This window comes from Artemia sp. Qi Xiang Cuo, chromosome 16 (assembly GCF_049724085.1).
Source record: "Artemia sp. Qi Xiang Cuo chromosome 16, ASM4972408v1, whole genome shotgun sequence".
Lineage (NCBI taxonomy): Eukaryota > Metazoa > Arthropoda > Branchiopoda > Anostraca > Artemiidae > Artemia > Artemia sp. Qi Xiang Cuo.
The window spans coordinates 54052081-54124169 of NC_142809.1; the positions used below are offsets into that span (position 1 = coordinate 54052081).

The following is a 72089-nucleotide window of genomic DNA, read 5'->3' on the forward strand; positions in this document are numbered from 1 at the left end:
GAGATATGTATAGATGGACTAAATTTACCTGTGATACCCCATTTTTCAGTTGTTACAATAAAAAAGGATAAGAAATATTTTAAGGTTAATGTAAAAAAAACATGGAAACAAGATTGAAATCCTTAAAAATGGGAAGAAGCTTAAAGGAAGAAAGATAGCAAACCAGGGAAACATTTATGTGAGTGATGATGCCCCATTTTCTGTTAGAGAGGCAAGAAAAAAACTATATGAAACATGGGCATTAAACACAGTTCCACCATATCTTCAGTTTGAACGTCTGGGTGGTATGAAAGTGAAGTTTACGTGTGATGAATGGATTGAGGAACTAGCACATAAGCCTCCTCCCTCCAAAGCTTCCATAGGTGCTAAGAAAATGAGTGTTTTATTGAATGTGTTTAGTTTACTTATTGATTAATTATCTTTTCTTTTTCGCTTGGTTTAATCAAATGGATATGGAAAAGTTGATAGTGGTGAATTCGAAATGTTTGGGTTAATGATAATTTTTATTTTTGAGTAAATAATTTAAAGTGTTTGTTAATGTGAATTTATTTTGAGTGGGTGGTAGCGGGCTGATGTCTTTTTGAATAGTTTTGCTTTGTGCCATGAAGCTTGCAATAATGTGCTTTTTTAAATTGTATGTCCGCTTTGACGGAATATATATTGTTTTTTTTTTATTTATCTAGGTCTAGACAAATGTTTAGTTGATAATTATTTTTTTCGCCACCACCACCCACTACCATCAGATGCATTAACTTTTATTGATAATAGTTAGAGATGTCGTTTTACCTCCAGGGAACAGCAATGTCCTGCAGGTTGAATGTCGAAGGGTTGATTTTTCCAGCCAGCTTAATGAAATGATATATATAAAATTATATATTAATGCTACAGAGATTTTCACAAATGAACCATCAAGGTATATTTTTAAAAAAGAGACGCTACCCTTGTATTGTGATAGGGGTCATTTTGGCCTTAACATTTTTAATTTGAATTGTCAGGGATTGAATTCTGCGCATAATTTTTTATCTGAATTAATAAATACTAATGTCTTTCAGGTGATCGCTTTAACTGAAACGTGGTTAAATGATAATAACTCGCAATTACTACTTATCCCTCGTTATAATTTATATGTAAGGAATCGAGAGTATTACCAGCACGGAGGCCAACCAGCTTACATTTGTGTGATTATAGGGTTTCAATGAAAAATGATATTACAATATATAGATAAAAACTTTGCGGTGTTTGTTCTACGTGTAACTAGAGAGAATTTGGACTTGTTATTGTTGTAATATATTGAACTCCGTAGAGCCTGCTCCGTCACTGGATGGAGCGAATTGGAGAATAACTAATAGAAATCCATATTAAGTCTATGCCATGTTATATTATGGGGGATTTTAATATAAACCTTATAGATCAGTCATCTGCTAGCACTGAATTTATTAATAGAAGTTTATCTAATGGGTTTCATCCTTGTATAAATGTCCCTACAAGGATTACGGGAACATCAGCTAAGCTTCTGGATAACATCCTTTCTAATGTACCCTTGAGTCTTCCCAGGGTCCTCATCAACGATGTATCTGACCACTTTGGAGTTTCAGCTATCTTTAGAACTGTCACGAAGGTGGTTAAAGGCAAAAAATCAAGGATTCCAGTGATCAGTAAAAATGTGATGGTAAACTTAAAAATGATATAGAAAAGGTGGATTGGTACGATGTTCTAGGCGAAGTTCAGGACGCAAATTCAAAGTTTGTTTTATTTTATGAAAAGTTACAGAGTTTGATAACTCAAGTAGTCATATTGAAACCATTTAATAGAAAGCACTCAAGTAAAAAACCTTGGATTAGTCCTGTGATTTTGAAGCAAATAAATGTAAGAGATAAATTGTTTAGAGCTCAAATAATTAACCCGACACAAGAAAATAAGCAATTATATAAAATTTATCGAAATAGGTTGAATACAATTTTAAGACATGAAAAATAGAAATATTTTGAGAAAAAGTTTAAGGAGGTCGAAGGATGCCCTAAGAAAACCTGGGGACTAATAAAAGACGTGATTGGATTAAAAATAAATAGTATACCTGATGAATTAGTTAGTGTAATGGGAAAGACTTTGAATTCTGAAAAGGACATATGCAATGAATTTCAGAGTTATTTTTCGAATATTGGTCTGAATTTAGCTATGTCAGTTGTACCTGATAGTGGTGATAAACGTTCGAGTCCTTACTGAGGGACCCGATTGCTGTATCTCTTCACCTTAGACTTCTAACAGTTGATGAAATTAAACAAATTATTTATGGGTTGCGTGGTAATTCATCTGGTAGCGATCATATTACTCTAAAAACACTTAAATGTATTTTTCCTGTTATATCTGAAGTTTTATGTGGGTCAATTAGTGAGTGTTTTCGTCAAGAAAAATTCACAGACTGTTTTAAAGTTGCCCGTATAACCCCTATTCATAAGGGTGGTATTCAAAATGACCCAGGAAACTATAGACCGATATCTGTTTTCCCCATCATTTTCCGTGTTTTAGAGAAGTGTTTTAGTATTAGAACGATGAGTTTTTTGGAGGATCATACGTTACTGGTAGAGACACAATTTGGGTTATGTAGAAAAAGGACAACAGAACAGGCGATGACTTACTTGACAACTATTATTAATGATGTATTAGATAAAGGTTTTAAAATAGGTGCTATATTTTTAGATCTGATGAAAGCTTTCGACACTGTGGATCAAGAACTTCTACTTAAGAAGTGTGAGGTGTACGGTTTGAGGGATAAATAATTAAATTTTTTAAGAAGTTTTTTAAGTAATCGGTATCAGTATGTCCAACTAAATGATTCTTCTTCCAAAAAAAAAGCGTATTGAAATAGGTGTTCCGCAAGGATCAGTTCTCTTTCCTATATTATTCTTGATATTTATTAAGGATTTACCAAATTGTCTCAATAATTTTTGCTCTAGAATAAATGAACTAACGGTAAACCCGACTAATGAAACAGTTTCACTTTTTGCTGATGACACAACAGCCATTAGCACAGCTAAGACAGCGAAGCTGCTGCAGATTTCCATGAAGGGATCAGTTAATAGAATTATAGCATGGCTGAGGGTAAATAAGTTAAGGATTAACATGGCTAAGTCTAACTTTATTATTTTCTCGCGATCATCAAACTTTTACCCATGGATCAAGGAATTAGATATGCCCAATGGCGTTATAAAGCGGACTGCGCTTTTTAAATACCTTGGGATTGTAATAGATGAAACTCTGTCTTTTAAGGAAAATGTAACTTTAACTAGCAAAGTTTTGGCTAAAAATCTCGGTATAATGAAGAAACTCCACATTTTTTTCCCAAATCTGTCCTCCGCTATCTTTATTTTCCTTTAATGCGGCTGTATATACTTTATTGCTAGTGCATTTGGCTCTCTACTTTTTCTTCTACCCTAAAACCAATAAGAGTTCTACAAAATCATGCCGTATGAATTTTAGCCGGTATATTTCCAAGTATGTCTGTTCGAGAAATTTACCCAACTTTAAAAATTTTGCCGGCTGCAGGCCTTCGTGAATTCTATGTATTGTATTTTATTTTTGGACTGTTCATCAGGATGTTCAGCCTCGTTGTTTCGGTGATTTATTGTCCATTAGGTCTACTGTTCATTCTCATGATACAAGGGGTAGCACGGACTTCTGTGTACCTAGAGGTATATCTTCCCGTTCGTGTTTTTCTGTTTTTTATAGAGGTACGCGGAAATGGAATAGTTTGAATAGTGATATTAAGAATATTGGTGACCCCTGTATTTTTAGAAAAATCATTAAGGAACTACTTTTTGCTGAATATGAGTTTTGACTGATTGATTGATCTATTTATTGTGGGGGTTTTGTTGATATGATGTTCCCAGAGGAAGTATAATATATGATATTATTTTGTATTTATTGTTTAGTGTGATGGTACTAGTGGTGTCGGTGGCCAAGTGTTCTTTGTTTTAAGGATTTTGTTTTCTCTACCTCCCCTACGGACAAGCTTTGCTTTTTAGGGGAGGAAGCAATAATTTTTTGTTGATATGTTTTTTCTTTCCATAAATCCTTCGTTCTTATTTCTCATATAAACCTCAAAGGGGGCTCATTTGATTGGTAATCAGAATTTCTACTGGCCTTTTTAACAATCAAAAGTGATTTGAGGTCGACCAGCCCCCCCCCCCCGTACACCAATCATTTTCCCGAACACATTCAATCAAAATTTTTAAGATAGCATTATGTTCAGTGTATTTGAAAGGTCCATAAATTATGTCTTTGAGGATACCCCCCTCTCTATATAGCCCTCAGGGTAAGGGTTGTAAGTTACGCCCTGGGGTATAAAGCTTTTTATAGAAATGGTGGTCGTATAAACTTCAAAGAGGACTCATTGGATTGGTAATCAGAAGTTATAGTTTAATTTTAAGAGCCAAAGTAATCAGACGGCAATTCCCCCCCCCCCCCACCCACACACATGTTGTATTTTCCCGAAACGTATCTGGTACAAATTTTAAGATGGAGAATTGTTGTCATAGAAACTTCGGAAAGGGCTTAGTCGGTTTTTAATTGAAAGGGCTAGTGCCCGCTTTAATAATCAAAAGTGATTGGAGGGCAACCATCACCCCCACGCCCATTATTTCCCCAGACACTTCCAGTCAAAATTTCATAATAGTTATTTTGTTTGTCGTAGTCTAAAAGTCCAGAAATTATGCCTGTGAGGATGAGAACCCCCTCACAGTCCTCAGGGCAAGGGTTGCAAGGTATGCCCCAAGGGCATTTAAGGTTTTTATGGAAAAGATGGTCATATAAACTTCGGAGGGGGCTCATTGGATTTGAAGTCGGAATTTGAAGAGCTATTTTTAAGAGTCAAATTTATTGGAGGACAGCTATACCCCAACCCACGTCATATTTTCCCCAAATGCATCCGACAGAAATTTTCAGATATCCATTTGTTCAAAAATAGTCCAAAGATCTTATAACACGGTCTTTGGGGTTGACACAACCCCCCAGGGTATGGAGGTAAGGGTTTTAAGTTATGCCCTGGGGAGATGTAGGGTTGTAATGAAGAGGTGGTCTTGTGAACTTTAGAGGAGGCTCATTTGATTGGAAATGCAGTTCTAGTTCCATTTTAAGAGTCAAGCGTGATGGAGAGAAAATAGACCCCCCCCCCTCCCTGATATCCTCTTTTCTCCAAACACATTCAATCGAAATTGTTGTATAGCAATTTTGTAGCCAATAGTCCAAAGAGAATATAACAATGTCTTCAGTAATCAAATATAAGAAATATTTAGGTGGGCTTTGAACGAAAAGCAAAAAAAAACTATGAGCATGTGGACTTTCAAAAAGGTGACAAAACATTATCTTAAGAACAACTTATATTATTAAGTTACATTTTTAAGAGTAAGTTGTGGGGGATTTTGAACTAGCCAGAAGGCACTATGTGTATGCTTTTAGTACTACAACTACAGTTACCGTAATTAATGACGCTAAGAGTATTAAGGTGAAACTTATAGGAAATGTTTAGGGGGCGTTCCAATGAAACGGAAAAACTGTATACATGGTGTGCTGGATTTAGGATCCTTTGTCCGAGAGGACGAAGGTTCGAATCTTAGTGTACTCAATTATTTGGTTTGGTATGGGGGTCAGTGGCGTGACTCTGTAAGCTCAGCCAGAGTCAACCCAGCTTTAAATAGGTACCTGGAAAAATCTGAAGAAGGTAAACAGGAAGGGTGTGCGAAAGCATAGGATGGTTGGCCCCCAACCCCCCATTACACTCCCTGGCTGAAGGGCCAAGAAACGGAGATCAGCACCGCCGGTAGGGACTGTAAAGTCCAATGCCGTATTCTTTACCTTTTTTACCATATAAGCAATATCATAGGCAGCACCACTCTATAATAGCCAGAAATATCATTCAAACATTTAAAGAAGCTAATTCGATCCAAAATTAAAAGTTCTGGTGCCCTTTTTAAGAGTAACAAGAGATTGGAGGGCAAGTAGCCCTTAGACAACTATTTTGTTCAGTATAGTAGACTGGTCCAGCAACTATGTCTTTAGGGGTATTGTGGATGTCAAGCCCCCACAATTATGCCAAACTATGGATTCTTATAGAAAATAAAACAGGGATATCAAATATTTTTTTTTCATGAAAATGACTTTGTCAATAAAAACGAACGGAAAATAATCTAAAAAACCTTTTCCCGCTAAACGAGTTTTTCAAAGAAAAGTAAAGAGTTCCATTGAGCTAAAAATGGACAGAAATGAAGTCAAGTAATCATCCAAGCGTAAAACTACCACAAATCACTATCAATATATAAATGAAACTCAAACTGAACAGATATTAGAATAAATACCCGAGTCAATCTCGAAACAAGCAAAGATTAACATTAGTAAAGCTGATAACCCCCCTGCCTTCTCAAGACCAGAAAATAATTTGCGCTTTACTGAGACAAAATATGTTTAAATATTTTCTTACTAAAATAAGTAAAAAACTCTTGAGAAGGTATGGGGGTTTTCAGCCCTATTAATTTTAATTTTTGCTCGTCTTGAGTTTGACTCGGCTATTTATTATAATTTCTGTTTGTTTTGAGTTTCATTTAATTGTTGATAGGGATTTTTGATAGTTTTACGCTTGGAAGATTATTTGACTTTATTTCTGGCCATTTTTCGCTTCAAAGAGCTCTTTACTTTTCTTTGACAACTTGTTCTGTGGAAAAAGTTTTTTTTGTCGATACAAATATATGACACCGTCATTCAGCCAGGGGGGTGCTGGTTCCTCCCTTGCCTCCCTTATGGGCGCCCATGCCAAGTCTTCTCTAATTATTTCAGAGCAACACTTGCGATTAGAAGTATCGATAGCCCAGAGCTAACTTACTCCTTTCTTTTCGGTAAACATTCGTGGATTGAACAACATACCCACACAATATTAATCAATGACCGACCTAGAAAAGGTATTAGCTGAATTCAGAATAATTAGAAATAGAACGTTTTTCCTTTTACTCTATTTTATAATAAATATTAGTTGTCACTGGATTCTGAGTACCAATCTTACCTACGCCTCAGTTATAAAACGCTGACAAATTTTGGCCCTGATAAGTAGGGGTAATCTTACAATTCAAAATCATCTTAGTTCAATCAAACTTCTGCAAAATCATCTTAGTTCAATAAAACGTCAGCAAAATCATCATAGTTCAATAAAACGTCAGCAGATTCATTTGCTAACTCTTTCGTTGACATTAAAAGCAGAATTTGATCTGAATCGTCAGCAAAAAGGATGGTTAAGCCATGATAAGGGGTAGGTAGAACTGGGACTTGTTAAACGTGTTTCCAATTTTCTAGAGAACGGATGGTCTGGACGAGCTATTAGTGACGAAGAACGGGTGAGAGTGCCAGAAAGTGGGAAAAGATATGAATTTATCATTGAGGACTATTTATCCCTTATATGTATGAAGTGCCTATCTGGGGGATGTCTCTTTTGATTTTTATTCCCCCTTTCTTGTTCAAAGTTCATCGCAAAATCTACCACTTAAAAAAAAAATAATAAAGAATAGTATCCATGTGATAGAAGAGTAGCAAGGAACTTATTGCTTTTACAAAGTAGCTTTGTTGAAACTAGTGACGACGCATTTGCATTACAGGTATAAAAATATACCATAAATTATACCGTGTTTCGGTAGAGAGGATGCCGCAAACACACCGCTTTTTTCATCGACCGGCGCCGCTTTTTGGTATCGGTCGAGTGGCAACACTAATGTACCCTTTGCACTCTGTATATTTTTAACATTAATAGATGGCAGTCATACAGCAAGATATTTGAAATTGAACAATGTGAGATTTCTTCTTTCTAGATAATTAAGTATCAAAGGAGAGACGTTTGATCATCTGTATTTTCTAAGAATCATTTGAAAAACTGGATATTACTAGAAAGGTATCAACTAAACTGGGTAAATTATTGGTTCAGGGGCTTCTTTGTATCTTGTAAAGTGTTTGATTTAGGCGAATGAAATTTTCAGGACTAGGCTAGCCTAAAGTAAATAGGCCTATGTATAATGGCCTAGTAAATATATAATGTCTGGCCATTTTTGAAGGTGATATGCTAAGCAAATAGAATCTATTTTATGCCATCTCCAAATATCATGGTTGCTTTTCTGACAATATCCCCCTCCCCCCTGATGGTCCCAGTTATACCTCAAACATTAAGTTTGGGTATTTGTTTAGCCTTGTGTCACCTGATAAGGAGACATGTTAAGAAAACAATTCTTACTTTAAAATATGTATAATGATCCTAGTTCTTATATTAGCCTATCCAATGGGAGAACCTTTATCATCAAGTCTTTCCTCTAAAAATCCTTCTTTTTCCAGCTTAAAATAAGAAGTTTCCAAAACCCATGCTGCTGAAACCTTAATTTTCAGTTATCAGTTTCTTTTTCTCTGGCTTTAGTTCTGAAAATTCAATTCATGTTATTTGAGTAGAATTTTAAGCCATATGTATTAGCATATCTAGTAAAATTCTTCTTTAGCTACTCTTAGGCTATCTTGGAAATGGGTTAGGTTAGGAAAATGAAACTTTTTGGGATGGGTCTACAGGCTATAAGTCTGACCTGGGAAGGTATTTTGAAGTACCTACCTCCAGTCCTTCTCCCTTTAGAGGGTCCATACCTTTGATGACCTTTAAGAATCTGTGTGCTATAAAAGTGAAACCTCACAAAATAGATCTTCTGCTTAAATGAAGTACAACGAAATTGTTTTCAGCTTCAAAACCTTGCTCAATCCCAATTTATAGGGTTTTAAAGATATGCGGTAAAATTCAACTTTAGCTACTTTTGGCTATCTTGGAAAGGGGTTAGGTTAGGAAAATGAAACTTCCAGGAATTGGTCTACAGGCTAAAATATGTCCTGGGAAGGTATTTTGAAGTACCTACCTCCAGTCCTCCTCTCTCTAAAGTGTCCTGGAATTTCCCGACATGACAGGCCCTATGCCTATTGAAATTTTGATAAAACAATATTTTACCTTAATTTTCAGTTATCAGTTTCTTTTTCTCTGGCTTTAGTTCTGAAAATTCAATTCTTGTGATTTGAGTAGAATTTTAAGCCATATGTATTAGCATATCTAGGAAAATTCTTCTTTAGCTACTTTTGGCTATCTTGGAAATGGGTTAGGTTAGGAAAATGAAACTTTTTGGGATGGGTCTACAGGCTATAAGTCTGTCCCAGGAAGGTATTTTGAAGTACCTACCTCCAGTCCTTCTCCCTTTAGAGGGTCCTGACCTTTGATGACCTTTAAGAATCTGTGTGTTATAAAAATGAAACCTTACAAAAAAGATCTTCTGCTTAAATGAAGTACAACAAAATTGTTTTCAGCTTCACAACCTTGCTCAGTCCCAATTTATAAGGTTTTAAAGATATGTGGTAAAATTCTACTTTAGCTATTTTTGACTATCTTGGAAAGGGGTTAGGTTAGGAAAATGAAACTCTCAGGGATGGGTCTACATGCGAAAGTAGATCATGGGAAGGTATTTAGAAGCACCCACCTCCACTCCGTATACTTCTAGAGGTTCATGAAATTTGCATAGCTTACGGGACATTTCTATAACTATTAAATTTTTTACAAAACAAAATTTTTACCTTTATTTTCTGTTATAATTGTCTTTTGCTTGGTTTATTTCTGAAAACGAACTTCATGTTATTTCAGTAGAATTTTAAGACACGTGACTGTTTTTTTTCAAAATTTAGGAAATTTATTTGAATATATTTAAAATATTATAAATTGTGATTGAGCAAAGTTTTGAAGCAATTTTGAAAACAATTTTGTTGTACTTTATTTAAGCAGAAGATCTATTTTGCAAGGTTTCACTAATATAACAAAAAGATTTTTAAAGGTCATCAAAGGTTCCAGACCCTCTAGAGGGAGAAGGAGTGGAGGTAGGTATTCAAAATACCTTCCTGGGGCATACTTTAGCCTGTAGACCCATCCCTGAAAGTTCCATTTTCCTAGCCTAACTCCTTTCCAAGATAGGCAAAAGTTGCTAAAGTAGAATTTTACTATTAGCTTTTCTCTGATATATAAAATTTTTCTCAATTCTTCTTTGGTAACAAAATGTGAGGGTTTTAGTCTTACATAATTTTACTCAATAGGATACTGGTTTTTTAACCTAAGTATGTATTTCAAGATTTTTTAAAATTGTTTTCAGAATTAAAATTATTTAGGACCAAACACTTGACATTATTAGTTTATTGAATTACCTACAAGGACCTCTTTTTGGAAATACCAGTTTTCCTATTTTGATATATATATCCTTTTTATGTTTCAGTTTTATTCACATATTAACTAAATAATATAAAATAATTTGCCTAGGGTAAATGAGGCTCTGGAAACCTAACTCAACTACTTTCCAAGATAGAAAAAAGCCACTCATCTAGAATTTTACCTTCTATTCAATGGTGTTTCTAATCATAATGCTTACAGCTGCCACAAATGAGTGCTAACCCCTTTCTCCCCTGATGAGACCAGATGTGCCCCTAGGCTTTCTGTTAGTATTCTCTGGTTGTGATTAAAATTTCATTAAAAACAATCTATCATTGGTGAAAGATTGATTTTCAGCCCCAATGCCAAGGCAGTGTCATCATCTGCCTTTCAATCCCTTACCATTATCAAAAGGACAATCTTAAACCAGAATTCTGGAGTGTTCATGAAATAGATATGGTCCTGGTTTGATGGCAAACTTGAGACTGGAATGTCTTTGGCATTCCCATTTTCTCAAAAAGGACAAAGAGGAAAAGTGGAGCACAGTGCAAGTAAGGTGGTCAATGGATTGCAGAGAGTGTTTTATGTAGAACATCTGCACCATCTTAAGTCCCCACAATTACATATAGAAGAAAACAAGGAGATATGATTCTTGCTCATAAAATTATATCTAAAAATACTCCTTGCACCACACAAGTTATTTGCCTACTCCTTGCACCACTCCTTGCACTGCTCCTTGCTATTTGCCTACTCCTTGCACCACATGAGTAGAGGACATTCTAAGCAACATTGTACCGCTAAAGAAAGAAGCCATGTTGTCCACCAGAGAGTTGCCAGTGTATAGAACCAGCTTAGCAGATAGACACACTATCTGCTGAATCAAATTACATTATCTAGTCCAATTTCAAACACAGTCAGTTTGTGTGGCCAAACTATTTAAACTTGTTTGGGGAATCTTGCCATTACTTGTACAGCTTGGATATAAGACTGAAATAAATTATAGAAAACTGAAAGTTGATACCTGCTTTCCAAAAAACTATTTAGCTTCTCTTGATTTGTGCCAGAAAAAGAGATATTCAGTTTTGATGAAACTTCTATGATTAGAAAGTGTGAATTTTCATCATAAAAACAGAGCAGAATTTTCTTTTTAAAGTTCAGGAAACAGTAGTTTCTAAAAAATTTCTAGCATACCTGTTATGAAAATGCAAAAATTTAGCTAAAAAGAAATGTCATTTGATTAATTTTGAAGCTTTCAGAATCCCCTGTGGTTATACCCACTTTGATTGAAAACCTTGCCAATATAGTTTTACTATCATTCCAATCAAATTTCAAAGCCAAATCACAAATCCTCAATAGCTTTCAGTGATATCTAGTCCCCTAGAAAAATTTGCTAATTAACCATTTGTCTTTGAGACAGTCAGCTGACATTGAGGCTTGTAATATGATTTTTAAAGTATCAAATCCTCGAAAGTTTATTTTTTTCATTTTTCTTGTCTTTCTATAAATATTAATTCTTTTCATTATGTTATTTCTTTACACTATATGGTGGCCCCTCAATTATTTTACTATGACATTCTGTATATTGAAAATTATACCAATACAAATTTACTGTAACTCTTCTTGAATAATTCCCCTTGGATGCCCAGTTTAAGAGCTTGGTAAAATATACTAAAAAAGACTCAGTAAAAGTGCTGATTGGTGGAAGGGGATTGGAGGGCAGTAACCTTTATCTTTTGAAAAGACATTTTTTTTTGTATTTTCCCTGAAAACTACCTTTTTAGGTATTTTCCTTGGAAAAAAATGCTCGTCCCCCTATATTTAAAAACATAAATTTTGCTCACTTATACATTGTCATAAATTTGTCCCTTCTTTTTGCTAGGCTACTCCCTAAGGAAAAAATGTATTGTCCAAATTATATATCCACATTGTATTTTCAACAGCCCAACTCTTTTCTTCTAGCTGCTTGTTTAGTGTTTGCTATTAAATGAATGAGAAGAAAATAGTCATGCTATTGAATAAACAACAAGTATCTTGGCTGTATATTTGTCCATTAGGAGGGAAGTGGGGGTAAATTGAAGCAAAGTGACATTTAGGAATGATATAAGTAAGCATTTTAAAATGTTTTAGAGTAATTTTCACAATTTTATGGTGTTCACTTTAGAAGTAGTAATGTGTAAGAAGGATACCTGAATAGGGAATCAAATTATATGTGTCTTTGTTTCTCTCTAATTTCTGCCCTAAAACAGTAATTGCTCAAATCCTTATTAACAGACATTTTGTTCTAAACCTGCTTAGTAGCATCATGCCATTGAAAAATATAATTGCCATCATACATTAAATGCCATTGCATCATGTCATTGGATAAATATAATCTTTCAAATTGATTGAGAATGGAAGGAACAAATCTGATGAAATAGAGAGTTTCATTATTATGAAATTTTTGTTATCTGTATGAAGTGTTTTTGTGTAGTCTAGTTTTCTGTATAGCCTAAGGCTATACCAGGCCCTATTATGGGGGGGGGGGGCTAGGCTTATTTTGCTATAGCAATCACTATATTTAGAAAAAGTATTATTGGAGGAACCAAATTGTACTACTCCAGGGACGAATCTCCAGCATTTTATGGGGGGGGGGGGGGCAAGAAGGGTCCATATCTGGATAGTCAAAGGGCCTGGGATGTATAATATTTTTTCGCCACATTATTAGGGGAGCAACTGCCCCCCTTGCCACCCCCAAACGACGCCCCTGTACTGCTCTTTTGAGTTTTTTTTAAGATGACAATAACAAGACATGACAATGACGAGATGACAGACAACAATGACACCCTCACATTTTGAAATGTGGTTGTGTTGAAAATGAGTGAAAAAAACTAAACTAGTTTTGAAAAAGAATCTTTTTTTAACTAGACACGAAGATAACATAAGAGTAATAGTAACACTGTTTAATTCTTGATTCAACAATCTTTTCAAACACAAGTGGGCATTGGTTTAATCCTACGTGAAGACTTTATCTGAAAAAGACTATAAGAGCAAAAGAGAAGTACCATTTAATCCCCCAAGAATTTTTGAATTTAGAATATGGCTTAAAAGGCTTGATCTTTGTGGTAATTTTAAGCAATATTTTAAAATAAATAGGGTCAAACTAATTTATTTTTATGGAAGCAAGTTCAAATCTGCCAATTCTTCTACGGTACCGTATTAAATAAAAAAAACAAGTTTTTTTCAAAGTAAAGTAAGGAGCAGCATTAAAACTTAAAATGAACAGAAATTATTACGTATATGAGGGGGGTTACGAAATTTTTTTTTAGCACTTTTAAAATCAATCAATCAATCAATCAATTTATTAATACTAAAAAAAAAACAAAACAATTACAAACTTAAAATTTATACACGCCCAAGAAGCTCAGCTTTTAAAGGGCCAACAAAACAAATAAGACACTATTATAAATCACATAAAAAAAAAAAAAAAAAAAAAAAAAAAAATTGGATAAGACATTTATGAAAATAGGAGAATTAATAGGAAACTTCAAAAATAACTGAAAAAAAAATATATATATAAACGAAGAAGAGATTTGAAATAGGATTGAATAAAAAAAATAAAAATAAAAAAAAAATCAGAGAATTATATTGAATGAAAAAAAGACTTATAAATGTGGATGTAATGCAAAAAAAAAAAGAAGAAAAAGGGGGAAAATACTATACTGGAAATACCCAGTGAGAAAGTGCCTTTGCAGAAAGAGATAGAGGGACATCAGGAGGGATGGAGCTCCATAGTAAAATAGATTGATAAACAGGAGACCTCTGGCCTGCTGTCGATGATCACTTAGGTAAAATGAACCTGCGATAAGAGCTACGTAAAAAAGAAGAGTACCTACCTGAGCCTGACAGAAAGAAAAACTGCTGCAGAGATGGTGGAAGTGTACCTATAAAAGCAGAATGCGCTAAATAAAGGTAACTTTAACCCACAATGCGATCCAGCAGAGCTATTTCAGTATCATTATAAAGATCAGAAGAACAGTAAAACCAAGGTAGAAGAAAATTAGCCTACACAGCCCTATTTTGGGCTCTTGTTATGTGAGCAAAGAACAGATTTATTAGTACTACCCCAGCCAGACAAGCAATAAGAAAGGCAAGGAAAAACAAAAGCGTAATAAAAAGAAAGCATAACATCTGGGGGAAGAAATGAGTTAACCCTGTATAACATTAAAGATTGGCAGAGGACAAGGGAACGTGTATGAGTTGTATAGGGTTTAAAAGAAAGAAAACAGTCAAGATACACACCAAGAAATTTCACTATAGCATCTTGCGTTATAATATCATTCCCATAGGTCAGGATGGTTGGTTCCCTTGCGTCTCTCATACGATAAGGGGTTCTAAAGTGTACAAGGGCACTTTTTTGGCTGTTAAGAGTCATACCATTTGACCAGCACCAATCTTTTACTTTATCAAGAAGACCTTGAGCTAGGAAAATGGCAGATGGCAGGTCCACTGCAGCAATGAAAAAGTTACTGTCGTCAGCAAAAAGAATAGGGTGCACGAGGGGATGAAGACCATCAACAATATCATTAATATAAATTAAAAACAAAAGTGGTCCAAGCACAGAGCCCTGTGGGACACCTTTCACAATAGGTAAGGAAGAGGAAGAAGTACCATTAACCAAAACATACTGAGATCTCCCTGGGAGGTAAGACCTAAACCATTCAGGAGGGACTCCATGCACTCCAAATGAAGATAATTTAGACAAAAGAACAGAGTGAACGACCATATCAAATGTCTTTGAAAAGTCAAGAAATAGACCCAAAACACACAAGCCCTTGTCTAGGTTAACACTCAAAAACTCTGTTGCATCTGAAAGTGCATGCAAGGTAGAAAAACTGGGACGAAAGCCATACTGATGGTTAGTTATGAGAGAATTTCCTGCAGTAGTATTAGTACTAAATACAAATGAAGAGAGTCTACAATACACTAATTTTCAACAACCTTAGAAATTACAGGAAGGAGAGAAATAGGTCTATAGTTTGCAATTAGAGATGAATCACCTTTTTTAAACAAAGGTACAACATTAGCAACCTTAAATAAATCAGGAAAAACACCAGAAGAAAGAGAAAGGTTAGTTATGTGTGAGATGGGGTTAGAAAAAAACCGACCGATTTTTGAAAGAGAATTATAGCTCAAACCAAAACCATCAACTGAACAGCTACTTGAAAGCTGAGAAATAATGTTAGAAATTTCGGTATTACTGCATGGGAAAAGGAAAAATTACTTTTCTGCTAAGGAAAAACTACTTACTCTGCTATAGGTTGGATTAGAAACTGAAGGAAGTGAGGTGAAATACGAATTGAAGGCGCTTGCTGAAAAATTATTGTCCACGAAAGATCCATCAGCTTTCCTGTAACGACAAGCGGGGACTGTTTGAGTATCTTGCGGGAAAGAACTTCATTAACTACAGTGCAAACCTTTCGCAAATTTCCCTTACACTCATCCATTTGACGCAAAAAATAGAGCTTTTTAGCAGCACACACTGAAAAAGAAAGCATATTTTTATAAAGTTTTTGCTTCAAAATATCTTCCTGTGTCTTACTTTTGCATGCAGTGTTGAACAGAGACGCTTTCATATGCGTAGCATTGATCAGACCTCTAGACATTCATAGACATTTGGGTCTGGAATTCCTTGGCCTCTTTCTAAGAGGAAAATGCTTATCCAACAGAGCTCCCATACAACACAAAAATAAATTCGTTGCACAATCAACATCATTAGCTTCAAGAACACTAGACCAATCAGTACTCTGAAAACTATGTATTGAATTTAAAGTTTCTTTATCTGTGGAAGTTCTAAGGTAAGGCTCATCCCGCTCATCCACAGCAATCTCAGCTTGAGGCACAAAAAGTGAAACATGAATAGAGAAGTGATCAGAAAGATCAGTGAAAACAAGACCAGAAGTAAACTTCAAATTAGAAGAATGAGAAATGAAAATATTGTCTATTAAAGTGGCAGAATTTCTAGTAGGGTCAACACGAGAAGGAAAAAAAATTGAAGGAAGTAGACCAGCAGAAGAAAGCACATCAAAGAGATGGTCACAATCAGCACTTGATCCAATATTTAACATATTACAATTAAAATCTCCCAAAACACAAATACGTTTTTAGAGAAAGACCCCACACAAGAAAGTTGATCAAGCAAATCACAGAACAAATGTGTTGGAAAAGGAGGGGGCTTATAAAACAAACAAACAGTGTCACATGCAAACTGGCTTTTCAGATCAATAACAAGAGAATAAACTGTCCTACTATTTGACACTACTGATGTAAACAAGGATTCAAGGTCAGACGTTCTTCTAAACTCAATATCAGACTTTATAAATAAAGAAATACCTCCTGAGCACTTTGTTACCATTCTGGGGATATGGACAGCAACATAACGATGCATATCATAGGCTTTAAAATTTTCACCATCAGATAACCATGCTTCTGTTAAACCTATTACATCAAAAGGACAAGAATTTTCAGACCATAAATACGATTTCAGACAATCCCACTTATCTCTTATCCCACGCACATTGAAACAAAATATATTGAAGCTACTATTTAAAGACAGTGAGGGTATAATTTTATCACAATAATCAATGGTAGTGTGATAATTACAGCTAGAATTAACCATAGATTCAAGGAGAGGGTCAAGCGTGAGAGTCTCTTGTTTACCAGCCCTAATTGGTTGATCAAATATAACCGAATTAAGAATAGAAGAATTCAAAAGAAAAGAGAAATCACCCATAATTATCACACATAATAAATATACACATAGAAATATAAGTGGGATGGAACAAATTATCCAAAGTATTGGACCAAAGTATAATGTGACACCAGTTACTATTACATGAGCTGCAAGTGTGCTGGACTGACAAAAAAATAATAGAAGTTAGGCTACATGAAGGTGAGAGGATCACAAAAAGCATAAAGAGATATCAGTAGAATGAAAGTAGAATCAAAGTATTGGCCCAATTTATAATGTGGGACCAGAGAATTATGTAAGCTGTAACTGACATGAAAAAAAAAAATATATATAATAGCAGTCAGCCTACCTGAAGGTGATAGGATTACAGACAAATATAAATGAATATCAATGGAATGACACATATTATTCCAAATATTAGCCCAAAGTATACTATGGGTAGTAAGAAATTATGAGAGCTGCATATATACTGACATGACAAAAATATGATAGAATTCAGGGTACAAAAGGGTGATAGCATCAAAAAATAAGATAAAGAAATATCAATGAGATGGCATATATTATTCAAAATATTGACAAAAAATATAATATGGGACCAGTCAAAATTATGCAAGTTGCATGTGTGTTGACATGAAAAAAATATGATAGAATTCAGGTTACAGGAAGGCGATAGGATCACCAACCCAGATAAAGAAATAATAGTGGCATGACACATATTCATCAAAATATTGGCCCCAAGTATAATGTGGAACCAGTCAAGATTATATGAGCTGCAATTATGCTTAAATGACAAAAATATGAAAGAAAACAGCCTGCATAAAGGTAATAGGATCACAAACAAACGTAAAAAAAAAAAAATAAATAACAGTGGGATAACATATATGATCCATAATATTTGCCCAAAATGCAATATAGGACCAGTGAAAATTATATGAGCTGCAAATGTGCTGACATGACAAAAGTACTATAGAAGCCAAGCTACATGATGGTGAAAGGATCATAAACAAACATAAAGAAAAATCAGTGGGAAGGCACATATTATTATAAGTATTAGCACAAACTATAATGTGTGACCAGTTGATATTATGGGGGTTACAAGTATAATGACACGACAAGAATATAATGTAAATCAGACAACATGAAGGTGACAGAATCACAAGCAAACATAAAGAAATATTAGTGGGAAGGGACATATCATCCAAACTATTGGCACAAAGTGTAATATGGTACCAGTCTAAATTATGTGAGGACAGTAAAGAATAATAGAGGAATATTTTAAGAACAGCAAGTAAATCCCTACAGAAACAATGCAATATATTATAAGAAAATAAATCTAAATCCATCACTTTAATTTTTCTACATTTGCAGCACATAAATCAATTTCACTCTGATTATTAAACTTAACCACTCTTCCAGATTGGGTTTTATACAGGATATCACCTTTATTGGACCAAACATTACGTAAGCCAAGCTTTGACTTGGCATATGAAAGAAGCTGTAAGCGTTGTTTTGTAAGTGTCTCAGAGAATAGAATCCCTGATCCTTTCAAATCCTTCTTTTGTCTGAGAAGCAGTTGACGAACTCGTAAGTTGCAAAATTCAACAACTATGGGTCTGGGTTTTGCAGATGGTTTACCAATTCTTTTGGCTGATACAACATCAGACTGAATAATTGGTATGCCAGGAAACTTCCCAGCACATAGTGACAGGAATTGACTTTCAGTGTTTTCAATGGAGGTCTCCTCTTTCACCCCAAAGACAATAATTTGGTTGCTCAAAGCCTGCTGTTCAAAACGGTCATTTAATCTTGCCAGGTTGGACTGGATAGGCTGGAAAGAGTTTTTAAGGTCTATCAAGGATGACTCTAAAGTAGCCAATGTAGATTCAACAGAAAATATGTGTCTGTTATAGCTTTCAAGAGTTTTATCCACTAGATTACTAAGATCTAGGTTGAAGCCAGCATACACCTCCTGCTTGATTGCATCCAGCTTATCTGAAGAGATAGTGACATTATGTTGCATGAATGTCTGTTCATCTTTCATTTTAACCACTGCCTCATCTACCTGGGAAGAGATCTTAGCCAATACAAGGTCATCAAGTAACCCTTTCACGGAAGATTTAAGGTTGTCAGGTTGTAGTGAATCTGCTAGCATTTTATGTTTGATTTTTATGCTATTTATGTGGTCAGTGAGCATGAGTAGTTGCTCTGAAACAGATTCTGATCCAGAGAATTGGATTGAGCTGTCAGACCTTATTTCACGAGGTGGCTTGAGTTGACTTTTCATTTCTTATCTGAAGTAAACAACAAAACAGGAACAGAATAAGCAGTGGTATAAGACAGTTTGGGTATAAGGTAGGATATAGTCCACAATGAAGTAACAAATTTCAAATACCAAAGCAGGGGATTGTGAAATTTCAAGAATAGAAAGCAATCAGCAAAAAACATCAAGCATCAACAGTAGCAGTGGCATAAACCCAAGGATTGGTTACTGTAGTCAAATTACAAGTTAAAATTGGTATAGGTCTCACCTGATGAGTCCCCTCTTACACCCCAGGGGTGGGGGCTGCTATGTGTGCCTGCCTTTACCCACTGGTAGGCAGGCAGAACCAGTACTTCAGGAGGCTTAAAGTGTTGCTGGTTATGCCAGAAAACCTCAAATTCTGATCTGATCTGATACCCACGTCTTTTCAATTTTCAAATTTTTTGCCAAGGGGGCAACCCTTGAGAAGGGGGCAACCCCCCTCATATACTTAAAATTTCCGAGTACAATCTTCCCTAAAATGACAATTTTATTCCATCCTCAAGGGGGCTAAATATAGCTTTAGGCTAAACATTAAGCTTCGCAAGAAAGAACTATAATAATAATTTCTCACTTTTTTATCTGCAAAGGAAATCTATTAATTTTATTAAGTCCCTAGGCCAGTTTATGAAAAAAACTTCTTATTGTTCTAATTAAACAAACCTTGTGTTTCAGGAGTTGTTGTTAATAAAATGCGAAAAAATTCAAACTTTAGGCTCAAGAGTGAGGTGTTGAGAAGGGGGCAACCCCCCTCATATACTTAAAATTTCCGAGTATTATCTTCCCTAAAATGACAATTTTATTCCATCCTCAAGGGGGCTAAATATAGCTTTAGGCTAAACATTAAGCTTCGCAAGAAAGAACTATAATAATAATTTCTCACTTTTTTATCTGCAAAGGAAATCTATTAATTTTATTAAGTCCCTAGGCCAGTTTATGAATATCGAAATGGCTTGCAGCTTACTGGCCATGTAGACTGGGCAAAATGAACCAAAGCAAGAACAAAATATTTTGAAAATCTTATGTTGTATTAATTAGTGACAAACGCAAATGGACCAAGAAAATCTCTAAGAGGACAACATATTTAGTTGTATTGATTCTTGGTGTCCAAATTTTTATTACAGAATGCTTAAACTTTCTTGTAATAAAATGGTTGGTTAAGATAAATATATATTCCAGGGGGTCTACTGGATGGGGTTAGAAAGGTTTGAGCCTCATGGAAGAGTAAGAATTATGCAGATTTTTAATCTGTATGAATGGAAATTCTCTTCCCCACCTTCCTGAATATGATAGATGAATACCATTGTAAAATACCATAGCTGATGAAAGACTTTGAATAATTAATTTAATTTTGCTTAAAATTTAAATTGCCATCCAACACTCGATATCTTAAGCAGAAAAGCTGAAACATTTTCACAAATAGTCTTGCAATTGATTGGGGTGCCAATTGGGTGTGGGGGCATGCTTGGAAAGAATTAGAAAAATACCATTTTCGGTATTTTCATTTTAAAAATTAAAAAAATTTCCCTTCCCCCCAGTTTAAAAAATGCCATTTTGGATCTGTATAAAGATCAATCCCGTACCCCGTGCAATTTACGTTATTAAAACAATGTTAATTGAACTACAAACAAAAATTGGTTGAAAAAATCCCCTCCTGCAAAAAGAAGAGAGCAAAAATCAAAGAAAAGCTGAGAGCAATACTAAAGCCAACAGAAATTGTTATAAATGGATAATTATGCAGAAATTAGAATGAATAATCAAATCTAAAGCAAATAGAAACAACCACAAATCAGATTGAGGTGCCTACTCCCTTAAACGTATAAAGGCTAGAGTGATACCGTATTTGCTTTACTGAACATTTTTATTTGTCATAACATTAACTACAACAATAAAATTGTACAAAAAAAACAAATAAAATTGGAGTACTAATCAAGATTTATAAATAAAACTGACACTGTAGCCCCCTCAAACCCCCTAAAAAGCTCAAGCGTCATTTCTGCCAAATAGAAATAAATTTTTCTAAGAAATAGATATTTTCAAGACTTACTGGAAAAATGGTTCTATACAGTTTATAAGCATTTAATGGAGGAGACTGAAAGGATTTCACCCTTAGGGCAAGATTGCCCTTCATAGACGATTATACCCAAATGCATTAGAAATGATCTTTGCCCTTTGGGCAACAGCCAATCAGGATCTGAAAGCTTTTGAAACCAAAACTTTTTTTTCTGTGTAAATTTAAAAAGTTTGTCGTTCTATTGTACACAATTCAATTTTTTTTTTAGCATAGTTTAAAGACACCTTTCAAATTTCAGGTTTTTGTATTGTTTTGTTCTACTACCCTGTGCACTGCAAAGTTCTACTGTGCAAGTTTGATGCCTTTCTATGCTGTTGCAAGAGGCACAAAGCCAGGAGTGTATCAAACATGGTAGTGTAATATTTGGTACTGTTTTGTTGTAGGATAAAATGCTATATTGTGGGTATTATGTGAACTATTCAGATGCCAAGTTTACCAAGTTCATAAGGCAATCAGTCATTAGCGGTTCTGGCCTCTCTTGCGCCCAGGGCGAAATCTTGATTAACGCCTCCTCCTTTGTCTTCCACAAAATTTCTGGTCAAATTTTTACAAATCTCATTTACTACCAAAATTATTTTTGATCTATTAATTGATTTTATTAATTATTTGATTTTATTGATCTATTAATTTTTTTTAATAATTTTTTTAATTTATTATTTAAATTATCTAATTATTATTGATCATTTTATTTTAATGATTATTTTTTTAGTTTATTAATAATCTATTGTTTATTTCTATGCATTAACTGCACTCTCTATATTTTAATAAAAATGAATTTCAAAAATGACAAAATGATTATCACCGTTAGAATATTTATTTGAAATTTTGCGCCCCTAAAATTGCAGTGCCCCCTTCCTCTGTTCCTCCCCTAAAACCGCCTCCGTTATCAGTGAAGAAAATTCTAAAGAAAGGGCCATTGCTGGCTTTGGTTCTGGTCTACAAAGCGTCTTGCTCAAATCATTTTGTTAAATTTGTTTTAAAAATTAAATTTGTTTTAAAAAATTTTGAATATTTCTTTTCTTCTTATTAATTTAACAGCAAATGGTAAACAAGTGGCAGGAAACAAAGAGTCGCACTATTGAAAATTCATTTAGTGCTCATAATTTGGCCTATATATTTGTCTGTTAAGAGGAAGGGGGTAAAGATTTAGGAGTAGGTACTTAGAAATGATAGAAGTGTGTATTTTTGATATGTCTAATGTAGTTTCCAGAATTGTATTATTTTCTCATGGAGAGTGAAGAATATTGCTATTATTTTCGTTATAGTTAGCTATATTTTTTTCAGCAAAAGCTACTCTTGCCTAGCTATAAATATGAAGACTCAAATCCTTTCCATTACGTATTGTTTTTAGTTTGTTTAGTTTGGATATCAGCTAGGATTTAAGTTTTTGTACCAAGAATTTTAAATTTTGGATTTGTTCCCTCAGGAACTACATGTGTTGGAGTAGAAATCAAAAACGCTAAGATTTTAAAATTCCAGAGTTGGTATCTGGAATAGCCAGCTTCACATCCCTGATTGGAATATGCAAATTTTCTTACTGACACAAATCCGTGCCATATATTTCAAACGCCCCCTCCTAAGATTTTTACCAATGATGACACTAGCCTATGAATTTGCCGGTTAATAATTTCTTAGACCACACTGCTTTTCCATTTACAAAAAATTAAACAAGAAAAACGGGTTTTAATTTCTATAAAGCAGTGAATACAAAACACTTAATTAAACAAAAATACTACGAATATTTCGGCTCGACATCCGGGAGCCTTTTTCAACGGAAAAATAAAAAAAATTTTTTAGATCAACATAAAAAACATACTAAACAAACAAAATATAAAACATAAATAAATAGGAAAAGAAAACTCACATATCAAATAAACAATTCCATTCACTGGCGTATAAACAAAATCGAATGATTATATTCATTAGACATCTACTACTCACAGAATGTAAATGGAAATGTGTTCTTACATCAATTTAATTCACTTGCGTTTATACAAAACCGAATGCGTATATTCACTGAAAATCGCCTTATCGCAGAATATAAATGGAAATATATTCATAAATAAATATAGTTAACTGGAGTTTATTCAAAATTAAAAGCTTATATTGATTGGAATACGCCTTCTCACAGAATAAATGTGTAAATTTAATTACGTAAGTTTAAATTTATGTATCAAAGTTATTAGTATAAAAAAGTGTAGATAATTTTATATATATATATATATATATATATATATATATATATATATATATATATATATATATATATATATATATATATATATATATATATATATATATATATATATATATATATATATATATATATATATATATATATATATATAACAAAAAATAAATGAGGAAAACACCCACAAAAAGAGATGCGATTCATTGAAGAATTGCGGCGTGGAATTATCTAAGACCTTAAAATCGCCTTAAAATAACACCTTAAAGTGTCTAACGCCTTAAAATGTCTAGCGCCTTAAAATGGAAATATCAAGCCCCAATCTAAAAATATACGAACGAAATTTCAAGGTAGGATGTTTGCAAGTGTGGGGCATATTTCCAGGGATGATTGTGTTAAACCAATAGTCGTAGAATATCATTTGAACGAAATTGATTTCTGCCATTTTGCGGCAGAATATGTAAAGCAATTGTTTGACGATAGGTTTGGGGCTTTAAATATGTTGAATTTCATGGTGTATTAATAGGGGAAAAAGTGTTCTGCAAAGATGAAGGTTCCTGAAGTTCCTTCTTGAAGAACGTGACCTGAAAATTCCTGTTTGACATTTGAACTTCCCCTGAATTTCCCTGAATTCCCCTGAACTTCCTTTGAACCCCCCTGAAAAATACTATTCTGGGGTGCACTTTTTTATGGATGATTATCATTGTCGATGTATGGTTATCCAAAATTAATATTGAATGCAAATGGTGATTAAGGGGGTTGGTTTGAATGTAAAATAAATTTGAATGAAAATGGGGATTACGGGATGGCGGCCCCCCTCACTTAAAAAGAGGCCTTGATATAAAATTGACAACAAAGATAAATTAAATAAAGTAAAACCAAGCTGTTTCAAATACAAGTAAAAAGCGATGTTAAATGTTGAAACTAATGCAAATCATTATGAGGGGGCCCTGGCGCCCCTCAACTGTCTGTTCTATACATTAAACAAATTTTTAACTCTAACTTTGTGAGGGTAGGAGAAATAGCTATAATTAGTTATGAATTTCTCAGACCGTTGCATTTTAATTAATAAATAAAATGGAAGAATATACATAAATAAGGGAGGGAAAGTTTTCATTAAGAAATTGTGCAATAAACTAATAAACTTTAGCATAGAGAGCAGGGGGCCTCCTTGGATATAAGATAATCTAAGCTGTTCTTAAGTTTTAATTTTGCCATTTTTTGTATTAAGAGACATTTTTTTTCAATCAATGACATATCTAGCTAGGCGTAATCCCAGTAGCGGATCCATGGGGTCGGGGGACCCAGGCCCCCCCCCCCAAAGTTTTTTTTTCTGGCGCCGTCATTCCTTGTTTTTTTTTCTGTTTTCCACTCTTTTTTTATAATGAATTTGTTAATTTGGTCAATTATTGACACCCTTGCCACATTGCTCCCCCCCCAAGATTTTGCTCTAGATCCGCCTCTGCGCAATCCTTATACCTAACGTCATACACCAAGCTTTGAATCAATGTTACATTAGTTATGACCATAAATAATAAATATTTGCGTTGTGATAGTGAGTTATTTGTTAATATATACAGGGATGAATGTAAAAAGCAAGTGGATGGGTATCCTAATGCCAGATATAAGAAGTTCAAGAGCCAAGATGAAGCTGAGAAATTTATAGCAGAACAGGGTGGCTTTTCATCACATCCTCCAAAACCAGTTGAAAATACAGCTTCTTCTACATCAAGTAAATCCTTCAATGGAGTATTAACTGTTATAAGAGCAGAAAAGAAGCAGTTTGATATGACAGCTTTAAAAAATACTGGTAATGCAGATGTAAAAAGTTTAGAATTTCAAGCGAATTTCAGTCGTAAGAGGAAGCGAGCTAGCTTTGATGCCAAAAGTTTTGTAATTGATGATGAGGGCTTTGTTCATGTTTTCACTGATGGAGCTTGTGAATCAAATGGAAAACGTGGAGCTAAGGCAGGTAATGTGCTTGACTTACCATTGTGATCAACGTGTAATTATACTGAATTTTGATCAGTTAGTACTTTTAAGCCAAATTAGAGCCAGTGCTCTAGTGCACGGCCAAACTATAATCACTATAATCACAAACTATAATCACATTTCAGGATAAAATCGAAAGTATCCATGATTACAGCACCAGTAATTCCTTGTTGGCTTTTCAAATAGTTCAAGTTTTCTGCTTAGTGCGACGCTAAAATCAAGGGAACATATATCATTCATAAATCTTGGTTTTTTATTTGCAGGTGTGGCTTGGGTGGCTTGTAGCTTGGCAGATGTTGCTTGTAATAGTAATACAACTAGTCAATACTAAATAAGTATGTAATTTCTACTGTGTTGACCCTCTTACCCTTATAAAATGGGGTAATATCAGTGGCGCCAATCTAAAAAATATTAGGGGGATGTATTTTGAAAATACGGGGGAGTGGGGCAAAATCGTCGTTTCTTATAAACTTTTTAATGAAAATACAAAAAAAAAATTCAACGAAAATACAAAAAAAAGGTATTTTTTTTTTAATATAGCCAGGGGAGCAAAAAATATAGGAGCACGTGCCTTCCCCTCCCCCAATTTAAGTGACTGAGCAATTCTACTGCCTTAATTTTAAATTTGCAATGTATTGCTGGAAATGCCAACACAGACAAATAACTCCTTCTGTAGAGAAAGTATCAACTAAACCCAGCTGGAGTTACTGAGATGCTTATTAATGCCAGGAGTTTTCCTATCTTTGGTCTTTTCTGTTTTTCCCTTTTCATAGTAGCCGAAGTTTATTTCTCTTTCGGTTGTCTCTTTACTTTTCTGTTGTCGACCCTTACTTAACTTTCTGATATTCTGGTCATCTATGATGGTCATCTACTCTTCTTACACATTCAGTGCGTCTGTGCGTGCTGTCCAAAATTTGGTGGCTCTTATAAATTATGATAACCATGTGTCACAAACATATTTTTATTAGAGTATTCACATTTGACAGTTTCAGATATTATCAATTGTATAAAGTTCTTTTATGTTTGATATACTGCACAAGAATACACCTGAATAATTTGATTGGTCAAATTTTGATTGGAATAATTTGATTGGTCATTAAGAGTCAAGAGTAATTGAAGTGAATGTGAGACAAGGAATTTAAATCGTTAATTATAAATTATAAAATTGGTTATGAGGTATAGAAGCTTTATTTTCAATTCGCTATGTTCATCTTTCTACGTGGCACTTCCTTACAATATTACGAAAAAGAATGAGAGAGATCACGCTGGTATTTTATAGTATGTAATTTTATAACTATAAATTCAGCAACATTTCGATTGCATTTAGAAGAAAAGAAGATTGTGCCAACTTCATTATAGTAGAATGGTCCAAATATTATTCCAAATTCAAGATTGTGCCAAGGTTGTTCCAAATTCACCGCAAATTTAAGCAATATTAAAGAACTCAAGACTTTGAATGAACCCAATTAATGATCCCTCTAAGCCAATGGACCGGAAAGTGTTTGTGACCCAGAAGTCATAATTTTTTTTTCTGTATAGATATAGTTTCTGTTAATTATAATTCTTTAATTTTGCTGCTGATGACGAAGAGTGACTGTGTCTTAAAAATTTCCAGAACTTTTGTATATGTTTTTCACTGTCTAGTAAACTAGACAGTAACTCTGTATAGTAAAAACTTCTTAACTTGTTTAAAAACTTCCTAACTTGTTAAAAACTTCCTAACTTGATTGGTTTATTTATTGATTTTATAAGCCAATTACGATAATCCTTAAGCATAGACCTGCCAAAATGGAAAGCGAACTAACCCTGCCTTGCTGACATTATTACAGTTACAGAAGTGCATAAACAAAGTCCTGGACATCTTAAAATACAAGGTTACAAACAATTTATTAAACTAAGACATCAGAATCATCCGTTAGGTAAGAGAGGTGGCAGCGTGTTTCGTACGTGGGCAGTTGGCGCCGCGGCTTCTGAAGATTCCCCATTTTGATGACGATGATGAAATGATTTGGATTATGATACGGCCAAAAAATCTTCCGAGGTCTGTAACTGGTATTGTTATTGGAGTGTTTTATTGCTCACCTAGTATGGCATCTTTCCAAAAAAAGGTCGAAAAGTTAGATTTGTGTGTTGATTTTATTACTTCTAAGTACCCGAATGTTGGATTTGCGTTACTGGTGATAAGAACGATCTAAGAATGGAAAGTTTCCTCAGAAGTCAAGGACTCAAGCAAATAGTAAAGTTACCGACTACTTAAGGTAAAACTAAACTCGACGTAATTTGCACAAATTTGTCAGAATATTATAATGAACCTCAAGACCTACCTCCCCTTGGTGGTAGCTACCACCACATGATAAAGTGGGCTCCATGCCTTCGTATAAAGTAAAATATGTCATTCAGGAAGTTTCCTACCGACCTCTTTCGGACAGGGTCTCTTAGAATTTGGAAATTGGATTACATCCGAGTCCTGGGATGAGGTAGCAATTTTAGAGTCCTCCGATGAAAAAGCTAAATTTTTGCAAGATAAATTAAGAAACAAATATGAAGAATGCTTTCCTGAGAAAACTTTCAAGCGGTGCAACACCGATCGTCCTTACATAACCCAAGAAATTAAAAGTTTGATTCAGTATAAAATTCAACTAAGAAAAGAAGGGAAAATAAGAAATGCTAATATGTTATGCAACAAAGGACGTAAAATGACAAGAAAAGCTGCTGCTAAGTATTACCACAAAAACTTGATAACCCTTTTGAATCAAAGCCTAGCATGTAGTATAAGAAAGTAAAACGAATTTGTGGAAAATCCGCTAGTGGTATTGATTTTTGTTCAGATTCTAATGATGAAACCATTGCTAACCAGTTAAATGGTCATTTGGCCAGAATAATCCAGTCTTTGCCGCCTCTTGATGTAAATGAAACGAACCAAGAGTATCAGAAAATTCCACATGATGGCGTACCTACTATTTCTAAGGATCAAGTTTTTAGTAAAATAAAGAAACTTAAACGCATTAGTATAACTCCCATAGATATTCCGAATGAACTTATAAAAGTATTTCCTGACAAATTAACTAAGCCACTAACACAACTTTTTAGTTGCATTTCAACAACTTCAGTTTACCCACAGGTATGGAAAAAGGGGTATGTTATTCCAATCCCTAAAAAAGATACTGAGCTTAATTTCGATGGTATTAGGCCAATCACTTCGACCCCCTTGTTTAGCAAAATTTACGAAAGTTTTGAAGCAAATTGGCTAAAACCTGAAGTTGAACCCCTCCTTGATCCTCATCAGTACGGTGACAGAAAGAATACATCAACATACCATTATCTAGTCAGTCTTTTACATTTATTTCTAAGCATGTTGATGAGCCTGGTAAATGGCTAAACTTAATAACAATTGATTTTAAAAAAGGGTTTCGATTTGATTAATCATAATATTTTAATTTCTAGATAATTTCGGAGAACACACTGCCTTTCCATGACGATAAAATAAAAGTTCAAAATAGGAATAAAATCCTTTTTAATAGACAGTGTATAATAAATTTCACAAAAAATACGAGATATTTCGGTTACATATACAGTGGCCGTCATCAGTAGTAAAACTGATGACGTAGTAGTAAAAGTTTTACTACTGATGACGGTCGCTGTATATGTGACTGAAATATCTGGTATTTTTTGTGTAATTTATTATACACTGTCTATTAAAAAGGATTTTATCTCTATTTTAAACTTTAATTTTTTAATTTCTAAGCTTTTAATTGATTTTAGAGTGAATCCTGCTGTTGTGATAATGCTTCAGAGTTTTTTAATATAAACGTTCCAAATTTTAAAATATAAGAAGTCATTCTCTGAACCCGAGCCATTTTTTTGTGGTGTACCTCAAGGTACCATTATGGGTCCTATTCTTTTTCTAGTTATGATCGATGATTTTGTTAATGATTGTGAAGACCGCTGGAAATATGTTGACGACCGTACGCTTTGAGAAATTTGTGAAGCAAGTGAATGTGGCAAAGCTCAAATTTTAATTAATAACGTGAAAACTAAAGCTTCCAGTTCAAATATGACAGTAAATCTTCAGTTTTAACTATTTCATTTTTAAATTTTCCGAACCAAATTTTCTACCAACTGTCTTTGATTCGCTTAAAGTCAGGAAGATTAAACTCTTGGGAGTTATTATTAATAGTGATTTAAATTGGGAAGCAAACACATCTAGTCTAGTAAAAAGGGGTAATGCTTGGCTGCAGATGATCAAGCTTGTGTCGAATCATGGTGCCCCTCCAGATCCCCTTCCCCGAATATTTACATCTTTTATTCGCCCCATTCCGGAATATGCAGCTCCTGTATGGCATTTTGGACTGACGATTGAGCAAAGCGCCAGAATCGAAAGAGCTCGGAAAAGAGCTCTAATGATCGTATCAAAGCAGGCAGAAATGTCGTATGAAGACCTGCTGACAAAGTTTAAAATGCAAACTCTGAAAAAAAAAGAGAAACTCGGCATGGATTTCGAAAGAAAATCTCTGATCCATCCAATCCACAAAACCCTTTTCCCCCCTCAGTCCACAACAAAACGACTCCCCCGCAGGGTTGCAGTGCCTGTTGAGAAAATTCAGCCGGTACGCTGTGGCAATCAGCGGTTAGCGAAAATTTTATACCTAGTTCTGTGAATATGTACAACAAAAATGAGGAGGATTGATTAGTGCTTTTTTTTAATATTCAATTTTTAATGTGATAAATAAAAAAAACAAGTTTTTTAAACTGAAAGTAAGGAGCGAAATTAAAACTTAAAACGAACAGAAAGGATGCCGTATATGAAAGGGGATGGGCCCTCCTCAACGCCTCGCTCTGTACGCGCAAGTTTTTTATTGTTTTAAAAAATTGATCTGCGAAAAAGAATCAAATTTTAGCGTAAAGAGCGAGGTTTTGAGGAGGAGATATCCCCTTGCATATACGGAATAATTTCTGTTTGTTTTAAGTTTTAATGTCGCTCCTTACTTTCATTTTAAAAAACTTGTTTTTTTATTTCATTTCTGATCTTTTTTTAGTTAATGCAGCTTTTATTTGCATAAAAATTTTACTTTTCTTTTGCTAAATGGATGTCTTTACAAATGAACTTACGTAACTAACTTCTATATTCGTATATTTTTCTTCTGGCAAAAAATACAAAGTTGCAGATTTTTGCAGATATGAGCTTGAAACCTATGTAATAGGGTTTTCTGATACGCTGAATCTGACGGTGTGATTTTCATTCAAATTCTTTCACTTGTAGGGGATGTTTCCCCCCTCTTTAAAAAATCGAGTAAATTTTCTCAGGCTCGTAGCCTTTGATGAGTAATACTAAATTTAATAAAATTTATATATTTAGGATCAGCATTATAAACACACTCTTTTGATACATTTATTGACATCAAAATTTAGTTTTTAAAAGTTTCGATTACTATTGAGCCGTATCTCTTGTTTTTTTATTGTTTTTTTTTTATTACGTATATGTTGTTACTTATATGAAGGGGTTCTCCCCTTAGTCAATACCACGCTCTTTACGTTAAAAGTTAAAAAAATTTTGATTCAGAAACCCCTGAATCACAAAGGCCGTTTAATTAGAATAGATAGCTCTTTTGAAAGCACTAAAAAAAAACTGTAGCGTAAAGAGCGAGGTATTGACTTGGGGGTATTATACGTTATAATTTCTGTTCGTTTTAAGTTCTAATATTCCTTCTTACATTTCAGTTGAAAAAACTTGTTTTTTTTTATTTAATTTCTGATCGTTTCTTAAATAATGCTTGGAAATCCGGCGCCCCCTGCATCGAAATGTCCCTTACCCCAAATAAACATCCTCTACGGAAATATTCTCCCGAGTAACCCCCGCCTTGCGCCCCCCCCCCCTCCCGAAAAAATCCTGCCTGAAAATGGTTGTATACGTCCCAAAACCCAATAAATAATGCGGGGAAGTCCGGCGCCCCCTTCATGGCAATTTCCCTTCCCCCATGAAAGCGTCCTTCATGAACAGATCCTCCAACATAGCCACCGACCCACCCTTTCCTCCCACTACCAGAAAAAAAACCTCCTGAAAACTTCTGTATACTTCCCAATAACCAATACTATATGTTAACATTGGGTAAAGTTCATAACTTTTAGCCCTCCCTCAGGGAACTTCGGGGGATTAAGTCATCCTAAAAGACATATTTATCATATTTTCGACCATGCTGAACAAAATGGCCATCTCAAAATTTTGATCGGGTGACTTTAAGAAAAACATGAGCGTGGGAGGGGGCCAAGGTGCCTTCCATTTTTTTTTGTCACTTAAGAAGGGCACTAGAACTTTTAATTCCCATTCCATTGAGCCCTCTCACGATATTTTAGGACCACTGAGTCGATACGATCACCCCTGGGGAAAAAAAACAACAAACAAATAAACAGACAAACAAATAAACACGCATCCGTGATCTTTCTTCTGGCAAAAAATGTAAAATTCCACATTTTTGTAGATAGGAGCTTGAAACCTCTACAGTAGGGTTCTCTGATACGCTGAATATGATGATGTGATTTTCATCAAGTTTCTATAACTTTTATGGGGTCTTTCTCCCCTTTTTTTGAAAATGAGCTAAATTTTCTCAGGCGCGTAAGTTTTGATGGGTAGCACTAAACTTGATGAAAGTTATATATTTGAAATCAAAATTGAAATCTTATTCTTTTGATATAACTATTGGTATCAAAAACCCGTTTTCTAGAGTTTCGGTTACCATTGAGCCGGGTCGCTCCTTACTTGCAGTTCGTTACCACGAACTGTTTGACTGTGCTTGCATAATGTGGCTAATGCTTTTAAATGTGACTATACCAAAGATATTTGGCAGTGCCGTGAAGATTTTGGTGAAAAAAACAAGTTTCTCTATCTATCTATCTGTTGCTGTATTTGCCCGTTGTTTCTGTGTCAAATTTTGATCAACTAAAAAGGACGCAAAACCTGATTCCTTCTCTTTTAAGGAATTTTGTGCAAGCACAAATTAAGAAAAAAAGTGATTTTTTTTTTTACAGCATTTTCTGCTATTAAACTTTCCGTCTTCGTCAAAATATTACTCAAAAAATTCATAGGCTGACTTTTCGTGGGTCTCTATAGAGCTGCTGAGCCACTGCTTGTGTAGGAATGATTTATGAAGGCGGGATGTCGAGTGGTGATCTTTTTTTATTGATTGTTTAACTCTCTGGGAATCTATTATTGTAAAGTGTATTTAGTTTTGAAGTTGGTTATACAAGGCATTAGGTTTATTGGGAACTAATTTTTTGAGTTACCGGTATTTATGTGATTGCTGAATAAATATTCTCACTCTCAACACTAAACAAGAATATAATCTTAACTGCTTCATGTCACTCCCCTTCATTCCCCCGAAATTTGACTATTACGTCTATCCTCTATGAAAAATTAGGGCCCAAAAGTTGGTATAGTTTCACCAATTAGTTTTTCAAGTGAATTTCCGGAGTAAAAGGAAGTGAGCTAGCTTTGGTCAAACGAATTTGATTTTCAATGACGATGGACCTATTCAAATTTATACCGGCGAGGCTTGTGAAGTAAATGTCAAATTTGGGCGAAAACAAATAATTTACTTTAAATTTGGATAAATTTAATGTACTCAAAATGATAGGATCCTTTTTTAAAGTTTTTAAAACCACTTAAAGTTTTTATAAAATTAAAAGTGCTTGATTTTTAAAGAAAGGAACATCGATGAAAACTAGTTGCAAGTTACTAGTTTTCATCGATTTATTTTAAGTTACTTGCTATTTAAGTTACTATCGATTTATTTTGTGAAGTAAATGTCAAATGTGGGCGAAAACAAATAATTTACTTTAAATTTGGATAAATTTAATGTACTCAAAATGATAGGATCCTTTTTTAAAGTTTTTAAAACCACTTAAAGTTTTTATAAAATTAAAAGTACTTGATTTTTAAAGAAAGGAACATTGATGAAAAGTAGTTGCAAGTTACTAGTTTTCATTGATTTATTTTAAGTTACTTGCTATTTAAGTTACTATCGATTTATTTTGTGAAGTAAATGTCAAATGTGGGCGAAAACAAATAATTTACTTTAAATTTGGATAAATTTAATGTACTCAAAATGATAGGATGCTTATTTAAAGTTTTTAAAACCACTTAAAGTTTTTATAAAATTAAAAGTGCTTGATTTTTAAAGAAAGGAGCATCGATGAAAACTAGTTTCAAGTTACTAGTTTTCATCGATTTATTTTAAGTTACTTGCTATTTAAGTTACTTTCGATTTATTTTGTGAAGTAAATGTCAAATGTGGGCGAAAACAAATAATTTACTTTAAATTTGGATAAATTTAATGTACTCAAAATGATAGAATGCTTATTTAAAGTTTTTAAAACCACTTAAAGTTTTTATAAAATTAAAAGTGCTTGATTTTTAAAGAAAGGAACATCGATGAAAACTAGTTGCAAGTTACTAGTTTTCATCGATTTATTTTAAGTTACTTGCTATTTAAGTTACTATCGATTTATTTTGTGAAGTAAATGTTAAATGTGGGCGAAAACAAATAATTTACTTTAAATTTGGATAAATTTAATGTACTCAAAATTTTAGGATGCTTATTTAAAGTTTTTAAAAGCACTTAAAGTTTTTATAAAATTAAAAGTGCTTGATTTTTAAAGAAAGGAGCATCGATGAAAACTAGTTGCAAGTTACTAGTTTTCATCGATTTATTTTAAGTTACTTGCTATTTAAGTTACTTGCTATTTATTTTGTGAAGTCAATGTCAAATGTGGGCGAAAACAAATAATTTACTTTAAATTTGGATACATTTAATGTACTCAAAATGATAGGATGCTTATTTAAAGTTTTTAAAACCACTTAAAGTTTTTATAAAATTAAAATTGCTTGATTTTTAAAGAAAGGAGCATCGATGAAAACTAGTTGCAAGTTACTAGTTTTCATCGATTTATTTTAAGTTACTTGCTATTTAAGTTACTTGCTATTTATTTTGTGAAGTAAATGTCAAATGTGGGCGAAAACAAATAATTTACTTTAAATTTGGATACATTTAATGTACTCAAAATGATAGAATGCTTATTTAAAGTTTTTAAAACCACTTAAAGTTTTTATAAAATTAAAAGTGCTTGATTTTTAAAGAAAGGAACATCGATGAAAACTAGTTTCAAGTTACTAGTTTTCATCGATTTATTTTAAGTTACTTGCTATTTAAGTTACTTTCGATTTATTTTGTGAAGTAAATGTCAAATGTGGGCGAAAACAAATAATTTACTTTAAATTTGGATAAATTTAATGTACTCAAAATGATAGAATGCTTATTTAAAGTTTTTAAAACCACTTAAAGTTTTTATAAAATTAAAAGTGCTTGATTTTTAAAGAAAGGAACATCGATGAAAACTAGTTGCAAGTTACTAGTTTTCATCGATTTATTTTAAGTTACTTGCTATTTAAGTTACTATCGATTTATTTTGTGAAGTAAATGTCAAATGTGGGCGAAAACAAATAATTTACTTTAAATTTGGATAAATTTAATGTACTCAAAATTTTAGGATGCTTATTTAAAGTTTTTAAAACCACTTAAAGTTTTTATAAAATTAAAATTGCTTGATTTTTAAAGAAAGGAGCATCGATGAAAACTAGTTGCAAGTTACTAGTTTTCATCGATTTATTTTAAGTTACTTGCTATTTAAGTTACTTGCTATTTATTTTGTGAAGTAAATGTCAAATGTGGGCGAAAACAAATAATTTACTTTAAATTTGGATACATTTAATGTACTCAAAATGATAGGATGCTTATTTAAAGTTTTTAAAACCACTTAAAGTTTTTATAAAATTAAAAGTGCTTGATTTTTAAAGAAAGGAGCATCGATGAAAACTAGTTTCAAGTTACTAGTTTTCATCGATTTATTTTAAGTTACTTGCTATTTAAGTTACTTTCGATTTATTTTGTGAAGTAAATGTCAAATGTGGGCGAAAACAAATAATTTACTTTAAATTTGGATAAATTTAATGTACTCAAAATGATAGAATGCTTATTTAAAGTTTTTAAAACCACTTAAAGTTTTTATAAAATTAAAAGTGCTTGATTTTTAAAGAAAGGAACATCGATGAAAACTAGTTGCAAGTTACTAGTTTTCATCGATTTATTTTAAGTTACTTGCTATTTAAGTTACTATCGATTTATTTTGTGAAGTAAATGTCAAATGTGGGCGAAAACAAATAATTTACTTTAAATTTGGATAAATGTAATGTACTCAAAATTTTAGGATGCTTATTTAAAGTTTTTAAAAGCACTTAAAGTTTTTATAAAATTAAAAGTGCTTGATTTTTAAAGAAAGGAGCATCGATGAAAACTAGTTGCAAGTTACTAGTTTTCATCGATTTATTTTAAGTTACTTGCTATTTAAGTTACTTTCTATTTATTTTGTGAAGTAAATGTCAAATGTGGGCGAAAACAAATAATTTACTTTAAATTTGGATACATTTAATGTACTCAAAATGATAGGATGCTTATTTAAAGTTTTTAAAACCACTTAAAGTTTTTATAAAATTAAAATTGCTTGATTTTTAAAGAAAGGAGCATCGATGAAAACTAGTTGCAAGCTACTAGTTTTCATCGATTTATTTTAAGTTACTTGCTATTTAAGGTACTATCGATTTTTTTTGTGAAGTAAATGTCAAATGTGGGCGAAAACAAATAATTTACTTTAAAGTTGGATAAATTTAATATACTCAAAATGATAGGATCCTTATTTAAAGTTTTTAAAACCACTTAAAGTTTTTATAAAATTAAAAGTGCTTGATTTTTAAAGAAAGGAGTATCGATGAAAACTAGTTTCAAGTTACTAGTTTTCATCGATTTATTTTAAGTTACTTGCTATTTAAGTTACTATCGATTTATTTTGTGAAGTAAATGTCAAATGTGGGCGAAAACAAATAATTTACTTTAAATTTGGATAAATTTAATGAACTCAAAATGATAGGATGCTTATTTAAAAGTTTTTAAAACCACTTAAAGTTTTTATAAAATTAAAAGTGCTTGATTTTTAAAGAAAGGAACATCGATGAAAACTAGTTGCAAGTTACTAGTTTTCATCGATTTATTTAAGTTACTTGAACCCAAGTTACTTCAAATGAACGAAAGAAACCTAAAATGAACATAAATTAAAACAAAATTGTTTAGTCAAACCTGAAATTAATAGATATTGCCACCAAAAAAAGGGGACTACTGTACACTCAAATCCTTAAAGGCTAGAATGTCATGAATTGTTTACTGAGAAAATAACTGCTGTAATGATGCATATTTCGAACAGTGTGTTTTTATTTGTCATATTGTCAATAACAACAAATAATCGCAATGCAAATCAAGATTACAGAAAAGAAAATAATTTCTTAGAAAACTATATATAACTATATAGCTAAACTATGTATAACTATATAATAATTTTTTAGAAAACTATATATAAACATATAGCACCGAGTCCCCGGCACGGCTACGCAGCAGGCTTATATATTATTTATCATTGTCGCTTGTCTTCTAACCTTAGACAATTTGAACTTCTTGATGTCTTAGCGTCATCGTTGGATCGATACAACGGCCCTGAGAAAAATACGAATTCTTCCTTAAAGTTGTCTCCTATTTAGATTATTCTTGTGGCCAGAAATGTCAATATGCCAGTTTTAAAAAGAAAAAGATATACAAACCACTCTGGGATTAATAAGAATTTTGCCTTAGAGCTGTTACCCACTTAAATCATTCTTGTGGCCAGAAATGTCAATATGCCAGTTTTAAGAGAAAAAACTATGCAATCGATTTCGAGTAAAAATCTATGAATACATATATGCTTAATTTTTACTCGTTTAAAAAATATAATCTAACAATAAGATGTTTTGTTGGCAGTTATCAAGGCTTTTTTTCGCGCAGCATTTTATGTTCGTCGTTCATTTTTATGTGGTAGCAGAACTTTTAAGCTACGTTGTCTTTTAACGCGAGAAAATGCCACCTACACCATACCGTGATTAAAAATAGGATGACGGAGGTCGACGCCAACAAATTCAAATGTTCGGCCTTGCGGCTTATGTATAGTCATGGGATATGTAGGTCGAAGCGGAAGTTGATTTCGTTGAACAGTACATCCAAGTTGACCTTTACTAGAGTCGAGCGTAACTTGAGAACTGTGAACTTTGTTTCCTGATATTTCCTCGGTAATTATGTTCGCCCTAATTATGCTGTTACATAATTCAGGAACAATAATCCGGGTTTCATTACACACTCCTTCTGAAATATCTAAGTTACGCAAAAGCGTAACTATTGCATTTTCTTTATTTTTGAGTTGTGGGATGGTAAATCTGCAGTATCGATTGAACTGAGAAATTCTGGAGTGAATTCAATTCCTCCTTTTTCTTTGTCTTTCATTGAATCATAACTTGTATAAGATTTGTATTTTCCTGGGAGGCGATCGACGATTTTAGCATTTATTTTACTAACTTCTTTGTTGATCGAAGCTAAAATAGCGCAATCCTTCATTCAATTGAAATTTTAATTGGATAGACATTCTCCAAATACTTCCTAAATTGAATTACCACTGGAAATTATATCTTCGGGCAGTTCGATTTCATTAAAGTCATTTTTGGGAATATTTCCATTTCCCAGATCCAGGATGTACTTTGCAAAACTTCCCGCTCAGGATCTACATACATTTTTTTTCAAAGGAAATATGATTGAAATACTTCCAAAGACGACTTTTTTTTATTGACAATTCAAGTGTTTTACTGTAGTTGCTTCGGAATTGAACTGGTAAACACTGTCTGAAATGACCTCCAGCACCTAGAGTTTTCCCTCCAAATGGCAAGTTTGGATTCGCAATAAAACCACAACAACTGATCCATATTTTGCAAGCCATACTTGGGTAACATGGGTGCTTCGTCAAATATAAAACTTCTACTTGTGCTAATTCCAAAGCTTTCTTTGAACCAGGTCTTATGCTGGGTGAGGAAAGTGGAACTTTCATGCCAAAGTTCTTGTGTGCTTTTAGTCCAAATGGTAATAAAGTTGATTCTATTCGTGTATACGCCATGCGTATTACTTTATGATTTTTGCCACAGAGAGTGTGATACAAGGTTTTATAATCAAATGTTTTTTTGGTACCGCCTGGCCCTTCTATGAAAAAAAAAATCCCAACATAATCAGGATCATTAACAGACTGTAAAATATTAGTCTACTATTTCAAGATGTTTTCCTCGGTGCATGCTATCTCCAGTAGCAGCTGACTCACTAGAATTTAGAAATTCCAAGTTTTGGTCTTTTTTATAGGTCTCAATTTTGTCCATGCCGTATCGTTCCACCTTAAAACCAAAATTTCGAAATTCTATTACCCTCGTATTTAGCTTGGATGTAGTAATACGCTAAACACTTAACTTCAGATATATCATTCGTCGTGCTTGCCGAATAAAATCCTCTGCCAACGACTGCAAGATGTCATTACATTACTGGTGTATATAAATATGACGTCACTCATATAATTTTTTTTCTCAAAATTAAAACCCTAAAGGAATTATCTCAAACTCGTGACCTATATAAATAGTTTTTGCTGGCCAGAAAACCCCGGGATGTCAGTTTTCAAAAAAAAAATGTGAAGCCATTTTCGAGAAATTTTTTTTACATAAATACATACACAATTATTGTCTGGTTAAAGTGATAAGATATATATAACATAAACATATTCTACATTAGTAACAAAGACTTAGACATTGCTGATCCTCTAAACACCCTTGACTCTCTAAAGGATGACCCTGTAAATTCCTTCGAACCTACAATACACACATGATTCATCAACACGGCACTTTTTTTAAACACACACTTTACCTTTTTTTACCTTTTTTTTTACCTTTACCTTTACACTTTTTTTTAAATACACACCTCATAAAAAGCAAATAATAAGATAAGTTTTATTTTGAAAACGGGTTTCACAAGCAAATATTGCCAAATTTGCATTTATTGTCGAATAAAAATAAAGCAATTTAACAATCGCAAACCATACATAAACTTCAGGAATAATAATGAAAGTTGACGAGAGAAATTAAAAACAATGCGAAAACGAAAATACAAAAAATATCACAAAGACATAGAATGTAAAATACTTAATAAGTCAGTAGAAAATTAATCAAAGACATAGAATGTAAAATACTTAATAAGTCAGTAGAAAATTAATCAAAGACATATAATGGAAAATGCTTAATAAGTCAGTAGGAAATTAATCAAAGACATAGAATGTAAAATACTTAATAAGTCGGTAGAAAATTAATCAAAGACATAGAATATAAAACACTTAATAACTCAGTAGAAAATTAATCAATCGTCATGAAAAAAAAAAAGCTGCTCAAATGTATCGTATAAATAAAGCATATGAAGCATGGCAAATATGTTAAAAAGGTGTAATAACTTGGTAAGTATAAAAACAAAAATAAGATAAAGGACCAAAACCTAAAATATAAACCAAAGTAAATGCTTTTATCTTAGGTTTTGGTGTGTGGTTCAATGATGATCACCCCCTAAACACCTCCGAACCAGTGAAAGGTCGTCCAACAAACAACTCTGGTGAAATTCAAGCTGCGATCAATGCAATAGAAATTGCGTCAGCATGTGGAATAGAAAAGCTTCTAATACACACCGATTCTCAATTCCTTATTAACGCTGCCACCAAATGGATACATGGTTGGAAGAGGAGAGATTGGAAGCTGGCTGATGGAACGGCAGTCAAAAATCAGGAAGATTTTAAGGTTCTTGATTTGTCAATGAAATCATTAGAAGTGAAATGGGTAAGTTTTTTCGTTTCTTTTTAAGTATAACTATTTTTTGCGCCAGCACTATTAAGAGCCTTTCAGACCAAAAATTTTGCTTGCGTTTTTCCTTCAGACTGACCGTCTTACGGATTGCTACGGAGTTTACGGTCAAACTTAAGAAAATTACATGCTTTGTAATGTGAGAAAAATACGTATGTAACAGAGTTGAAATTTGGTCAACTTAACGTCAACAAAAACATAGAAACGTGATTCAGAGTAAATGTTGATTAAGATCTAACCAACTGTGGTATATTTGAATAGATAGGGAGTGACTACAAAATAATGGCTAAATTAGTTTGACTAAATGAGTATGACGAATCATGAAATTAATTGAAAACATGCTTAATAACGCACTAATAATTTCCAACCGATGACGCACTAATAGGTCTACACCTTTTAGTTAATTAAATGAGTTAGTTAGTTAATTTTTTATTATGATTATTTAAGTCAAGTTATATTATAATTTTTATCTAATATGATCCAATGGATTAAAAGAAATACCTAAATGAGAAAATTATGAGAAAAGTTGAAAATGATTTTTTTTAATAAAGTTTGTAGGATTGAAAGGGGTAGGATAGGAATTAATAAGGGTCATTAATTTTAAGGTAATGATGGGTCATTGACATTGGAGAGAAATTAGAAGTGAGATCAAAATAATTATGGCGAGAATTTGCTTGTTGAGTTCAAAAAGATGACAAAAAAGGAGGACATTAAAGAAAATATGGACACTGACATGAATTTTATAAAATTATTTTCTAACAAAGGATGCTTTTGTATAAAAAATGAAAATAAAAAGGTTTAGAAAGAACCATGCAGCGCTTCTCTCTGCCAAGTCCTTTCTGGAGACAAGAAGTAGTTGGCAAGTATTTCTCCAAAATTTCTTGATTGTCTTGAAGCATTATTGTTTGATGTGCGACCTATATCCTAGAATGAGGCATTTGAACTAGAAGTTGCAGACTCTGCTATACCGTTTGGGGTACCACGTAAAGTAATAATAGAAGTGTGAAGGCAAAGTGCACATTCCACGATTGTCACCAACTTCTAAGGCTACATGATTATTTCTGGTCTGCATAGTCTGAACCTTTGAACAAAAATGCCGAAAGTGTTCTCAATAACCTACGAAATGAGGAAACTACATAGTTGTATCTTTTGGAGTTCAGTGAGGTTTCTACCAGGAAAGGGCCTCTTTATGTAATCCTTTAGCGGAAAGGCTTTGTCTCCGAAGAAAAAATGCGAAAACATGGTGTTAGTTCTAGGGAGTTTTTTGGGTAGAGGAAGCCTGGTATCTGCACTATCGACGAGCTTCCTAAATTCGGACCGAGAAAAGACACCACCATCACTTTCATATCCCTAGGCACCATAAAACAAAAACGCACCATAAAACACACACAAAAACGCACCATAAAAACATAAAACATAGGCAATCATAAAACAAAATTTGTGGTTCGCATCACAAGTTGCAATTAAAATAACACTAAAATAGTTCTTATAGTTATAAAACTGTGAATCAGAGTTGTAAGGGCATTGAAGCCTGATGTGCTCTCCATCTATAGTACCTATGAAATTTTCCATTTTCCGTCGGGTAAATATCTGCGTTGCAGGAACTTTTGATTCTTCCTCAGATGCAGTAGTAAGAAATTTGGGAAAAAGAATGTCAAAAATGGCCTGTGCAGTCTCTTTCAAAATTTCTTAGACAGTACAAATTTCAACTCTGAACTCATAGTGTAAAGTTGTCATGCTGTTTCTGTTATTAATTAAAAAAAAAAACTTACCGAAAAAGAAGTTTTTCAAATAACAGTAAAGGCCGTTTAAACTTAAGATCAGCAGATACAAATACCTGTTAAAATTCAAACTCAAAATGACCAGAAATTACTGTAAAAGAATAAATAAAACCCAAAACGAACAGAAATTAAATAAACAATCATAGCGAAAAAACATACCAGTAATAATATAAATGAACAAATAAATCTTAAAGCGAGTAATGCTTAAATTGAATATGCCAATCAAGCTGAAAACGAAAAAAAAATTCTGCTATTGAAGTATAAATGAAACCCAAAACGAACAGAAATTAGATAAACAATCAATGCAAACATACAAACAATAGATACTAATGTAAATGAATAAATAAATCTTAAAACGAGTGAAAATGAATCTGCTAATCAAGCTTGAAACTAACAACAGTCACTACAAGTATGAGGCAGGGTTCTATCTCCTTCTCTAGTTGCAAAAGCCTAAAACGTGCACCGTTATTGGCACTTTACTGAAAACTGTACGCGTCTTGGACAGCTATGGAAAATATGAATAAAATCAAGATGAATATTTGATACATAATGATATTGATTGTTGAAAGATCCATCACTTCAAGCTTTCATTTCACTGTAATTTTATTTTCATTTTCAATACTGTAAGAACTGGAGACGAAAGTATTTGTAATATAAATTCATTTTCAGTGAAGTGCCAATGACGCAGTAGGCTTGAGGTTTTTACAATGAAGGAAAGGGGCAGTATTCAAACTCTTGTTTGTAATGAAACTATATTCTTTTTGAACAATCTTAAAAAGAATTACTAAATTAAAGTGAATATCTGATGTATAATGGTATTAATTGCTGAAAGCTCATCAATTCAAAAATTTACTGTAATTTTTAATGTAAGTACAAAAGAAAATATTCGTAATATAATTCGTTTTCAGTAAAGGTTCAATACCGCTCTCTAGGGCTATAATGGAAGAAAGGTTGAGATGGCTAGGGCACGTTGTGCGGATTAAGGATGACAGATTGCCGAAGATTGTTCTTTTCAGCGAACCGTCTAGGGATAATCGGAAAGCAGTTTGCCCTCGTCTGGGGTGGGAGGACGTCATAAAGAAAGATTTAAAGGAAATGGGAACTTCGTGGGTGGGCGTAATAAGGGAGGCTTTGAATAGATTGGGATGGAGGAGGAGCGTGCGTAGCTGTGTTGGCCTCAGGCAGATAGGTGCTGCGGTGAGTTGTTAGTAGTAGCAGTATTAGTTTCAGTAAAGCGCCAATGACGCAGTAGGTTTTACACTTCTACAGCGAGTGAAGGAGGCGATACCCAAACTGTTGTTTGCAGTGATTTTTACTCGTTTCAAGCTTGATTTGCATATTCAATTTAAGTTTCACTCGTTTTAAGATTTATTTATACATTTATATTAGTATCTATTGTATGTTTGTTTGCATTAGTTGCTTATATAATTTCTGTTCGTTTTGGGTTTCATTTATACTTCAATAGTTAAATATTTTTCTTCGTTTTAAGCTTGATTTGCGTATTCAGTTTAAGCATTACTCGTTTTTAACATTTGTTTATTCATTTATGTTGTTACCTGTATGTTTTTTTCTTCTATGATTGTTTATTTAATTTTTGTTCGTTTCGGGTTTTATTTATTCTTTGATAGTAATTTCTGGTCATTTTGAGTTTGAATTTTAACAGGTATTTGTATCTGGTGATCTTAAATTTAAAATGGCCTTTAATTTCCTTTTTGATTGCAAAAAGTTTTTAAAAATTCCTTATTTCAAAATCAAACTTTTTTTCAACATCTATGAAACTACTATCAAAATTACAAGATCAAAGTAAAAAAATCACAAAGTAAAGAAAGCATCAAACTACTATCAAAGAAACAATATCAATGTAAAAAAAAATCACAAACTAAAGAAAGCATCAAACTACTATCAAAGAAACAATACCAAAGTAAAAATAATAACAAAGTAAAGATAGCATCAAAGTAAACAAGGTATCGAAGCAATATAAAATGAAGTTGCCACGTGAATCAGTAAATCCAAATATTAAAGTAAACAAAGTAACAATAATCAAGTTCCGTAACTCAGAGCCATTTTCCAAGAGGTTGGGGGCGGGGGGTTCAACCCCGGAAGCATACTTATTTGGCCTTTGAACTTTTTTGAAACAAAATAGCAGTCTCGAAATTTTGACCAGATGCCCTTTAAAAAGTGGGGCGTGGGCTAATTGCCCATTGATCATTTTTTACTCTTAAAAAAAGAACTAGAAGTTTCAATTTCCGATCAAATGAGCTTCCTCTAAAATTAATACCGCCACGTCTTCCACAAAAACCATATATTCTAATGATAGGCAACTTACATAAGTTACAATCCTTGCCCCGTGGGTTATGGAGGATTTCTTGACCCCTAAGTTTTTGTAATTTGAATTTCGGACTATTTTGAACAAAATGGCTATTTCAAAATTTTGATAAGATAAATTTGGGGGGAAAGGCACAAGGGGGGGGGTTAATGCTAAGGGGTGGGTGGGTTTGGCTGTGCACAACCTTCCCGTGGTGACCCTGTTTTCACTAATCTTAATGTACAACTAAAAAAAAACAATAAAACATCGAAACATTATTGCCTTTATGATCTTTAGTTTTCTATTGTCATAAACTTAATTTAAATTTAATTTAAAAAACTCAAATATTTTTACACAAGAGATAAACATTCATATGCAGTATATAGAGCTATCGTTCCATTTGCGCTGCCTATGGGAGGATTTTAGGGGGTCGGGTTTAATGCTAAGGGTTGGCTCGGGCTGGCTGTGCACAAACTTCCCGTGGTGGCCCTGCTTTCACAAATCTTAATGCACAACTAAAAAAACAATAAAACATCAAAACCTTATTGCCTTTATGACCTTTAGTTTTCTCTTGTCTAAAACTTAGTAACAGAAAAAAAATAATTAAAAAAAAACTAAAATAGCTTTACATAAGAGATAACCACTCACAAGCAGTAGGCTATATAAAGCTATCCTCCCATTTGTACTGCAAATGAGAGGATATTAAGTGTTCGGATCTAATACTAGGGAGTGTGTCATTTGAGTCCCATCCAAAGTTTAAACGACCACATCTTCCATAAAAACCTTATATGCCCTCGCGGCATAAGCTACAGTCCTTCCCCCGATTTCTGGGGGTGGGGGCTATGTTGATGCCCAGTTTTTGTTATATGATCGTTGGACTACTTCAAACAAACTAGTAATCTCAAAATTTTTATCAGATGCATTTGGAAAAAAGGTGTGTGGGTGTGCTCTCCGATGGCTTTTGACTCATAAAAAGGTAACAAGAATTTTCAATTTCAAATCCAATGAACCCTTTCTGAAGTTTGTACGACCTCTCCTTATATAAGAGCCATATATGCCCCGGGGCATAACTGAAAACACTTACCCCTCGGCTCTGGGGTTTTGTGTCAACCTCGGAGATTTATTATCTGATATTTGAGCTATTTTTAACAAAATGGCTATCTCAAAATTTTATCGGTTGGGTTTGGGAAAAAAGGGCGTGGGGGGGGGGCTGGGCTAATTGCCCTTCGATCTCTTTTGAATCTTTAAATGTGAGCTAGAATTTTCAATTTCCAATCAAATAATCCCGCTCTGAATTTTATACGAGTATCCCTTCTATAAAAACCATATATGCCCCAAGGGTATACATTACAACACCTGTCCCCGGGCCCTGGGGGGTTGTGTCGACCCCGGAGTTTTATTATCTGTTGTTTGAACTATTATTAACATAATGGCTTCGAAATTTTTATCGAATGGGTTTGGGGAAAAAAGTCGTGGGGGGGAGGGGCTAGTTGCCCTCTGATCTCTTTTGACTCTGAAAAAGTGACTAGAACTTTTAACTTCCAAACAAATGAGCCCTCTCTGACGTTTATTCACGCATCTCTTCTATAAGAACCATATTTGCCCCCAGGGCATGAATTACAACACCTACCTCCGGGCCCTGGTGGTTTTGTCGACACCGGATTTTTGTTATCTGACCTTTGAACTATTTTTTAAAAAATGGTCATCTCAAAAATTCTATCAGTTGGGTTTGGGGAAAAAGGCGTGGAGGGGGGGGAGGGGCTAGTTGCTCTGCGATCACTTTAGACTCTTAAAAAGTGAACTAAAACTTTAAATATCCAATTAAATGAGCCCTCTCTGAAGTTTATAAGAGCATCTCTTCCATAAGAACCATATATGCCCCCAGTGTATAACTTACAACTCCTGCCCCCGGACCGTGGGGGGTTGTGTCAACACCGGTGTTTTTGTTATCTGATTTTTGAATTATTAAAAAAAAAAAACTATCCCAAGATTTGTTTCGAAGGGTTTGGGGAAGAAAGGCATGGGGGGGCTAGTTGCCCTTGGATCTCTTTTGACTCTTAAAAACCCAACTAAAACTTTCAATTTCCAATCAAGTGAGCCCTCTTTGAAGCGTATACGAGCATCCTTTCCATAGGGACCATATATTTCCCCAAGCTATAACTTACAGCGCCTGCCCCCGGGCCCTAGGGAGTTGTGTCGACACAGGAAATTTCGTTACCTGACCCTTGAACTATTTTTAACAAAGTAGCTATCTCAATATTTTTATCTGATGCATTTGGGGGGTAAAAGAGCGTTGGGGGAGGCTATCTGCCCTCTGATCACTTTTGACTCTTAAAAAGTGAACTACAATTTCCAATCAAATGAGCCCTCTTTGAAGTTTATACGAGCATACCTTCCATAAGAACCATATATGCCCCTAGGGCGTAACTTACAATGCCGTGCTCCGGACCCTGGGGGGTTGTGTCGACACCGGAGTTTTTGTTATCTGATTTTTGAACTATTTAAAAAAAAGGCTATCCCAAAACTTATTCGGACGGGTTTGGGGAAAAAAGGCATGGGGGGAGCAGGCGTTGTAAGTATAACTTACAACGCCTGCCCCCGAGCCCTGGGGGGTTGTGTCGACACAGGAAATTTTTTATCTGAGTTTTGAACTATTTTTAACAAAATAGTTATCTCAAAATTTTCATCTGATGCATTTGTGGGTAAAAGGGCGTTGGGGGGGGGGAGGCTAGCTGCCCTCCGATCACTTTTGACTCTTAAAAATTGAACTTTAACTTTCAATTTCCAATCAAATGAGCCCTCTTTGAAGTTTATACAAGCATCGCTTCCATAAGAACGATATATGCCTAAGGGCATTAATTACAACGACTTCCCCCGGGCTCTGGGGGCTGTGCCGACACCGGCGTTTTTGTTATCAGACTTGAACTATTTAAAAAAAAATGTCTATCTCAAAGTTTGTATCTGATGCATTTGAGAAAAAAAGGCCAGGGTGGGGGGGGCATCTGCCCTCCGATCACTTTTGACTTTTAAAAAAGGAACTACAAATTTCAATTCCCAAACAAATGAGCCCTCTCTGAAGTTTATACGAGCATCCCTTTCATAAGAACCATATATGCCCCCAGGGCATAACTTACAACACCTGCCCCCGGGCTCTAGTTGCTTGTCTCGACATCGGAGTTTTGTTATCTGACCTTTGAACTATTTTTAAGAAAATGGCTATCTCAAAATTTTTATTTGGTGTATTTGGGAAAAAAGGGCCCTGGTCTGAAAAACTGGGGCCTTTCCCCGCACCCTGGGGTTTCTGTCGACACCGGAGTTTCTGTTATCCGAATTAAACTATTTGTAACAAAATGTCTATCTCAAAATTTTCATCTGATGCATTTGGGAAAAAGAATGCGTGTAGGGGGGGGGGGGCGGGGTTAGTTGCCCTTCGATCTCTTTTAACTCTGAAAAAGTGAACTAGAATTTTTAATTTCCAATTAAACGAGCCCTCTCTGAAGTTTATACGAGTATCCCTTCTATAAGAACCTTATATGCCCCCAGGGCATAACTTACACGCCTGTCCCAGGGCCCTGGGCAGTTGTGTCGTCATCGGAATTTTTTTATCTGATCTTTGAACTATTTTTAACAAAATGTATATCTCAAAATTTTGATTTGATGCATTTGGGGAAAAGAGGGTGTATAGGGGGGAGGGGGGGTAGTTGCCCTCTAATCTCTTTTGACTCTTAAAATGTGAACTAGAACTTTTAATTTCCAATCAAATCAGCCCTCTCTGAATTTTATACAAGCATCCCTTCTATAAGAACCATAGTTGCCCCCAGGGCGTAACTTACAACGCCTGCCCCCGGACTGTGGGGGGGGGGTTGTGCCGACCCCGGAGTTTTTGTTTTATGATGTTTGACCTATTTTTAACATAATGGCCACCTAAATTTTTATCAGATGTATTTAGGAATGAAAAGGGCGTGGGGGGCTAGTTGCCCTCCGATCACTTTTGACTCTTAAAAAGGGCACTAGAAATCCTAATTTCCAATGGAATGAGCCCCCTCCGAAGTTAATGCGACGACCCCTTCCATATGAAGTGTCTCTGGAAAAAAATAATATAACTAAATAATAAAACATTGGAGCCGTATATAGCTCTGGCTAAATTAAATAAATAAAAACAAGTTTCTTTAACTGAAAGTAAGGAGCAACATTAAAACTTAAAACGAACAGAAATTATTTCGTATATGAAAGGGTCTGTCCCCTCCTCAACGCCTCGCTCTTTGCGCTAAAGTTTTTATTGTTTTAAAAAATTAATTAAAAAAAGCTTTCCGAAAAATTAGTTTTTCAAAGAAAAGTAAAGGCCATTTTAAACTTAAGCTCAGGACATACAAATGCCTGTTAAAATTCAAACTCAAAACGACCAGAAATTACTTTTAAAGAATAAATGAAACCCAAAACGAACAGAAATTAAATAAACAATCATAGCAAAAAACATACAACAAGTAATAATATAAACGAATAAATAGATCTTAAAGCGAGTAATGCTTAGATTGAATATGACAATCAAGCTAAAAAAAAAAAAATAGTTTGTTATTAAAGTATAAATGAAACTTAAAACGATCAGAAATTAAATAAACAATCAATGCGAACAAAAATACAATATATATTAATGTAAATGAATAAATAAATCTTAAAACGAGTGAAACTTAGATTGTATATGCAAATCAAGTTTGATTCGAATAAAAATAACTACAAACAAGAGTTTGGGTATCACCTCACTGCAGAAGCCTAAAACCTACTGCGTCAAAAGTGCCCTTTTTAATAGTCGAAAGTTATTGGAGGGCAACTAGCCCCCCTTCCCAAGCCCATCCTTCCCCCAAACACATCCAATCAAAATTTTGAGATAGCCATTTTGTTCATTGTAGTTGATTTCCAGATAGAAAATATGTTTTTGAGGAGGACACTCCCCCAAAAACCTCAGGTCAAGGGTTTTAAGTTATGCCCTGGGGGCATATCAGATTTTTATAGAAGGTATTGTTGTAGAAAATTCAAAATAGACTCATTCGATTTGAGATTCGAAGGGCTAGTACCCTTTTTAATAGTCTAAAGGGATTAGAGGGCAACAAGCACCCCCCACGCCCACCATTACCCCCAACACAGCCAATCAAAATTTTGAGATAACCATTTTGTTTAGCGTAGTTGATTTCCAAATAGAAAATATATTGTTGAGGAGGACACTCCTCAAACCCTCAGGGAAAGGGTTTAAGTTATGCCCTGGGGGCATATAAGGTTTATATAGAAGGCATGGTCGTAGAAACTTCAAAACAGGCTCATTCGATTAGAAATTCAAAGGGCTAGTATCCTTTTTAATAGTCGAAAGTGATTGAAGTGCAACTATCCCCCCCCCCCACGCCCATCATTCCCTCAAACACATCCAATCAAAATTTTGGGATAGCCATTTTGTTCAGCGTAGTTGATTTCCAGATAGAAAATATGTTTTTGAGGAGGACACTCCCCTAATACCATGGGGTTAGGGGTTTTTAGTTATGCTATGGAGACATATAAGGCTTTAGCAGAAAGCGTTGCGTAGATACTTTAAAAAAGGCTCCTTCGATTGGAAATTCAAACAGATAGTGCCTTTTTAATATTCGAAAGTGATTGGAAGGGAACTAGCCCCCCCCCCCACGCCCATCATTTCCCCAAACACATTCAATCAAAATTTTGATATAGCCATTTTGTTCAGCGCAGTTGATTTCCAGACAGAAAAATGTTTTTGAGGAGGAAACTCCCCCAAAACCCTCAGGGCAAGTGTTTTAAGTTATGCCCTGGGGACATATAAGGTTTTTATAGAAGGCGTTGTCATAGAAACTTCAAAACAGGCTCGTTCGATTAGAAATTCGAACGGCTAGTACCCTTTTTAATAGTCGAAAGTGATTCGAGGGCAACTAGGCCCCCCCCCACGCCCATCATTCCCCCAAACACATCCAATCAAAATTTTGGGATAGCCATTTTGTTCAAAGTAGCTGATTTCCAGATAGAAAATATGTTTTTGAGGAGGACACTCCCCCACAATCCTCAGGCCAAGGGTTTTAAGTTATGCCCTGGGGGCATATAAGGTTTTTAGAGAAGGCGGTGTCTTAGAAACTGCAAAAAAGGCTCATTTGATTGGAAATTCAAAGGGCTAGTGCTCTTTTTAATAGTCGAAAGTGATTGGAGGGCAAGTAGCCCCCCCCCTCCAACGCCCATCATTTCTCCAAACACATCCAATCAAAATTTTGATATAGCAATTTTGTTCAGCGTAGTTGATTTCCACACAGAAAATATTGTGTTAAGGAGGACACTATCCCGAAACCCTCGGGGCAAGGGTTTTTAAGTTATGCCCTGGGGGCATATAAGGTTTTTATAGAAGGCGTTGTCGTAGAAACTGCAAAAAAGGCTCATTCGATTGGAAATTCAAAGGGCTAGTGCCCTTTTAAATAGCCGAAAGTGATTGGAGGTCAACTAGCCCCCCCCCCACGCCCATCATATCCCCAAACACCACCAATCAAAATTTTGAGATAGCTATTTTGTTCAGCGTAGTTGGTTTCCAGATCGAAAATGTGATTCCGAGGAGGACACTCCCCCAGACCCCTCAGGTCAGGGGTTCTAAGTGTGGCCGGTGGGTCATAGAAGGTTTTTTAAAGAAATCGTTGTCGTAGAAACTTCTAAAAAACTCATTCAATTGGAAATTCAAAGGGCTATTACCCTTTTTATTTGTCGAAAGTGATTGGAGGGCAACTAGCTCCCCTCCCACGCCCCGCATTCCCCCAAACACATCCTATCAAAATTTTGAGATAGCCATTTTGTTCAAAGTAGCTGATTTCCAGATAGAAAATATGTTTTTGAGGAGGACACTCCCCCACAATCCTCCGGGCAAGGGGTGTCAGTTATGCCCTGGGGGCATATAAGGTTTTTATAGAAAGCGTTGTCGTAGAAACTTCAAAAAAGGCTCATTCGATTGGAAATTCAAAGGGCTAGTGCCCTTTTTAATAGTCGAAAGTGATTGGAGGGCAACTAGCCCCCCCCCCCACGCCCATCATTTCCCCAAACATCCAATCAAAATTTTGATATAGCCATTTTGTTCAGCGTAGTTGATTTCCACATAGAAAATATTGTTTTAAGGAGGACACTCTCCCAAAACCCTCGGGGCAAGGGTTTTTAAGTTATGCCCTTGGGGCATATAAGATTTTTATAGAAGGCGTTGTCGTAGAAACTTCAAAAAGGCTCATTCGATTGAAAATTCAAAGGGCTAGTGCCCTTTTAAATAGCCGAAAGTGATTGGAGGTCAACTAGCCCCTCCCCCCCCCGCCCAGCATTTCCCCAAACACATCCAATCAAAATTTTGAGATAGCCATTTTGTTCAGCGTAGTTGATTTCCAGATAGAAAATATGATTTTGTGGAGGACACTCCCCCACAGCCTTCAGGGCAAGGGTTTTAAGTTATGCCCTGGGGGCATATAAGGTTTTTAAAGAAGACGTTGTCGTAGAAACTTCAAAAAAACTCATTCGATTGAAAATTCAAAGGGCTAGTGCCCTTTTTAATAGTCGAAAGTGATTGGAGGGCAACTAGCCCCCCCTCACGCCCATCACTCCCCCCCCTACATCCAATAAAAAATTTAAGATAGCCATTTTGTTCAGCGTAGTTGATTTCCAGATAGAAAATATACTTTTGAGGAGGACACTCCCCCACAACTCTCAGGGGAAGGATTATAAGTTATGCCGTGGGGGCATATAAGGTTTTTATTGAAATCTTTGTCGTAGAAACTTGAAAAAGGGCTCATTCGATTTGAAATTCAAAGGGATAGTACCCTTTCTAAAATTCGAAAGTTATGTAAGGGCAACTAACCCCCCTATCACGTCCACCTTTTCCCCAAACACATCCAATCAAAATTTTTAGATAGCCATTTTATTCAATGAAGTTGAAAGTTTTGGAAATTAGGTCTTTAAGGATGACAACCCCTCCCTTAACTGCCATCAGGACAAGGGTTGTAAGTTATGCCCTGGGGTATATAAAGTTTTTATTGAGAGATTTGTCGTAAAAACGTCAAAATGGCTCATTCAATTGGGAATTGAAAGGGCTAGTGCCTTTTTTATTAGTTGAAAGTGATTGGATAGCGACTAATGCCCCTCTCACGCCCACCATTTTCCAAAACACGTCCAATCAAAATTTTTTGGATATCCATTTTGTTCAACGTAGTTGAACGTTCTGGAAATTAGGTCTTTTAGGCTGAGAACCCCCTCAGGGTTCTCAGTGCAAGGGTTGTAAGTTATGCCCTGGGGGCATATAAGGTTTATATAGAAAGTTGTTGTATAAATCATATGCAGCAGGATCGCGCTGCCTAAGTAAACAGCGGGGACACTCGAGAAGGAGACAAGAAACGGGGACTAAGTAAAGAGGAGGACACTCCCCCACAACCCTCAAAGCATGGGGTTTAAGTTATGCCCTTGGGGCATATAAGAACGATGTTGGCACAATTTATTATTTATTAATTTTTTCCTTTAGAGCAGGGCACTTCGTATGGAAGAAGTTGTCGTAGAAACTTGCGAAAAGCGCTCATTCAATTAAAAATTGGAGTGGCTTTTGCCCTTCTTAATAGTCGAAAGTAATTGGAAGTCAACTAACACCCCTCTCACGCCACCCATATCAACAAATACATCCAACCAAATTTTGATATAGGCATGTTATTTCACGCAGTTGAAAGTTTTCGAAATTTGGTCTTAAAGGATGACAATCACCCTAACAGACCTTAGGGTAAGGGGTGTAATATATGCCCTGGGGGCATATAAGGTGCTTATAGAAAGCGTTTTCGTTTCCAAAAGGGCTCATTCGATTTGAAATCGAAAGGCCTTGTGCCCTTTTTAATAGTCGAAAATGATTGGAAGGCTTGACATTTTTATAGCAAAGATCGATGTGGGTATAATGTAATATTTTTTGTTGTTGTTGTTGTTCAGACCAGGGCACTTCGTATCGAAGGAGTTGTCGTGGGAACCTCGAAAAGGGCTCATTCGATTGAAAATAGAAAGGGCTGATGCCCTTTTTAATAGTCAAAAGTGATTTGAGGGCAACTAATCCCCCTTCCACTCCCCCCCTCCCACCCCAACCCTCCCATTTCTGCTCTTAAAATTTTATCATATCAAAATACCGTAAGTGTATCCAAGCTATCAAAGAAAGTAAACAGATTTTTTTATGAATGGTATCAAGTTTTATTATTTTCTTTTTACCAGAAAAGACTATGTCAATATAAAACGAACAAAAATTAATTTAAAAAACTTTTTCCAAAAAATAAGTTTTTCAAGGAAAAGTAAAGAACTCTATTAAACAAAAAATGAGCAAAAATAAAATCAAATAATCTACCAAGCGTGAAACTACCACAAATCAGCATCGATAAATAGATGAAACCCAAAACGAACAGAAATTACAATAATTCAATAATTAACCGGGTCAAACTCAAAACGAGCAGAAATTAACATAAGTTGGGCGAAAAAACCCTATGCCTTCCCAAGGCCAGAACAAAATTTGCACTTTACTGAATAAAATACAAGTGAATGTGCATTGTCAGTTTAATATACATATACTGATATTTAGTAATGAAAATTTAATGTTATTTGATTTATTAAAGTTATATAAGTAAAAACATTTATATTTTTTCAGTAAAGTGCAAATTTTGTTCTGGCCATAGGGGTTTTGCGCCCAACTTATGTTAATTTCTGCTCGTTTTGAGTTTGACTCGGTTAATTAAATTACATTAAGAGACGTGATTGTCTCTTACTAGGTTGCTACCTATCGATTCAACCCGGATAATAATATAATTCAAGATTGTCCTAAATGTGAGGGCTTCAAACTCCTGGTCTTTATACTGACGTTTGAAGCATTAAGGGCAATGAAAACTAAGTCTGATTGTTTTGGTTGGTTAAGAGAAACACAACTATATTAAATATTTAAAATCCAGGGAACAAGTTGGAAATATGAACCTTGAGAATAAATCTGAGCAATAAAAATGAGTTCGCTCACTTCCAGGAACCTTTTAGATATCCGGAAAGATATTTTTGGAAGCATTTCTACCGAATATTTTAAGTAGTCTCCCTAAAAACTGCCGAAAATTTCGTGTTCCCCTAATAACTATATACTTTTTAAACAAGGAAAAACAATCTTAGAAAATTGCGCTTTTCTGGTATGAATAGACCTAAGACGGTTTCAGGTGAAAAAAGAAGAAGTTATTTTGGTGTTTTTGGTACTTTGAGGGACCTGATTACTGATCTGAGTCTGTGTAATTTTGTAAGAAAGAAAAAATCCCCTTAAACAAATTGGAAACTGAAAATTTTTTTGTGCACACAATCATATTTTTTCCAAACATTAAATGAAGATCTTTTGTGATGTTTATAAAGAAGCCCGTCGTAAAAGTAAAAAATAATGCCAGTTTTCATCCAAAAAAGTAGAAAGTAGTAATTTCCTTGGATAATCAAGACGGAACATTTTTTATCTAGATCATAAAAATTATTTTTGAATAATTCAAAATTATTCATCCAGGCTCAGAAACAACGACTTCCAATGGTGTATTAAACTTTCTGAGAGTATTTCTTTCAATAAAATTTGAAAGCAAAGTCGAACAACATTCAGGTCAATGTCTTTTGAGCGATGCGAAAAACCGGCTATAATGAAAAGAAACATAAATTTAACAGTATATCAGTGGCAAAAAACAAGTCCAAAACAGAAGTTGAGCACTTAGAACATTTTCAAACTGTCAACAAGATTTATACTCGGGGTTTTCATATATGGAGACACATTGTTTTGTAATCGATCTCCCAAATACCATGCCATGTTTTTGCGAAATTGGACGCGCATCCTTTATTTTGAAATTCCTTAGTCTTAAGAAGACGTTGAAATAAACAATCTTAAGACAGTCCCAGTATCCCTTCATAGACCCTTCCTCAATTCTTAAGTGACAAAAATGTTGTATTTGTTTTAATTCATACTTTCAATACCCAAGTCGTTCTCAAAGTTGAGTCATGGTAAACTGAAATTGGGTTTCCCCTATTTTCCTTAGGAAAATAAGGCAATAATAAAAAAAGAATAAAATAAATAAAAAAATAAAACAAGTAGGAGCCAGATTTATGTTCTAAATACAAAATGTGCTATTCGAGGAAACGAATCGATTCCTTTATCGATCGACATTTTACACTTACGTGCACAAAAGGGGGGGGGGGGTGATTATCGCTTTCAAAAAACATTTGCAATGCACTAATACGTGTTTCTCCTTTTTATTATTATGTACCTGGCCATAAAAGAATACACTAATATGTGTTTTTCCTTTTTGGAACTACGTAGCCTACCCGGCCATAAATGAACACACTAATATGTGTTTCTCCTTTTCAGAACTATGTACCCGGCCATAAAGGAATACACTAATATGTGTTTCTCCTGTTTATAATTATGTACATGGCCATAAAGGAATACACTAATATGTGTTTTTCCTTTTTGGAACTATGTACCCGGCCATAAATGAACACACTAATATGTGTTTCTCCTTTTCAGAACTATGTACCCGGCCATAAAGGAATACACTAATATGTGTTTCTCCTTTTTAGAACTATGTACCCGGCCATAAAGGAATACACGGCAATGAAAAAGCTGACGAATTGGCTCGACTTGGTGCTCAACGATATGAACTATGAACTCGATATGAACTGTTCCTTTTTGCTAAAATAAATATTATATGGATTTTTCACTTCGATTTGAAGTGTCTTTATTTCACCCAAGCCATTGTTAAGCCAACAAGGATTGACTATTATCCATTTCAGCACCGCCAGCGAATGCACGTGTCTTCGAACTGAGATTTTAATTTTAGAAGCCATGACAAGGGTAGGGACCATGTAGTCCGGATTTAAAGCTTTGGCGCTTCTAAGCCGAAGTGTTTTTTCTGCCGTGTATTCGGGGAAATTACCAAAAATTGGGAGTTAGTGGAAACACTGAACTGATGAGCCAAAAGTAATGAAAGAGAGAGGTAAATACTCACAGTTGCCATTGAGTGTACATGAAGCGATGTTGTACATTAAGAATTTGATTCTGAAGAGATTCTGTGCTGCTTTGTTTATTATTGCGTCCACTGAGATCTCAGTTTATAAGTGGCCATGGAATTCCTGTGTTGTTTTAAAGTCACTTTTCTATGAATAGACAGCGTGGCGGCGGAGTGCACCAGGCACTTTGACGATAAATAACATCAGTCCAGTTTTGTTAAGAAAAAAAAAACACCCAGTGATAATTTATCGCGCCCATAATTTATCGCACCAATTTTGCATCAGTTAAGAAAAAAAAGTTCAGATTATGCTAAAAAAATTGACTTTCCTGAAGCTAAGGGATTATACCCCTTCTTAACCATGTGCTACCGACTGCCATAACTCCATTGAGAAAAATACCGTAGAGTATCTAAGATAATCTATTCGCCTACCCATGTTAAATTTATTTCTATTGGCTAGCAAAATATTCCATTTTATATGAAACTGTTCAGTTTTATTTTGTCCTGCTTCTTCTATTCTTTTTTTATTTTTATTTAATTAAAATAATATTTATCTATTTAGTGACAGCATTTCGTAGCATTACAGCTTATGCAGTCTGCCTTATCAAGAGCGCTGCCAGGGGGGGGGGGGCAATTGCCACTAGAAGCTTTGTTTTTACCAAGATTTAAATGTATACATTGTTTAAATATCTTTTCGTTTCCCATCAGGGGCCAGTGCCCATTTATGTCCCCCCCCAGCTGGTGTCCATGTGCTTTATACTACGATCAACTAGGCATCATAGTGACAATAGTCATCAGTTTAGCTCCACCAAAATTGCTGCCAGTAAAATTTCAGGGTTGACTGCAGCCCAGTATTTACTGCCGTCAATCATGCATATTGTATCTAGTGTAACAGTCAATCCAAAGATATATTTTTGTTTATCCTTTTTAGGTTTTACAGGCCCAAAGCACCAAAAAAAAAACAGGTTTTTGGTTTTGGTTTAGGTTTTTGATTACTTGCAAAAAAAGTGTATCCTTGCTCGATAACTTTTCGTTCTATTTACTGACTCAAAAATTGATATACGAACAATAGGTAAATACAACAACGGATTAAAAATCTGGGGTTAATTGATTTCCATTTATAACATGACCAGTTTCTTCAGAGAGGTTATGATTGGATGCCAGATGGCTTAGGAAGAGGAGGTGTCCAATAAACATCTTATAGTGGATTTCAGACTGACGACGGAACATAATAAGACGGTTAGAATCGGAATGGAAAGACGTCTCCACTGCGGCATAGCTTCGGAACAAGTGAAGAGGCTTCGTCAAAGCGCTGTGCGCCATCAATAGCTTCTAAGGTTCTAATATACATCTCCTGATTAGTAATTGCATAACCTGAATTGTTTCAAGTTTAGTCCTAACGTTTTAGTATAATTTAGTTGCTTGCTCGAAGCATTGTTTGTAAGGCTTCTGTAGTTTTTCTCATTCCAAAAATGAGTTTTTTTTTTTTTTTTTTTTTTTTTTTTTTTTTTTTTTTTTTTTTTTTATGTGGCATTTAAAGGCTAAGAAAAAACATTAAAAAAGTAACTTACCATGTAAATATATGTTAATTTTGCATTTGCTTTTATCCGGAACGCATGCGTCACAGACAAAATGTAAGAGTATAACTTTCAATCATAGAAATTAAAAAAAAAAGAACAAAGGCTAATTTCTGAAAAAAATTGCCATCAGTAGTAAGGCCATAGGCACTTGAAAGTTTACATACATATCTATACCTTATGCGTAAGTTTGAATGTATACTTTCAATGCATTGTACGGTTACCAGGGTCATTTGACTATTACAATGAACTCTACATGGGTTGATAGACATGTTTTCTATTATGACACCCATTTTTGGAGGACAACCAGAGAGAGAGAGCGATGGTCACACTAACTACTTGATTAGTAGTTGGATTCGGATATAAGGGGTAATTTTCATTGTATTTCATATTAGTAAGAGAATTGAATTCAATGAGGATAGTTTATTTGAGAGGATATTAGTGGAGAAAAAATGAGTGGTGCATTTACACTTTTGGAGATTAATGATGGAACCGATAGCAGCAGCAGCAACGATATACGAGTACCCAATGTAGCTGTGGAAATAACCGCGGGCTGTAGACTATGTCTTGAATGGGACATTATGTATGCGAGATACGTGATATCATTAAGCAAATTTAAGCAGGAGGAGCAGCTGTGTTTTGCTGGAAAAGTTAATATTCTCCATATAAATAAACTTCGGTCAGCATTAGATGTACTATCGAAATATATTGATGAGAACAAAATGCATCAGTGAATATTATTATTATTGTAATTATGTTCAATAAAAATGTTTCTAAATCAATGGTTTTTTTTATTTTTTATTTATATATTAGAAAAGATTATTTTTTGATTAAAAAAAATAGATTCTTATTATTATGTATTTGGTTGTGATATATTTATGACTAAAAAAAAAAAAATGGATAGATTCGAGAAAGAGCGAGTCATGATGACTCTAGTTCTTATGGAAAAACATTTAATTATAGATGAGGATTTTATAGAGTTTTCTATTCTAAGGAAGATATTTTCTCGAGGAATGCTTGTCGATATAATGAAAACTGATTCTCCATCATTAGACTATTGTATGAAGCTTCTACATCGTGGTCCAAATGCATTTACACAATTTATTGATATATTGATCACGACACGACAAAATTATATTGTGGATATTCTTTTAAAAATTTTTTTAGAAATTTAGTAATTTTTTTCATAAGAAAGATGGTGCTCAAGGATGATTTACTCCTCTCTCTATCTCTCAGACTTTTTTTTTTTTTTTGCTAGCTCAGTTTCATTGTGGCAGTGAGAGCGTTAACACATGACAAAATGTTCCATACATGTCCGTTATGTATGTATACACAGGGCAGCTGGTCATCATGTGAGAATTGCACAATGATTGAGGAGTCTGATGAAAAGTGTAGATTATGCAATCCGTGTAAATTGCACAGAGGATATACTGTAAAAATTAAAGGTTGTAATTCCTGTCTTGAAGAGGTGTGTGACTCTCATCCTAGAGGTCACCTATGCTCCAATTGTCATTATGATAAATGCAAGCAGTGGGAGAGTACATATCCCCGTATGATTGGAAAGAATCCTAACCGTGATTTTAGTTTTTTGCCACGAGGGTGGTATCGTTACGGTTTTAGAGTGGTCTGTGAGAAGGAGCCATGTCATCAATTCAACTTTTGTAATAACAAAAAACTATGATTTAAAAGTCATCTTTATGAAGACACTAAGTGTTATGATTATAAGCACACTGATTTTTATTTGGCTGTGAAAGACTTTGATTCACCACTTGAGGACGCTGTTTGTGAAATTGCTTCAAATAAAAAAATTGGAAAATGTAAATTCTATAGAATGAATGCGAATAGTATAATTGACCATACAAAGAGATATGTAAAGAGTGAAGTTACGTTCTATTCTAGAAAGTGTGACCCTAACATTGCAGTACATCAGAATCAGTACACGGTGAATTCAGATAATCTACCTGCACTAGTTGTTGTCGACAAATACCTAGTAGTGGATGGAATCTAAAGAGTATAAAAGTCGTTTTATCATGTATATATTTTTTTTTTATTAATAAACAATTTAACATACATATTTATAACATTTTATTATTAGGACACTAAAATTAAAATTAAATAAAACTGTAAGTATATTCTCCACTAGAAAGTCTTTCAATCGAGGCACGTCAACGTAGATGTCGAGAAACTGCTTGTAGGTGTAGCCACGACACCTGAACATGAAAAAGAGTAGTGAATGGAAGCCACATTCCTTAGTTGTTAAATCTTCTACTCTTTGTTGATTTTGTATAATGGTTTTCCACTTGCTTTAAATAAAGCTGCTGATGTTTGGAGCGTCTAATTTATACGATAGTCCTAGAGGAAAAAAAAATTAAATATTAGTTAACGTTTTAACTATGCAGAGACAATGACCAGTATTCAAACTCGATGGACTGCTATTAACACTGAATAGGATAGTGTTAGCACTTGTTATTTTTTTAATGAATTCCGAGGGTAGGCAATAGGACTTGTACCGGGGCATGTATGGATCCATACTAAATACGTTGATTATTTGATTTGTTTTCATGGTGCTAAGTCTATTAGAACACTGCCGTCGGGCGTAATTTCCCAATAGGTCTCAAATTGACTCAGTGATAGTAGCGTGATACTCTCAGTCAGAGCATTGGCAAATGTACACTCTAAACGTACATTCACTGTTCGTACTATGGTCATATCCTGTGTGCCTGACAAGTACAAAACAATAACCCCATGATTTTTTGAAAACATTGAATCTGTTATTCCATTTTCAAATAATTGGGAGTCATGATCTAGGGACTGCATAGTCAACTCGAACAGAGTTCTATAGGATTTTCTGTCAAATTACAGAGTGTACGGTGGAATACCATTCACTTTGCACACAAGGCTAGATAGACCGAAAAAATTAAAATCATGGGGAGATTCAGTCCAGGACCCAACAGCACTGCCGCTCTTCACAAAGACCAAAGCCAATTTTGATGGGATTTCTCCATTGATAAACGATGAATCGCTACAGCTACGAGAGCCGGTGGCAATGTGAAGTTGATTGGTGATTGTATGGGGGATAAGAAGTGTAATGTTGTTGCCATTGGCTCTTAGCTTTTCCACTGCCAATGCAACAGAGCTCATAACTTGTTGTTTTCGGACGTGGAGAATTGCCGATGTGATAATGACATTTGCATCGGGTGCTGCAGGAAGTGTTTTTCTCAAAATGAAATTCAATGGGGCCAGCTGTAACTTTATGTCAATCTTGACATTGGGGGGTAGCCATTGGGATATATTGAATATCTCATGATTTAATTTTCCAACTAGATGATACTCCTGGGTCACTGCTGTAGTCAACTCACCATCAGAATCAACACCTGATAGATATTCATAGCCCAGCGATTGTCCTCTCATCTCCTTGTATGCCTTTGGTGTCATCATCATAAATTGAATGTAACTTGCATAGTTGGATAAATTATTGCTAGTGCTCACCAATGGCTCATTAATAAATACATTCATTTGCTTGAATAGTTTGTTTAGAAAGCAGTTTGCATAAGAGAGACCCTCACTGGCATTTGGCCTTGTATTACCTGGCTTTTTCTTCACTGCAACATTTAAATCAATTAATATTGATGACAAATCAATGAAATAGTCTTAACTGGAAAATATTTGAAAGTGTATATTTTCCAAGAGGGGCTGTTGGGGATGAAATTGTTCAGAGTAGCCCTACTTGACGCTGACATCAACATTTTCAGCATTGACTAGATTCAATGAGGACGTGATTGATGGATATGATTCCTTGTGAGGGAGATAAGTCATCTTAAGAGAAGAAATCCTTCTTTGATCTAGCAATCTTTTTCTTTTTCTTCTTCTGCTGTTGCTTATTGGTCTTTGTTGTTTTATTTCTCAAAGTCCTTGTTGATGTCCTTTGCTTCCTGCCTGGGTGGAGACTGATGAGTGAATGACGCGAACGCATCCTTTTCAATCCCTCCCCATTTTGTCGAGATTTTAATTGTTCACAAACGGCTCTTGCTGAAGATCTAATATTTTCCTTAACACTCTCCTTGAAATTCTTGCCCGACTCCCAGTCCTGTAGTGTAGAGGCAGCAAAATTTGATGCAGCAGGTACAATATATTTTTCGGCAAGGGGTAGTGCAGAAAGAACTAGCCTAGCAAACCAGCTACCAAGACCATAGCCAGACATTGTAGTACGCCCCTTGTAGTAGTCCAATCCATTGCCTATTTGACGTGGACTCAAAGCACCAACATAACAGTCAATATCGGGACAGACAAATGGAATTCTTCTATTGTTCATTTTTTAGGTTATTGTACCGTCGTTGACAATGGGTCGAAAATGACATGTAATCACTGCTAATCCTTTTGAAATTGCTATTGGATCACCTAATTCAGTTCTTAGTGTTAACTGACAGAGCTACAAATATGAAGTGTTTACGGGAATATACTGAAGATGCTTTATATTGTAGTGGTGAACATGTTCTTGATTGGTTTTTCGTTCAAGAACTCGTAGGAGGGGAACATTTGAATTACCAACCCGAGATGTTTCCACAAATGAAGCGTAGAGAAATATACAAGTGTCAGTGGAGAAGCTGGGTGCATAGTCCGCATAGATAACTTGGTCACTACCACTGAAATTTTCTTTCCTAATAATACGTTTTTTAAAACCAAGAACCTCACGTAACTTCTCATTGAGGAAAATTCTTTCATTCTCAAATGGATTGGTAATATAAATTCTCCTTTGTTCCGTCTATTAATTGAAAGTGAAACCACCTTTTTTTCGACTTGCAATTTTTTTGTTGATAACTCGACACAGTTCATGCATGTTAGTGTATTCCCTGTAGAGGATTTTAGCAATAGGATATTGATTAGATTAAAAAGGTGCCATTATACCTTCATCGCCAAACTCCAACGGTCGTATTTTCATTTAACATTTACGGTACTTTCTCAAGATGTCATAGGTAGTTTTGAGGATGCAATCGACAATAGCCACTTCATATACGCCGTCAAATTTGCTGGTTGGGAGAAGTTTTGTCCAAAAATCACTTGTTTTATTCAAGTCATTGTAGAGATGATCGGAAACGTTGGACATGAATGTTACATAGAAATCATTGGACATTGTCAATATCTTCAGCACCGATCCAAGAATCAAAATCGGAGTTGTATCTTAGCCACCGAACAAGTAACTGTTTCTTACCCCCACGAGAACTTCTCTTTAATATCGTTTCAATTTGATAGATTTCACTAGCATTTTTAACTTTTTGTAGTTCATAGTCATAAAAGCCGCCGAAAATCTCCTCAACTTTAGTATCACTCAGACGATAAGTTATGTGTGGAGTGTATATGAGTCTTTCCACTACAAAAAGTTCTGCTGAACACAAGTAATTATCCTTTTCAAAAACATTAGTTGTTCTATTAAATCGGCCAGTATCAACAACATTGAATTTATTTTTCATCTTCTTGTTGACTGCCGACGATTCATTGGAATACTGTTTAAGAAAGGTGTCAATTGCATCATTATCAGACTTATGGACATTTATTGGTTTAGTGTTAGACATTGATCGTTGGGGCCGGTGATTATAAATCAACATGATTTGATGAATATCATGAAGAAAAGCCTAAGTATTGTTTAATGATATATATATTGAAATAAAAAGTCAAATATTTCTTATCAATCGTTCGGCCAATGCAGCCTTTATAGGACTGTGACTATGATAGAGCAGTGTACTATATTTTTCTAGTACTTTTGCAGCATGGGGATTAACAAATTCACTACCCCGATCCGTTTGAATTTTTTTTATACGTATCCCGTTGGAGAATACTTTCAATGGCCTGAGCAACTTCAACACCTCTCTTTGATTGCAATGGAATTGCATGTGTATAACGACTATAAACACTGATTGCAAGTAGAATGTACTTGTACGGTGTATTGTGACGTCGTTGAATCTCATCTAGAGTCAGGAGATCTTCTTGCATTATATGCAATGGGTAAAAGGCTTTAGTTTTTCGATATTGATTGGCACGAAGTCTATGATTTCTATGCAGAGTGTAACTTGATTCATTTTGTAGATAGTCTTGTACATTTTTAGTGGGAACACCAGTGACTTTGGAAAGAGTTGTGGGGGAACTTAAACTCCCCGCCTCACCAATACTTTCATAAACACCTTTCAGAACTTCAACCATTTTGACCGTAAACACGTTGTGTAACGTCCGCTACCCTTCTGTATACTGGGCGTTGGTGGTGGTGGTGGTGACGTTGACTTGATACGTCTTCGCTTTTGTCTAGCTATCAGCGGTGTGCTAGTATTTTCCAAAATTGATTTAAAATCTTCTTCTTCATTTTTTAATGGTGTCAATGTTGTTGATGTTGTTGTTGATGATGATGATGCAGGATCATTTGATTTTTTTAGAATGTGTATGGTACTACATCGTCGGTTTGTGACGATCAGTTTATGTAAAAATTATTATAGGTGACCATCAAATGATAGTATTCACTTAATGTTTGTTACCATGTAACATATTAAATAAATCCTATTATATATCTTGAACCGACTTATAATCCATTCCCCATTGATCTCAACTTTAATGTGATCACTTTCCAAGAGATAGGCTAGGAGTCGTTTTAATTGTTCAACATATGAGTTGGGCATTATATTTAAAATTTTAAATAAAATAGAATACCATTCCGCCGTCTTAAAGTGTGTTCCACCACCAGAATCCTGAGGAGATGATTCTTTTTTGGGGTCAGCAGCAGCAGCAGCAGTGGGGTTCGACCGATAGGACCTGTGTTTGTCCACTCGACGAAGTGCATCTTGAAGTAAAAGCAATTTTTTATCATCCTCAATATTTTCATTGTCAAGGAATTTACTCAGATTGCTCTCAAAGTACTCGATGGGTGAGAGAGCAAGTTCTATTGGAGTCAATTTATAGGGTTTTGCCAGTCTCTCTCTCTCTTTTAGAGAAAACTGTTTACAAGTCCTGCAATTATTGGCAGTAAAAGTGTGAAAAAGCTACCGCCCGCCTGAAGAAGTCGTTTCCTTTTGAAATTCTTTACTTTCTTTTTAGAGGTCCATGTACGTACAATGGAATTATGTTGCTTTGCCTGTTGCTTAACTACTTATGGCATTTGAATATTACCCTTAATAAAATTTAAGCAAAGCTCAGATGTTAGATTATTGAAATCATTATCAATACCGTGTTTGAGTATGGCTTTCCAAAGCGGAGCTTTTAAACTGCTTAGAACTGAAAACAAATGTCTATTTTCATGTAGTTTCTTCAGTGTCATGATAGCAACTAATAGGTCTTTTTAGTGTTCACGGGGAGATATACTGTAATTTCATTGTCAAAAATATCTGTGACTACACGCAGATCCTCGGGTGTATTTTGATTAAGATCCAATAAGATATAGCCGTTGGGTTTATTAGTTGCCTGATTGTATGCTGAGAGCAGAAATTTGGGGGCTCCCGAATAGATTTGTTTATTGAGAGTTATTAGCGAGCTAGAATCACGAACAACTCTGTAGATGATATAGTAGGTGCAGTTCAATGCAAGTGTTCGCATACATTTGCTCTGATGAAAGAGATTGCGTAGAACCAGAGTAACGGAAATCTGTTCATGATGAGAGTGGACATTGAACAGTTTTAGCAGTTCCTAGGACCATTGTTCAACAGATTCAGCCAGATCATCAATGATCAACCAAGAGTTTGGTTCAATAATGCTGAAAACATCAAGTCCCTGCACTAATTGTATCTGCACCAACCATGTCGTGGCAGCAATCGCCTTTATTTTATCATATGACTCCTGCCAAATACTATAGAAATACTAGATTTTTCTCGGCTTTTCCTCAAACATTTTATCACAATTTTAATTATTTTAGTTAAGAGTGTTGTTTTTCCCGACATTGACTGTCCACACAAAAACGATATGACTGGTGTTTTAAATTGGTACATTTTACCTTCAACAGTTCACCTAGACAACTAACTGTAGACTATGGCTGTCTAATGACTAAATAATTTCCCTATTAGTACTACCCCGTTCAAGAATGATAACGAGAAGAAGAAGAAGAATAAATAATAATATTTTATTTTATTATATACATAAAAAAAAAAAGGTTAAAATAATTTAAATAAAAAAATAATAAATTTAAAAATGAAAATTAAAAATTAATAAAAAAAAAAAATACAATTTTTTTAAATTTATTTATAAAAAAAAAATACAACATTTACATAACCACTAGAAAAAAAAAACAAACACTTAAATAAATACACTTTTTTTTTTCTGTTTATTTATTTAAAAAAAATACAACATTTATTGGACTAATGTGCACTTGAAATATCATACACGAGTACTAACAACATTGTACTTTTGAGGGTCCCCCCTCCCCCCGGGGGAGCGGGCCCTGCCGGCGGCGGGGGCGGGCCGGGACGCCCGCGGCGCCCGGGGGCCGCGGGCGGCGGGCCCGGGCGGGGGTCGCCTTAAAAAATGGCAAATGATATGCCTTGCCCACACACACACACACACACATTGAAAATTGATTGTTATAGAGAAAAAAAAGAATTAAAAAAAAAAAACCTAATGACCCAAAAAAACCTCCCACCCAATTTAAACTTTTTTTGGTGAATTTAAGTTAATTTTTTTATGCCGCGCTGTTTTATTTAAAATGTAAATTAAAAACGGGCGGAAAATAAATAATTAACTTGTGGCAATAACGTCACACCAACCTCAAGTAAATAGACTTTTTCCGATATGGCAGACATGGCGTTTTTCTCAACTCTAACTGTGTAGTTTTTAAATTGTAAAGAGTAAATCGCCATGACTTTCGCTCTTGGGACTAAACTACTTTCCACACAGTTTCTATACACACTCATGTCGAAATTATTTTTTACAAAGTGTGTAGGTACCCCCTTTCAAACTTGTTTTATATCCTTGCCGTGCGTTTCCACAAAGTATACCTTCGGTCCAGGAAACACACCACTGGATATCAGATCGCGACCCGTTTCATATTTTAACATTAAAAATTGATTTGGGGCCTTGCGTTTCGCTAGCTCTGGGTAGAGGGATTCGTCCCAACTAGTGTAGTCCATCCGTGAGCTAATGTACTCGCCATTTTCCAAATCATTCAAAAGATTTTCAGTTTTGACTTTTAACAGGAGTGAATCAGTGTCCCCGTAGTACACTTGAACTTGTCCCTCAATTGGCCACTGTACCTTGCATACATTATAATAAAATGACAACATGAGTTTCTTGGATATTTCAGTTATTGCCCTTCCACCTGCAATATTTTTATTTAATACAATGTTTCTTTTCTTGCGATGTAGGAGAACCATATTGGAGTCTATGATTGTGAACGATATGAGGTTTGGATCCGCAATGATTCGAGCACAATCTTTGGGGTTGGTTACAATGTCACATCGACTTCTGTGTCGTACGCTCTCGCACAGTTTACCGAAAGCTGAGTTCAAAATGAGTTTTTAGATTTCTTTTTCAACTTTCGTTTTCGCTTGTGAACGCTTACTGACAAAGGTGTCAATAAATGTTTTCATGTAAGGCTTTTGATCAAATTGGAGGGCTCTATGAATATTTGTGACATTGAAACCATTGGATACCATCCATTTCAATAGCACGTGATGAACAACGATATTCTGTTTCGGGTTGAGATCGGCAATTAGTTTTTGTTTTGAAGGTACCCAGTGCATACTCCCGACCTCTACTAAAGATAAATTGTAGGGGCTCAGAGAGTCCCTACCCACCGATCTATTTATGCACGGAAAAACAAAGTCTTTTACAGAGTCATGGATTTCCATGCGTATTCCACCGTCAATTTCAAAAACCATCCCTGTGCCCCATTCTCCTCAACACTGGCAATGTCGGGGAAATTCGAAGCACAGGGATTGTCAAGCCATTTATAATTGCCACACGGCAAACAGTAGTGAGACATTGCCGATGGGTAAAGAGAATCCATATCCATAAAAACTGCGTCCGACTTTTCATCGGTGTGCTGTCCACTCGGATCAGTTTTCATGATACGATCCCCGTGAAAAACATGCCCACCCCGCATTTAAATCTCAAAAAAAATATTCAGATACACAACCGTGATCAGAACTAATTAATCATTTGTGTTTTGAAGTATAAAGTACAAAAACAAAATGGGAGTGGTAAAATAATAACCAAAATACAACCCAAAGTCCCCATAGATTTTATCCGTATTTTTGCACACAATATCCATAAGAGTGAGTACGTCACTGGCCAAGTAAAGTTTACAATAATCCCACCCATTTTTACACCCACCCTTTGCCCAAACCCTCTTAGCAAATTAATAGTCGCTAGTGGTGCACTCACTTTCATTTATCGAATTGTAAAAATCTTCAATGGGAGGTAGTGACATATCATCTAGCCTCGAGCCAGAGCTGTAATAATCATATTGATATAAACCATTACATGTTGACAAATAATACATTTCATCATCGGGGAAACGCTGTTTGAGGAAGGAGGAAGCTATCAAAATTGTCACCTTTCTGCACCTGAATCAGCTGACATAAGGACTTGGAGAAGAGACTGAAAGAGTCTAAGAAACAGATTTTACTCAGGCAAGTGTTATCCTTGTCAACTGTTTTCCAGACGAATTTTAGCAGCAATAGCTTTTCCGATGATTTAGGTATGACATTATATGAAAAAGAACCATCTATCTATGCGTTATCTACAACTCCTCCCTTGGAAATGCGGGCCAACGCCGGAAGAACAAACTTTAAGTCGTAATTGGAATTGTGTATAAAAACAGTAACGAAATATTGTTGTCTAATTTTTAAATTGCATGGATGATGCGCTACCCGCCTAAAGTTACTCCCCCCTGATGTAATTTCCTGCCACAATTTAACATGGTCGATCACGTTCCTCCTCCCCCCATCCCCAGCACCATCATCAAATTTCCCCTTGCAAACCCAAAACATGTTACGATTTTTAATGGCCACTATGTCATCTGGTGATAGGACCATAGGGTAGTTTGTTTAACGAAGGCGCGAAAGTGCAACGTTCGCTGTTTTGATTAGACTGACCAATGCCGAGCGCATGCAGTCTTCACCGTCACTCAACATCTCAACTACCTCCAGCACTTGCATGGTATTATTGGAATCTCGTTGCGCGTGAGCGTAAGAGACCCCTATGGCTTCATGTATTTTAACTTGATTTGAATTTGACGGATAACACACGTCGGTCAGCTTAGCCTCGCAGTCCACAGCGATCTTATTGCTCTGTAGAAGCGTTTTTTGAGAAATTTTAAAACGCAAGATTGCTCTATCACCGCTTACCGTCTCTACTGTCTGATATCCATGACATTCGCAGTGTTTCATCTGATGCTTTAACTTTAAATCAGAGCGAAATCTCTAGAGACATGTTGGACAGTAATAACACATATCATCTCGCTTTTTATCCTCCCCAAACACCCTACTAAGCTCCGTAATTGGATTGTAATGACCAATTGAATCGGAGTCTGTGGGTGGGGTGTATAGAAGCCACACCCAACGTTCTACTAATTCAATTGAAGGAGCCCGCACTGGAAAAAATACACCCTTCTTATCGGAACGCTGACCCTCTTCAAATTCTGTTTCATTTTTTAACACCGTGACACCAATCTTTAAATGTGCATTAGCCCGCTCAAAAATATCTTTTCCTTTTAGTGTCACGGGATATTGACCATTTAAACAATTAAAATCCACTTTAGGGAACTTTGAACCCTCCCTACCATTAACTGCCATTTTATCCAACTTTTTCTTAGATGCATCATCGCGCAGAGGTCTGTATGCCGCAATTAAAAACGCATACTTGAAACACTGCAGCCTCGTATCGAAACAGATTCGTTGTCTCCCCCTACACCCCTCTAAATCTGAATGATATTTTAAAACTAGAGCCCTCTCCCCACCACCACCTCTTACAATAAAATCCTTTTTAAACCTACAAATGTTAACATTTAAACTTTCTATAAATAAAACCACAGACCCCCGACCCCCCTCGTGATAATGTTCACACGTACTGTGAATACGATTAGCCCAATTTAGAAAAACCTCCCCATAATTTGATAAATGCGGGTGTATTGCCAACATCTCTGTGTGCAAGTATTTCGAATACATCTCACCCGCACTTTCATTTAAAAAAAATATTTTTAGTGCTATTGATGCTTTTAAACTGACCCCCCTTCCCCAAACCCCCATGTGTTGTTCAAGAATGGCTCGAATCTTATCAGTATATGAATGTGTAATGGCCAGGGGATCTGTTATTATATCCCCCGACACTAGAGAGTTGAAAGGGTCACCGACTGTGGCGCTGTAGACCAGTGTGTGATGCAAGGCAGAGTTTGAGAGAAAAAAATCCGGACGAGGGGAGACTGGTGTTGTATTACGACTACTTCAATCTCTCCAATTAAGTGGAGTGGTTGCGGGTGACAGAGACTTATCAATAACACCACTCCCAGTCTGGTCAATCAGGGTGGGGGGATGTGGCATGAGGTCCCCCAGCACAGATACTAAGGTGTTTGGGGACAATTGGTCAAGCCAGCCTGTATTGTCCTCTGATCTAATTTCATTATGAGGACCCGGTTCAGATTTACTTGTAACATCATCATCTAAATATTCACGTATGAAACTATCCGCCCACTCTGGGTCCTCAACCATGTCAATATCACAGCTTAAGTCATCCAGGCTGGCCATGTCCCCAAAAACATCGTTAAGGAATCCACTTTCCCACTCCATATTCTCTAGGACCAGTATAGGTTCATCCCTGGACTCTGCTGGTGGTGACAGAATTGGTCCTGTAAATATAGTTGCTTCATCACTCACTGCTGTCGCTGGTGGTGGTGCTATATTTTTAATCTGTAGAAAAAAAAAGTTTTATTTTTATGTAAATTTTTTTTATAGTTAATAAACTTTGTCAATTTCTCATAGTCATTGTCACACTACCATCACCATCACCTAAACAATTAAAAGAAGAAGAAAGTTACATTGTATTATGTCTTTCATAATGTCAACTGAACATGTTAAAAATATATTTTTTTTTTTTTTTTATTCAGGAAAATGTAGTATTATTCTTAGAAAAAATTAATGGTTTTATTCCAAAAATTTTTTTTTTTAAAAAAAAAATGAAAAATATGAGTCCAATTCGAGTGTTTGACCCCCGCTACTATCCTAAGATCCTGCTGGAGCTAGCTTCAAATATTGAACTTTGTATCTTTAAAAAGTATAAATGACAAAAAAAGTTATTTTTTAAAAAAGTGGGGGAAATATCTAAGTATAAAAAACGTGTAAAAAAGAATATACTACGCTCCGTCTTGATTTTTCTTATTAATTTGAAATTTTTATTTTTTTTAAATTTTTTTATACAAAAAAATGTATTTTTTTTTTTTTTTTTTAAATAGGTTGCCCTTTCACCGTTTATATACCTGTTACAAAATAATTAAAACCGATAAGTATTACGATATATTAAAAATAGTTAAATTTTATATTTAAAAATTCAATATTTAAAACTAAGGTATTTTTTCAAAAATTGGGGGTCAATTGCCTCCACTACTATCCTAAGCTCCTGCTGAATAGATTTTATTATAGATTAAATATTATTTTTTTTAAAAATATAAAGAAATCCAAAATTAATTTTTTCAAAAAGAGGGGGGGCAATTTATACGGATCACACCAGGGACACCACTAATATACTAATATACTCCAGAAGCGCGGGTAGACTCGTGAACTGTGTAATTTTTTAATTTATAAACTCCCTCGGTCGGTGTGTGTTGGTGCTACCTTCTCAATAATCATTATATTCCTGTGTCTTTTGCCAACGGATTTGTTTGAAGTTGACCTGGGTTGAATAAATGCTAGTAAGAGAAAGACGAACTTTTTTCTCCATCCATATCAACAATTAAAGTGCAATTAAAATGTTGGGTGCTCATTTTTTAGAACCCCCCCTCACCTCCCCCTCTCCCGGGGAGGACCCTTGGGAACCGGGAGCTTCCTTCGATGTAGGAGGATCGATACCCTTTCGAGTT

At 34.9% G+C, this 72089-nt stretch overlaps 1 protein-coding gene across 2 annotated transcripts; it reads left to right on the forward strand.

Annotated features, from left to right (window-relative positions):
• Positions 1-7800: 7800 nt before the first annotated feature.
• Positions 7801-57031, forward strand: LOC148943099 (ribonuclease H1-like). 2 transcript variants are annotated; one of them, XM_089102046.1, is made up of 5 exons: positions 7801-7924; positions 21579-21691; positions 25109-25500; positions 40031-40329; positions 56047-57031. In XM_089102046.1, exons 2-5 carry the CDS (start codon positions 21639-21641, stop codon positions 56131-56133), a joined length of 831 nt encoding a protein of 276 aa, XP_088958172.1. In that variant the 5' UTR covers positions 7801-7924; positions 21579-21638; the 3' UTR covers positions 56134-57031. The 2 variants fall into 2 exon arrangements, with proteins under 2 accessions (XP_088958172.1, XP_088958173.1); XM_089102047.1 differs by having other exon boundaries at positions 55994-56129.
• Positions 57032-72089: the final 15058 nt, after the last annotated feature.

Bases quoted from the DNA above. Each gene is read 5' to 3' on its own strand.
- LOC148943099 (XM_089102046.1), top strand. From the start codon at position 21,639: ATGCCTTTCTATGCTGTTGCAAGAGGCACAAAGCCAGGAGTGTATCAA. The intron at 21,692-25,108 runs GTAGTGTAATAT...TAATATATACAG, and splicing joins CCAGGAGTGTATCAAACATG to GGATGAATGTAAAAAGCAAG. The intron at 40,330-56,046 runs GTAAGTTTTTTC...TCTCCTTTTTAG, and splicing joins AATCATTAGAAGTGAAATGG to AACTATGTACCCGGCCATAA.